The sequence below is a fragment of the Cryptomeria japonica genome, chromosome 11, assembly GCF_030272615.1.
Source record: "Cryptomeria japonica chromosome 11, Sugi_1.0, whole genome shotgun sequence".
NCBI lineage: Eukaryota > Viridiplantae > Streptophyta > Pinopsida > Cupressales > Cupressaceae > Cryptomeria > Cryptomeria japonica.
Genome location: NC_081415.1, coordinates 388,896,139 through 388,968,227, shown reverse-complemented (window position 1 = coordinate 388,968,227; position 72,089 = coordinate 388,896,139). Strand labels below are relative to the sequence as shown.

At 37.6% G+C, this 72,089-nt stretch overlaps 1 protein-coding gene across 1 annotated transcript; it reads left to right on the top strand.

Moving 5' to 3' along the window:
* Positions 1-12,571: 12,571 nt before the first annotated feature.
* LOC131071614 (chromatin assembly factor 1 subunit FAS2) lies at positions 12,572-70,110 on the top strand. Its single transcript, XM_058007528.2, has 12 exons — positions 12,572-12,868; positions 16,260-16,371; positions 32,298-32,324; positions 32,592-32,664; positions 32,750-32,853; positions 32,956-33,161; positions 33,289-33,388; positions 62,885-62,957; positions 68,526-68,614; positions 68,703-68,841; positions 68,932-69,032; positions 69,244-70,110. Exons 1-12 carry the CDS (start codon positions 12,755-12,757, stop codon positions 69,900-69,902), a joined length of 1,797 nt encoding a protein of 598 aa, XP_057863511.1. The 5' UTR covers positions 12,572-12,754; the 3' UTR covers positions 69,903-70,110.
* Positions 70,111-72,089: the final 1,979 nt, after the last annotated feature.

The following is a 72,089-nucleotide window of genomic DNA, read 5'->3' as shown; positions in this document are numbered from 1 at the left end:
TCGCTTTCACTGATGGCATGTTATCGATGAAATTCTCCTATGTTTCATCAACCTTTCATCTTTTGATGAAACTGTGACTGTCGACCAATAACTTTTGCACCTCTTCGACACCTTCCTTTTCTCGAAAAGTCTTATCGATGAAAACTTCTAGTGGTTTCCTCGACATACCACCTATCGATGAAAATAATGTTTTCGATGAGTCCCTTTTGGAATTCATTGAGGTCCAAGTCTGTTCGATAAATCATCTTGTTGATGAAACACCAATAGGTTTCTTCGACACGACAGGTGTACCCTTTTGGTCAAACTAGACATTTCGGTGAGGGATTAGTATGTATATCCGATGGCCTTGGTTTGAGCTATAATTTTTTGGATTCTGATGTCGATGGAAATGTCAAAGGTTCTATCAAAATTCTTAAGGGCATGCTTGATTTCATATTTTTTTAAGAAAACTTTTGTAGCTTCAATTGAAACCACGAAATTCCATTGATTTAAATTCAATGCTCAACATATTGATTAACCAATTAATTAAGCAATTTGATTAATGAATTTGAGAGATAAATGCATCTAAAGCATAGTATAACATTCATAAAAATTGGATCTGAGAATTGAATTGAAAATTTATGCAACCCTCGTGGTAAATTTTAGAATTATGAATTAGGGTTTTTGTATCAACCACTAAATTTATGTAATTCAATTTGAAAATGAGATCTATGAGTGAAAATTTGAATGTTGAAATAAATGTATAATCGGATTTGAAATGATAAATCCAAATTAGACAACCCACAAGCTCAATTTTAGAATTAAAAATTAGGGTTTTGTAAATTTAACCTCTAAATTTTTAAAGTTCCATGAAAAATTTAAACTTGCAAATGTAAATTTGAATTTGAAATTGCATAAACACTTAGATCTAACAACATAACTTAGAATTGCAAGTATAAGATGTCGGGCTCACCAAAATTTAATGGTGAAAAATTAGGGTTTCTTCCATACAAGGAAGAAACCATTAATTTGACATAGAGACCATTACATTCAAAAGAGGGTTCCAATCCAATCAAAATTCTCAATCCCAATCCTTGCTAATTTGTGACTAGATCTATTGGTTTGGAACCCTCTTTTGAATGTAATGGTCTCTAAGTCATAAATTAGTGGTTTCTTCCTTCTATGGTGGAAACCCTTATTTTTCACCATTACAGTAACATTTGAGTCCCAATTTGTTCACCCTATGAATCACCCCCCTTTTAGCAATGTTTCAATGTAGTGAATAAGCCCTAAATATTCATGTTTCCTTTCTTATTTTCCAAACCATATTTCAATCACATTGGGATTACTCTTAGAATTCATGCGATAATCTACCCATAAGTTATAATGCTCAACATTCACACAACATTGACTATAAATCTCATACTTTACTTCCTACTATTGTCCACAACCAAAACTTAAGCCAAGGTATAAGCATTGGAAATGATTATTCTCTTTGCCTAATAACAACCTCTTTCTTATTTGGAGTCGACTCAATACAAGTTCACACGATTCACAAATGGTACCCACTAATCGCCTATCAAACTCATTTAATATCCAATAAACCCAAATCCCCCACCTTTCAAAAGAGCTAGATGATTTTGTTCTTGAACAACTCCAAACAAATCTCTAAATTTCCACCCAGAACGTCTGAGACTAAAGCCAAAATATTGCCCCCAAAAGATATAATCAACCCACCATCCTGGGGTGACCTTCCACACTCAAAGACATTGTCTTCTAAAAACCAAAGCTCTCCTAGAGCTTTGCAACTTGGAACCCTGCTCAAAAAAACCTCTCTTCTCATGCACGTGAATAATCCTTTGTCCATCACCAAACTCCTTATTTCTTTCCCCCCTTTTTCACCAAAATCAATAAACTCATTAAATACCGCAAGGTCTCCCACTACCCACACCACACATAAGTATAGTTTGTGGTTTTTTTTAAGTCCATTTTAACTCCAAGTGGGGGAAGAAATTAATCATCGAAAACTCCTTATGACTCCCTTTAAACATATGCCCCATTCAAAAAGTGATATAAATAAATATTGAAATATTTCATTTCTTTCAAATTTGTGTGCCAAAATAAATTTAATATTATTATTTAGATGCATTTAAGTATGACTTGAGAGTTTTTTGCATTTAATTAATTAATTACTCCAAAGTCCCCCAATCTGTTTGCATTAGCCTATGAGGAACAATAATAGGCTAACACCATTCAACAACTAAGGCCTAAAGAGGGGATATTATAGTCCTCCCTTCCCAAGACTGCTTGTCCTCATGCAATTTTAGTTCTAGATGTTGCAAAACCTACTCATTCTCCCACGTAGCATCCTCTATCGACAAGTTCTTCCACTTTACCAAGTATTCTCTAATAACCCTCCTTCTAAGAGTATGTTCTCTAGTATCAATGATAGCCTTTGGAATGAGAATTACTTTCCCTTCTTCATCCAATGGTGGCAACTCGAAAGAAGGAATTACATTGTGCCCCAATGCCTTCTTGAGACAAGACACATAAAAAACATCGTGTGCCTTATTGTTTGTCAGTAACTCCAACTCATAAGCCACTTCTCCAATCCTCTTGGAAATTCTGAATGGGTCGTAAAACCGTGGCTTCAACTTCTTTGATCCACTCTTTTTGAGTGTGGACTACCTACGAGGCTTCAACCTCAAATAGACCATGTCACTGACCTTAAAAGTCCTCTCAATGTGATCCTGATCTACATATTGCTTATGCTAATTTTGGGCCTATTTTAATTTTTCCTTTAAGAATCTCATAATGTCTTTGATTTTGTTGTAGTAAATCCTTAGCATTTAGTACTCTGTTGTCCCTAAATAATAAATCCATGAATCTAGGAGGCTCGTAACCATACAAGGCCATAAAGGGTGACATATTAATTAACATATGGTATGTGGAGTTGTAACAATACTCACCAAAGTGAAGCCATCTTACCCATGCATTTTTCTGCCCTAAAACATAATTGTGAAGATAAATTTCCACCCATTTGTTAACAACTTCAATTTGTCCATTAGTATACAAGTGATAACTACTTATGGGAGTGAGCTCAGTCCCACTCAATCTAAAGAGTTTTTGCCAAAACAAGTTTAAGAACTTGTTGTCCGTATCACTTACTATGTTCTTGGGTAGCCCTTGTAGTTTGAAAATCTCTTTAAAGAATAAATCTACCACCTAAGTTACTATATACATTGTTGAAATAGAAAAAAAAAAAGGCAAATTTGGTTAACTTATCCACTACAACATAGATGAAATCCCTCCCTTGCACCTTGGGGAACCCTGTGATAAAGTTCATAGAAATACTTTCCCATCTTTGATTGGGAATGGGCGGGGGCTGCAACAACCACTAGGATATGTATGCTCAAATTTATTTTGTTGACATGTAGGACACTCCTGAACATACTGAAGGACTCATTCTTAAGTCCATTCCATGTAAACATTTCCCATATTTGCTTATATGTCTTGAAAAAACCTGGGTGACCAGCCAAGGGAGCATCATGAAAAGACCTTATGACTGTTAACTTAAACTAGGAAGTGGGTACTATAAATATTCTGCCTTTATAAATGATGAGCTCATTAAGAACTATATACCTATCATCTTGTGTAGTACCCTCCAAAATTCTAGAAGCCCAAGTGTCCTTAGTATATTCAGTTATAATTTGGTCTCTCCAATCTGTTGTTATTTTTGTTGCCTATCATTCAAGTCTTGTTGATTTAGAAAATACTTGAGGTTATTGTTGTCAGTTTTGACAGTGAACTTGCCTCCTGCAAGATAAGGTCTAAACTTGGCCAATGCATGCATGATGGCCAACATCTCCTTGTCATAAATTGAGTAAATCTTCTATGCACCTCGCAATTTTCTACTATTAAAAGCTATAGTATGCTTATCTTGCATTAAAATAACACCTATCCCTTCACCTAAAGCATCACACTCAAGCTCAAAAGGCTTGGGAAAATCAGGTTTGGCCAATACAGGGCATGAACTCGTGATTTGTTTCAACTGACCAAAACATTGTTGCATTGTAGTAGACCATACAAAAGCCCCCGTTTTGGTTGAATTAGTAAATGGGGCAACCTTCTGTGAGAATCCCTTCACAAACCTTTTGTAGAACCCACACAAACCAAAAAAAAACCTTAAGTTGTGAAAGGTTTGTAGGAGGAGGCCAATCAACTATTTCTTTGATTTTTTCTAGATCCATATGTGCACCTTTAGAGCTGATAACATGACCAAGGTAGAGTAGCTCAGTCATCCCAAACTCATACTTTGTCTCCTTGGCAAATAGGGACTCTCTCTCAAGAATGCTTAGCACTTCTTCCAAGTGCTCCATATGTTCTTCCCATGTCTTGCTAAATGTCAATATATTATAAAAAATATGAGAATGAACTTATGGAGCTATTTGTTGAACACCTTGTTCATGCAAGATTGGAAAGTAGTAAGTGCATTGGTTAAGCAAAAAGGCATAACCAAGAACTCATAATGCCCAAAGTGGCATTGAAAGGTTGTCTTCTCCACATCCTCTTCTCTAATTCTAATTTGATGATAACCCAATTTCAAATCAATTTTGGAGGAGTAGCATGCATTATGCAACTTATTTATCAACTCATTAATACGTTGGATTGGATACCTGTTCTTGATGGTTTTCTTATTGAGAGCCCGACAATCAACACACATCCTTATTGTACTATCCTTCTTTTTTATCAACACCACTAAGGATGCAAAAGGACTTTTACTAGGCCTAATGTGTCCCAACTCAATCTTCTCTTTGATGGCCTTCTCTATCTCATCCTTGTGTCTTTTTTGAGACCTATATGGTGTAGTAATAAGTGGTTTGATACCATCCTCTAGCTCTATGTTGTGCTTGATCCCACGATCAAGAGGTCTCTTAGGAGGTATATTACTGAACACTTTGTTGTGCTTAGACAACAAAGCCTTAACATCATGATGGTAACTGCTTTTCTGTTGTTCCATATCTGAAGGCAAAATAATGCACTCTATTGCCCATTCCCCTTGCTCATGCTGGAGTAGTCTCTCCATCCTCTTAAAGGTCATGGTTCAAAGCCCACCATTTGCCATGTCTCTTAGTACAAATTTATTACCTTCTGATTCAAATTCCATTTCCATTTTAAGAAAATCCACATAGAACCTCCCAATAGACCGAAGCCACTCCATACCAAGGACATCTGTATCTCCTATACCTACCACAAAGGACTCATTTTTGAACTCATACTCACCCAACTTAATGAATAAGTTTGAGATCTTTTTGCTACAATTGAGCGCGAATCCATCAGCAACCATCACTTCAAATCCCTCGCAATCCATTGTTTTGATTCCCCTCCTTGCAACTAATCCCTCATCAATAAAATCGTGTGTAGCACCTGTATCAATGAGTGGGAGTATTCATTATCCACATAAAACTCCTCTAATTCTAAAATTTTCACTTTTCTTGAGGCTAGATACTTGGGCAAGTATACCCCCTTATTCTTGCTCCCTTTTAGACTCATTTGAAGAGTTATCCTCTTCACTTCTCTTTAAATCAACTTGTTGGTATGATCTTTCAGAGGTTATTTCATCTGCAGTAAAGTACTCAATCTATTTTACGTTGGCCTTAATTGTACATTTATGGGATGGGTCCCAAGGCTCTCTACATTGGAAACATAATTTCTTCTTTTTAAGCTAATTGAGCTCTTCTTCTTCTATCCTTGTAGCCACTCTCTTATTTTTATTTGGGTCCTTATGAAAGTTTTTTTTATCCGTCTTTCTTGCTCAAGAACCCCTTTGACTGAAATCTATTTTTTGAGGTAAATGATTTCATGTCCCTTGCCCTTTTGATGGCAACCGACAGTGTGGGTGGGTTAAGGGTCTTAATCCAACCTCTCAAAGGTTTGAACAACCCATCAATAAAAATAACCACCAACCTTCTTTTAGATATCAATTACCATCACTGACAACCTTTGAAAATCTACTATGTATGTGTCCACAAAACTCCATTGTTTTAATTGAGCCAACTCTTTCAAGTGTAATTCATGGTCCTTGTCAAACCTCTCAACTGGCCTCTCTGTAAAATCTGAATAGGAGACAATCTGATCATGGCCCAAAGTAATGAGCCCATGGGCCACCATTCATGATCAATTCCCTCTAAATGCAGGGTTGCATATTTAATGGTTTCATCTTCAACCATTATATTGAGTTGAAAGCATGTGTCCAGCTTTTGTACCCAAGCTCTTGCGGTTGTTTTTCTAGAACAATCAAAGTAAGAATGGTCAATTTACCCACTTTCTTGTGTAACTCCTAATTGGGAGGTCTACCACCTCCACCTCACTTGGTCTAGTTCTCTCCCTAAAGGATAAATACTCAAGAAATGACATTGCAGCCTTGAATTCATCATTCATTCCATTCTAATCTCTCCAAACTTGTGCATGATACTTTGGTTCTAACGGTTCATTGTTTGTTGGAACGTTATTTCTAGGGTTAAATTAGGCATAAGAGGCCTAAAATTGGTTGTTCCATTGAAAGTACACAATTGATCAGTCTCATTGTTTGTTGAGTTATATCTATTAGCACCATTGCTTCCATTGTTCCCTTTGTTATTATTGACATGGTTGTTTTTATTATAGTTATTGTTATGGTTATTTTCAATAAACTGCTATGTTAATAAATATGCTAACTACGCTATACTTTGTTGTGTATCACATTATCCTCTAGCGAGATTGTTAAGAACATCCCTCGAGTTGGAATCAATATTGTCTCAGTGTTCCCTATCACCCATAGTGTCCTCACCAAACTCCCCAATCAGGTTATTCTGTAGTTGATTTTCAAGGTTTGGATTCAACTTGGGCCTTTTGAGATAGTAGTTATGCGTGCTTGGACGCATTACTCGTCCCAACAGGCTAGAAGAAATTAGACTGAGCTCCAAGACCACTGTTATGGTCAACCCCTGATTTGCACTATTAAAAAAAAAAAAAAAAAGCCCACAAGTTCTTTAGTCCTTTACATGTCATCATTTTGTCAAACAACAGGTATTCCTTCATTGATTAAGAATATTAATATCATGGATTAAAGTTTCAATTTGTTGGTTGGTTTGTTTTGATTGAGGTGTGATTTAGCTTACAACAAAATATTGTGCTTGTGGAATTAAAGAACATAACAATTCATAGAAACTACCAACAATATGAAAGCACCATAATTCTCAAAAGAATAGATTACGAGTGGATTAATTTCCTGAACTTAAATGCTAGCTCCAAACTTGAAAATATATATATGTAGTGCTCAATATTAAACAACCAGTTTACAATTGGTAAGTGCAACATTCAACTTTGTAACTCGAGTTTCTTCATTCCACGTTAACCCCAAATCTCTGTCACTGAGCTTCTAATGCAAGTTCAAGTTTGTAACCTAATTTGCAGCCAAATGGAGTAAGTAACAACAAATTACAATAGATTACCAACAACAACAAGTAATTTGAAGTATTCCCACACCCTGTGAAGGTACTTGGAATTTAAATGGCAAGCAAGCAAGAATGTATATGTCTCACGTATGGGATTGACTGAAGCAAGAACAACAAGGACTACGATAGTTCATACGTCCAGTACAATGGATATCAACAATCCCTCAATAAGAAATGATGTGATTACATTTGAGTTCCAATTTGTTCACCCTATGAATCACCCCCTTTTTAGCAATGTTTCAATGTAGTGAATAACCCCATGTGGCTGCTTAAGTGCAATTTTTGTTTAAAATTAAGCAACTAAAGTGTTCCCATGCAAATTTTTAATTAAGAGGAAAGGATAAATTGGAATCTTTTCCTATTTAAGTGGAGCAGCAACTACTTAAAACTTAAAAATAAGCTTTGAAAAAAAGGGGGGTTGGAAATAAGCAGCAACTGCTTATTGGGAAGATTGACACGTGGCTCTCCAATTTTTTCCCCCTTTTTTATTTGTTTCTATTTTTTTTTTCAGAATTTATGTGACTAATTAGCATTAAAGATTTTTTTTTTAATAATGTAACTTAAGATGACTTCTTATTTTATAAGCAACAAAATTTGACATTCATGGAGTCACCGGCTCCACAAATTGATGCAAAAAAATGGAGCAGCGACTGTTAGCCAAACAAAGCTAAGCAGCCGCATGGGGACCTGCCCTAAGCCCTGAATATTCATGTTTCCTTTCTCATTTGACAAACCATATTGAAATCACATTGGGATTACTCTGAGAATACATGCAACAATCTGCCCACAAGTCATAAAGCCCAACATTCACACAACAACTACTATAAATCTCAAATATTCCTTCCTACCACTGTCCACAACCAAAACTTAATGTATAAGCGTTGTAAATGATTATTCTCTTTGCAATACAACGACCTCTTCCTTATTTGGAGGTGACTTAATATGGTTTCACATGATTCACACGTGGTGCTGATGAATTGCCCGTCAAACTCATTCAATAGCCAATGAACCCAATCCCCCCACCTTTCAAATAACTGGAGGATTTCGTTCTTGAACAACTCCAAACAAATATCTGAATTTCCACCCAAAATGTCTAAGACTAAAGCCAAAATATTTTCCCCAAATGAGACAATTAACCCACAATCCCAGGGCGATCTTCCACACCCGAAGACAATGTCCTCTGAAAACCAAAGCTCTCCTAGAGCTCCGCAACTCGAAAGCTTGCTAAAAAAAACCTCTATTCTCATGCACGCGAATAATCCTTCGTCCATTGCCAAACTCCCTATTTCTTTCCCCCCCTTTTCATCAAACTCATTAAATATATAAGGTCTCCCACTACCTATGCCACACATAAGTATTTTTTTTTAAGCCCACTTTAATGCCAAGTGGGGAAAGAAATTAAGCATAAAAAACTCCTCATGTCTCCCTTTAACATATGCCCCATTCAAAAATTGATATAAATAAATATTGCAATATTTCATTTATTTCAAATTTGGGTGCCCAAATAAATTAAAACAATTAATTAAATGCATTTAAGTGTGACTTAAGAGTTTTTTGTATTTAATTAATTAATTGCTCCAAATTTCTCCAATCCGTTTGCATTAGCCCACGAGGATGTTCAACAATAGGCTAACGTCATTTGACAACTGAGGCCTATAGAGGGGACATTACAAGTTGTGTTGAACACCCTCTTTTGGCTCATTGTGCCACCTCCCATAACCACTTTTCTATCCTTACTTGAGTAGGTTATGGGGTAGTTGGGTTTCTCATCCTCTTTTGGGTTTACGTCCCACCTCTCTTAACTTATTTTTTGTCTTCACCTAAGGAGGTTATGCTGCATGTTTTGGCATTTACCAAGTAGGTAAAACCCCCCACCTTTTATGGGTAGTAGGAGTTAATGCATCTCTTGGATGGATATTCCCTTATTTTGCGACATATATACAACATTCCTCTCACCTTTACTAGTATTGTCTCCATTTTTCTCTCATTTCAGATTTTCCCTTCATACTGCTAATTTGATCTTTGATCATCTATCGATTGAAGTTGCATGTGATCTATGAACAACATTTGATCCTAGCTCAGTTCTTGCTTCTCACTGATTCTAACATATAACGTGAAGAGAATTTGAATGAATTCTTAAGTACTTTGATTCCCATAGTAGATAATGTGAGGAATATACATGCAAGTCATATCCCTAGTGCCCATGTAAAATTGGTAAGTACTAATGAAATGATGAGATTGCTAAGTGATATTTAAACTTACTATACCAAGTTGAATATAGACCTCAAGGGCAAGTTAAATTCATTTGAAACACTAGAAGATGTATTGATACTAAATATCTTGGATAATAATGGCGACATCAAAATGTTTGGTTAGTGGAAACATGAATTCAATAGTATTCTCCCTTGTTTATGTTCTTCTACTTGTGCAAGTTATGAACTTGATTTAGCTTTGCTAAACAATAGCATGGATTAGTTGGTAAAGTTGGAGTCAAGTTTGAATGGTTTTAACAAAGAAGCCAAGGTAGATTTAGATGCAAAATACAATGCTCATATTAGTAATGTTGCAAAGGTGCTTGAATTTCAATGGACTTTGAAAGAAATATATTCTTCTCAGGTGATGAAATACAATGAATGAGTCATCTTGCCATGTCAAAAACAATGTTCAATTCACCAACATTATGAGGTCACTTGTATTTGACAATAGTTTTCAAATTTTGTCTTATTAGTAATTCATGTTCCTCCAATGACCTCAACAATGTTCTTTGGTTTTCGGTTGTAAAAATGGAAATTGTTTTGTTAATGGGTTGTCGTACCATTCAGTTTCAACAACGTTTTGGTTGTCACACGTGAAATATGATGAGCATCATTTTTCTCCTCGAGTCCTTATGCTTGTTCTTTTTTTTAAAAGGAGGATATAATTCCCTAAAAAAGGGTCATGAGAAGTGTAATATTGGGTAGGATGCACGGTCAATAACATGTTTTAGGATACACTATCAAAGAGTTTGTAATTTTTTTTTAATGTAAAATATGTACATTTTGATTGAATCCAATATGAATACATGCCTCAATGTGTCATCATAGCCAAATTGTAATGTAACATTGTTTTGATTAATATAATTAAAGACTATTGAGTTCTTCATTGGAATTTTTTATAGTGCGTTCTCTTTGATAGCTTTTGGTTTAGTGATTAGAATAAATGTCCTCACAAAGATGACAAGAATAATTTCACTACAATTGTATTGTTGAGCAGGATCATATTACAAGCCATAATTAAGTTTCATTGTTACAAGTTAATGATGTTTAATAAACCATCATAACGTGTTTAGGTTGTTGTTCAAAGATAATTATAGGATTTGATGACACTTTAGCCCTAGTTTGACACCAATCTAATTGAAGTGTTCCTCCAAGTCTTAGAATTGTTTCATAATGATAAATCAATATCCAATTAGAAATTTCTTTTGACCATATTAGCTTCTGATACATTGTTTTGAAAATTTACAAGGATAATGGACGTTTTCATGTTATATGCTATGAATACTTGTTATAATGCATGGGATGTTGTTTTCTAGGTATTAGTTTCTCATTATAATGCATATATTTTACTGATAGTATAGAGGAACCCACCTAGGTTATGTAGAGCTTAAAGTGAACTGATTTTTTTTTAAAGTAAATTTCCCATTCATGTTAAGGCAATCTCCTGGTGCCCTTGAGTTTAAGATCTAGATAATTTTTAGAGGATATGAAGGAATCAATTGTAAGAACTAGGAGCTTTAATCTTTAAGCTTTAATTTAAAAGGCCTCATGGAGATGCATATGTATCATAATGTTTATTCATGAGATAATACATTGAGTATGAATGCTTTTGAAGATCGATTTTTGCCCTCTCGAGGGTTTTCGTAGGGTATATCTTGTGTCATCTTGATGGTATGCTTGTTTATTATTTTGCATATGGATTCTAAATACTTGATTTTTGTTGTCAGGGTTGTGTGAGAATAGTCCAACATGTTTGCAAGTTTCCTTTTCAAAAAGTTTTTGCGACTTAAATTATTAACTTTGCCTTTTCAAATTAAAAAACATTTTGACTCAACCAAATCAATGTATGGATGCTATCAATCTTGCCCTTTCAAAATAACTTACAATCTTGGTCAACTTACTATGTCAAAACTATTGACCTTACCTTTTCATACCAACTAATTAATTGATTAAACTAAGTTAATGAGTTAGTGTTGCCAACCCTGCCTTTCAAACCAAACAACTTATAGACTTGCTCAATGTGTCAGTGCTATTGTCCTTGACTTTGAAAATACCTCTCAATCCAAACAACTTGCAATCTCCTTCTACTTAATGTGCAATATATTGAGCTTTGTCTTTTTAAACCAAGCAACTCATTGACTCGCCTATCTTAATGCATTTGTATTGTCGACCTTTCTTTTTCAAACTAAATAACTTGCCAACTCACCCTACTTAATGTGTTATTATTATTGACCTTGCGTTTTTAGATCACGCAACTTATTAACTCACTTATTTAACATAATAGTTCTACTTAACTATTCAAAATAAACAACTTATCAATTAACCCAATTCAACATCCTAGTACTCTCCCAAACAACTTATTAACTAGCTTAACTAACATAAACGTCGTGTTTGCCTTTTCAAACCAAATAATTTACCAACTCACACAATTCAACATGCTAATTATGTTGAACTTCCATTTTAATACTGAACAACTTATAAACTTATGAACTCAACATATCATTATTGTTGACTTTCTACTTTCAAACCTAACAATATCTCACTCTTACTAAATAAATAATTTATTGACTAACCCAAATCAAATAAATTATCGACTCAACAAATTAACATACAATTTTTGTTGCATCTTGAATTACTAACCCCTTACCTTCCAAACTCAACAATTATTAACTTTTCTAATTACATGCAAATAAATAATTTTAACCAGATTTTTAATCTACCACCCAAATGAAATGACTCACAAAGAATGCCCTAAAAGACCTAGTGCTCTTAAAAAGATGGTATCGGGATCAGACTCAGTCCTTTATAGCTATTAACTATTTTAAATTCCTGCCATTACACCAAATAAACATATATTGCCACCCTTGTGTTCCTTTCCGGGTCGTCGCCGTAAAATGGCTGCCTGTTAAATTTCACGACATCGAATCGAATATCAATAAAGATAATTTCCCGCCAAAACGCTGGACAATAGATCCTCAAGTGAAGTAAAAGTCGTTCATTCATCCGTTTGGTGCAGTTGCAAAAATGAAGGGCGGCACAGTCCAGATAACATGGCACGATTCAAAGCCTGTTCTCACTCTCGACTTTCATCGTCTTACGGGATTTCTCGCCACAGGAGGCGCCGATCACGACATCAAGGTACAGTCCTTTTGTTTTTCGAAAACTAGGTTTTTCTCTTTGTTTTCTGCAGCAGTTGAGCGATCGATTCCCATTATTTCTCGGATAAAATCAATCCACATGCAAATGAGCATAGATTGTAAAACATTGTTCTTTGTATATTGCCAGGTGGAGTGTGTCTACTTTGTTTTAGTGTGAAGGGTCCTTCCCTTTATCCATAGTTCAGGTAATTGGGTTGGGCTTACATCACCAGGGTTTCTCTGCAATTAAATGTTCATTGGTTGTGAATCCTAGGAGTGGTTCTAGGGGGTTTACCCAACTTTGCCTTAGGATTGTATAGCTCGGTTCTCTCATCCTAGAGATTCTCTTATGAGCATTAGAGGCTCCCGTATTTGCCCTTTGTAAGAAAAAAATGATGATGCTGTTGGTTCCTATGTTCCAGAATCCAAACCTTGGCCACAGATTTGTGATTTTGTTAGTTTCACTATTCTCCTATCTTTTTTAAACATAATTTAGACATGGGTTCTGTAAAGGTCTACTCCCAAGAGAACACTATTACATATAGCTCAGCGCCAAAAATGATAAAACTATTGAGCATTACAAACAAAAATCAGCCGAAGCATAAAGGCTGAAAAGATTCAAAATAGAGCAGGGGACCACAGTAGCCCTATTATTTTTATCTGTTATCTTGACAGTGGCTTTATATACTCTTTTTGCTCTGCCCGAACATCCTCAACTCTAGAAAGAGCAGGGACTCTGAAAAGACTACAGATTTCTAAATTGCTGCTGTGTAGTACAGCCGCTAGCGTTTAAGTTATTTATTGCAAGAGCCAAGTCGATGCAAAAGACCTCAAGAATAGCCACTCTGTTTGCAGTAGATACCATCTCATCCTCTAAACTGACTACCCACTGCTCAATACCATCCGTTCTATTATAGAGACCAAACTTGTCTCCTTCTGAGCTCTTTGTAACGTCAACAGTATGCACAGAAGGCGATAGAGAATGTAAAATCCAGCTGACGGGGATGGAATCCCTCACCCTGACCTTAAGTTTCAAGGCAAAGAAAGCAAAGAGAGAATATCATGACCAACAGGATCCCTCTGCAGACAGACCAAGACCTTCAAACACATCCTTCATAAACAGCAACATCACCTCATCTGTTGTGTGAAAAACACAACGCGATTTTAAAACAGACACCTCACCCTTTGCCTCTGCAGTCTGACAGCAATGTCTCTTCAACCTCATGCTTTCAACTGCAGCCACTTAAGCAACAAGCTGCAGGCCTAATAGCAAAAAGGCACAACAACAACAAACAGGATGAAACTAGATGCAGAGCACAAATGATAAATAGACAAACCCAGAGCACACAGATATAATTACTTTGCATGAGGCTGCATACTTCAAATGCTGCCACCGACTTTTAGTAGCTGCATATAAATCTACAAAGAAACAATGTTTTGAACTACATGTTACTATTGTCTGTGTGTAGCTCAGTGCTGACACGCTAGTGCATGCCTTGCGTTAGGCACAACTCTTGTAAGTTTTATTATTAGTTGATGCGAATGGCCTGATTTTTGTAGATTGTACAACTAATTGATGTAAATGTTTTTACAATTTAAAAGTACTTGTTGAGACTGATTAAGTTCATATCTTGTTATCTTTGTTTGTGCATACAAGCTATTGATTTCAGATTTGTGTGCATTGACTCATATTAGTTTGTAACATGAATATGAAATTTGAAGGGCACATTTGCATCTCTTATTGTCTTTGTAAAGTATTTTAAATTTTTATTTCATTAGAGTCATTGTGGGTTTGTGTCTAGGTGCATTGGTGCTGATTGTTGAAGGCATTATTTGTCTTCCTGTTTTGTTGCCACCTCTAATGTTTGATAATAGCGTTTTTTGGTGGCTACCTTTTATTTGTCTGCAAGTTCAATAACTGCAGGCCTATCCATCTACAAGGGTTAACAACAACGGGTTAGAGAATAGGTTACCTTTTGTTTGTCTGCAAGGTCTATAACTGCAGGCCTATCCATCTACAAGGGTTACCAAACAATGGGTTACATAATAGTCCCTCTATTCTGTCTATTGGAAGGTTTTTGGTTTACGTAGTTGACAGCTGTTAAGACCATTTACAAGTGCAGGCCTATCCATCTGCAAGGGTTAGCAAGCAATGGGTTACAGAATAATCCCTCTATTCTGTTTATTGGAAGATTTTAGGTGTACATATCTGACGGTTGTTAAGCCCTTTTCATGACACCTTCAATGCATAGTCCTTGGTACTAGTATTTCAGTGATTTTGTAGTGCATACATGTGATCCTTTCTCTTCCACTGATAAATGATTCGGGCTGGTAGTTACAATGGGTTTTCTAAATTCTTTTTATAAATGCATTGCACAAGATAAGAAAAGCATAAATCTGCAAAAGGCACAAAAGAATTTAGGTGGATGCTGCCATAAGCACACACATATATCAATAAGCTCGGTAGATGCTTTTTGCTAAGGTAAAATCACATATTTATAGTTTCCACAAAGGGTAATTAGATAATTACCGTATCAGATGGACTATTTCAAACTTCTGGTAAAATAAATGAAGTGTGCAAAGTTGCAAACCATGTGTGGTGCATGTTGGCCACACACAATCTTTAGATATCTTAAAGATATCCCATCTCTTTATTATTTAGTTTGGGATAAACATAATCATGGTAGTTAAATAACTACCATGATTGTTTGGGAAAGAGATGGTTCTATAAACAATTGCACAACCTATGTTTTCTCAATTAACAATAACATGACCTTTTATTTTTTCTTTTGCATGGCAATGTTGGTAATGTCAAGAACAATTTGCTTAAACTGATCTAGTTCTAGAAGTTTTAAAATTATTCTCAATTGTATCACAGAAGTATTCAAACACAGACATGAGAGGTCCACAGAGGAATTTAGGCAGATGACATAAGCACTCAATATTTCACCGAGTCCAATGGTGTCTTATGCCACGGTAGCAACTGTCTAATGACTACCAAGGAGTAATCAATTGAGCATCTTGTTGGACCAACTAATAAAAGTTCAAAGACCACCAGTAAATATAACTGTGTTTTGTAAATCATATACAATATGTCTGTATAAACAAACAGATTACTGGGAGATTTCAGTCACTTTATAAGCTTCCAAAAATATAATTTCTGGTGTGCTCTTGGTCCTTGAGAAGTTTAACAAGATTCTGTAACACTAGTGCTTAATGATGCTTTCACTTAGGTAAGGCAAATAAACAATGTGTTAGTTGGGTGTAAGGAGAAAAGTACGTTTTAAAATTTAAAATGATATAATTAAATGCTTTTTCAGGAGTTTTGAATGATGAAAGTTTGATATGCGTTAACTAAGTGGTCTGTGATGATTTGTTCTGTTGGATGACAGTTTTGGTCATTGCATCAAACTGAAAGCAAGAAAGAAGTTCCAAAAGCATCTTATGAAAGCAGTCTTGCTTATCATAGTTCTGCTGTCAACATTTTGCGTTTCTCTCCATCAGGTAAGACATTTCTCCCATGTAAATGCTTTAGCAGTTGTAAATGAGAATTGTGGATGTTTCATTTCATAGATTCATAAAGTCATCAGCTACTAAATTATTTCCATTTGCTTTTGAGGAAATGCAAGTGCTTTAATTATGTTCAAACTTTAAAGGGTAATTATTCTGACATGAGAAGCAAAAGTATGTCCATTATGGACATATATTTTAGGATGTCAAAAGCTGAAGTCTAGATCAGTTTTCACAATGCTTTCCTGTATGACAACTGCCTTGAGTTCGGTCATTCATGAGACAATGCTTTGTGCACTTCAATATTGAATTATAATTATTGCCCCTTGAAGTTGATTTCTATAATCTTTGTTCTGTCAAAATCTTAAAAAGAATTGTTTATTTTTTCTAAAGCATGTTGAACTTTGCATGCATAGATAGAATTATTTCCATTTCTCAAAGGGATGATTCTAGTCAGTTTGCAATCTTTTGCAATTTTGTCGAAACTCTATTTTTCACTTAACAATTCCTTAGTGAGCAGAACATTTTGTTATCTAGAAATGTCATGTTTAATCACTGTGCTATTTGGTAGGATGATACAATTTTTTAATATATGTTATACTGGAAGCATTTGTTTGATAGGCATTACTGGCTTTGGAACTCATTAATCCTTTCAAGACTGCAACTTCAGAAGATTAACATTGCACATTTTCTCTAAATAATGTTATTTTTTTTTTCATTATATTTGAGTTTTATTTACTAGTTACTTGGGGTTTAGAAAAATATATGGCTAAAAGCTTTAGTTACTAGGAGGCATAGGGTATGGGCACCGGTAATGGGACAGGGATGCCAATCAAATGAGGTTATGTGCGTAAATGAATAAGGAGACCGCAATATAACATATAAATGTAGTCAGTAGAAGTTGTAGTATGGTGATGTATATGTGGTCCACGTTACCATAATGGAGTTTCCTGACAACTATGCTAAAAACATTACTAGTAGGTTATATCTATGTTTTAAAGTTGCAACATGCAAGAATCAGTCACCATGAGCCAAGGTGTAAGGGGCTGCTGTCTAGGGGAGATCAATAGGCTTCTGGGGTTGTAAGTCCCTTCCGATTCTCAGCAGGTGGAAGTTGTGGTGATTGACAAACGGTTAATGCCAAGCTACAGTTGTGTGAGAGCTGGACGAAAAACTTATATAGGGGGAAGCAAAGTACCCCGCCATTCACGAGAGAACGTTTCTACAATGTGCTTTACTTTCCTAGGCGAAGGTTCATGGTGGAGAAATCCAAGGAGGACTAAAACAGCATTCCAGTGAGCAAAGGTGTTCAGAGCGATTGCAGAGCAGAGGTGTGAAGTAGAAACAACAACAGAGAAGTAGTGAGACTTGGAGTCCTTGTTCAGGGAGGGGGCTTGGGTCGTGTACTGGGTAAGTCGTTGCAAGCTCACGAGAGAGTCAGTGGTGCGCCAGGTTGAGTTCCGAAGGAGATAGGGTCTTTGTGGATTGGGAGTCTACGTGAGAAGCTACAGCCAGGGGCGAGGTGCAATGGTGTTTGTACCGGTGTTTCAAGAGTGGACGCAGATCCAGGGGTGGGAACTTGTAATCGGGTGCTTGGGAAGTACTCGGAGTAGTGACCAATGACATAGTTGGAATTGTTTGTAGACCGGGCCAGGGGCCATTTCTTTAGATCAATAAAGCTATCTTATTGCCCCAACATTGTGTTCGTTGTGTAAGGATTCCGCTGTGCAAGTTTGTACGTGTTGTGCAAGTGTGTGTGTGTGTGCAGGTTCTGGAGCTTGGGAGTGCTTACAGGCGTAGTCCGAGTTCTTGGAAGTGCTTGGATCTCACAGACAAGTACCTAAAAGATCGTCGGTGCCGCACGGGTAAATCTAGCCCTATGACACAATGTATTAAGTCTAGTATTATGAACTCAGGACATTTTGTAGCTTGTACAATGTTTGGTGGTCCTTTTAAGGAAATAATTTTGGGTAGGTGGGACAAAGGGTTCCGTAAAAGCCCCACTCAGATTCGTTCACAAATTCTGTAATGCTTTATTTGCTCTCATTAACAAATTTTTAAGAAAGATAAAAAGGAAGAAAGAAAGACTCAAAGAAAAGAGTTTAATTATTGTTCATAAATGACAAAAATAAGTAAATGGTATTCAAGAAATCAACTAATATTAATAATGATAGCAAAAAAGGAAGTACCTAGAGCATCGTCCATTACATAAAGCACTATTGACATAAAATTATTTGATTAGGCAAAAGGCTGAGGAAATTACAAAAGTACGTAACAATAGCGGCAGGAGTACAATCCTTGTGGGATATGAGAATGATTTACTCACCTAGAGAGGGATAAGTGCTTTCAGTTCTTATCAATGGAACATATAGAATCTGCTTTACTAACAAACAATGTTTGGTTGCTAATAAGGAGTATGAAGATGTATTCTCTAGTGGAAGGACCCAATTTAACTTTACTTGAGAAGTTAATTTTGTACCTTTTGCTTTACTATTCCCAAGGTCAAATGCTTCCTCGAGGACATCTTTGGTTTTTAATTAAGTTTTACAATCCTCAAACTAAGTTTTTGGTTTTGTTTGTTATCACAATGCCTTATCATCCATGCTTATCCCTAGCTGTTGAATTTCTTGAAGTAACTTTATCGATAATTTTCTGCTATTAAGTTTCTTGGGGCAAACACTTACTATGGTTGAGTGAACCTTAAGTTTGTCACCCCCATATTTGCTACCATAATGGAAGAAAATAATTTTGGTTGCATGTAGCTTGAGTATACTATGGGGAAAACTATAAGCTTCCTCTAATATAGATTTTGTTTACTTACCTAACTAGTATATTGTTTAATTAACATGGTTCGTTTGCCCTTTTTAAGCATAGAGATAAAAGAAGTAAGCAATGAGCTATGTTTAATTAACACGGTTCATATACTTCATTTAAGCATAAAGATAAAAGAAGTAAGCAATGAACTATGTTATGCTAACTAAGCAAATAATAGAGTTGGGTTTTATATAAAAGAAACTAGTTAAATTACTGAAATGAGAAGATAGAAGGGCATCCCTGATTTCATGGTGGAAGTTGATAGAAAGTTGGTACATGTAGTTGTAGATTAGACAAAAGTGTGCAAGTGTCCTGGGATAGGATCAAATTGCACAATAGATAGAGATTGACGCAGTCTAGTGAAGACCTGATACAAATAGAAGTGCATAGGAACAAAAAAAATCAGCCAATGAACAAAAGTAAAAAATTACAGTCCTTCCATGGTAGAGATTGACCTTTTGTGATTACGACTTGCATGGTGCAGTAGTGACCTTGAGCTTAGGGGCCCCATACTCAGTCTTTTTGCTTTCTTTTGTTGATTGTCATGGTGCTTGCACACTTCAGATCTGATGTACTTGCAGAAAGATAGGAGGTTGACTGCTATAGGGAGGTGTTGACGTGTATTTTATACACAATCATACACAGAATAAAATACCCAAAGGCATCTTATCCTCTCTTGAATAAAGTCGCTAACTGCTGAAGATTCGCAAAAAGGATCAGTTAGGATGACTCCAATGTTCTTTTTGGTAGGGTCTCTACGTGTGGATAAGCACCAGTGGTCGTTGTGATTTGCTGTGTCCTCAAGGGGCCTTACGTTGCCGAAGTTTTTGCTAAACTAAAGAAGCTTTTAAAAAATAACAAAAGGATAGGGTTTTGCGAGAGGTCTAATCTAGTCTAACCCTAAGAATGACTTCATGTGGACAAGATTTGGCAAGATTCAACCAACTTCAATATTGCCATAAAGTAACAACTCAATTGAAATTGATGCGATCTTCTACGGTAACAAATGGTTCTTCAACACATCAAAGATCAAAGACACTACCACGAAGGTACATATCCAAGATACGATAACGATTGAAGGTTAAGTGATTCGAGTATTCTCCAGTCGACCACGCAAGGCGTTCCTACAATCAGCAAGAAGCTAGTGGTTTGGAAAGCGAATCCTACCAAAGATCAAGTCCAATACTTCGTCCTTCGAATTAACACACTACTTTGATTGAGAAATGATTCAAGAAAATTGAACAACCATGAAGATAACCAAGAGAATTGCAACAAAACACCATAACTTCAATATTTCATTGATCTCAAAGCCATCATATACAACAATTGTTTGAATTCTTTCTTCAAAGCTCAATCTTGCTACAAAAAGTAAAATGCTTCTAAACTCTAATCTCTCTCTAATACTGATTTTCTAGCTATCTCTCTAATACTGATTTTCTAGCTATCTCTCTCTAATTTATTTTCTAGCTATCTCTCTCTAATTTATTTTCTAGCTATCTCTCTCTAATTGACAAAATGAAATGAAATGAGGGTATAAATAGCATCCTCAATTACAATGAATGGTCCAGATCAAAAGCAGATCAATGGTCAAGATTATGACACCTAAACCCTAATTAGGGTTTATTACAAATAGCCCCCTTTTTACTGAACAATATTAAATGCATAGCCAAATATTAAATTTGGCACAAAAATCTAGGAGACATAGACCAATGACAATTAAGGTGCCATGTCATCTATAACAACCTCTCATCTAGAATCTTATTCTCTTTCCAATGCTCCTTTTTAGCATATGCAATGAATCTTGACACGATTCCTTCGATTTCCGCAATTGGAATCTCGAGAAGATTCTTCATTCTTTCTTCCAAGTGGATGACCTGATCAAATGCATCTAGAAGAGCTGCGTCCCATGTAAGTTCAAGTTCCTTAGTCTTTTCGATCAGGAGCATGGTAGCAAACATCTGGTCCTGTTGCTCATCTGTGATATTGACGTCCTTGCAAAAGATGACCTTGATTCTATCTTCCAATTCTTGCAAATCCACATCTGTCTCAACTTCGATCCTCCTGCCAAGAATGGTACGTAGTACCTCAAATACTCTGTCCTGGATCGGGTTGATCACCTCCTCAACATGACTGCATCTAGTACTGATGTCCTCGAAGAGAACTTCCTTCATCTGGAGTAAGGTTGACCACTGAAGTAAACTGTGAGGTCCTCCATCCATAATCTTTTCCTGTGCTAAGACCTTCCTCGATGTTTGTCTAATTACTTTCAAGACAGGAATAATAACATCTTTGGTATGAGCAAAAGCGGCTACCGTTATCATCAAATTGTGGATGATCTCAAGAACCTGAATAGCCCTATGAATAGTCTTCATCATCCTTGTTGCAAATTCTACGGCAACTGTATGAGATTTATCCATCCAAGTACTCATACGCTGGACCATACTCTTGAATCTCTCTGCCTCACCAATTGATTGAAGGGGAAGTGCCTGTATGGGTGATCTTGCTGGATCCTGACGTCCTAAAGGCTGATTGAGATGGCTGAAATATGTTCTCCATGCACCGACCTCTCTTTCAAGCTTCCTATTCTTCTCCATTTCTTCCCTAAGCTTATCTTTCAATGCCTCAAAGGAATCTGTGGCATCATCTAGTGTCTGCTCGGCTGTGGATGGACCTAGCTCAAATGTCTCTACATCATATTCCTCTGCTAGGATCTCCCCTTCATATTTGTCCACCGCCGGCGTAGCTATCTGTAATTTTCTGGATCCAGTCTCATCTCTAATCATCTTGGACATCTTGGTAGCCTTCCTTTTCTCTGTCACTTCCTGGGAATGTCCAACAAGGCTCTCTAAATCAATCACATTGTCCTCGTCCTCGATCACAATTACCTTTGTTAATCTTTCCTTCAACCAATCTGGAATGGCTGATCTTGTCTCTCTAACCTGAATCTCCTTATGCAATGCTTCTTCTTCTCTGGGAGGAGATGTTACTTCTTCATTGTTCTTGTCATCATGTAGCTCATAATCTTGGAGAGATCCATCTGGTGACCCCTGCGGTGCCTGTCCCTCTTCCTGCCTATCATTCTGTACCATCGACTCCATAGACTCTTCCACTTCAAGTGTCCTTTTCTCTTGTCGGGAAGATGTACCGGATGAACGATCTCGGCTGGCCTCTTGTTTCTTCTTGGAAGATTCTCTCTTTCCAGGTCTCTCTTTCCTCTTCGAGCCTCTTGGATGGAGATCGCCTTCACTTGCACTTCGAAGGTTGCCTTCATTTGCATTTCTGGGATTAGGATTACCTTCACTTACACTAGCTCCACCCTCGGCTGGTTTCTCTTCCAAAGTGAAAGTCATAGCTATGCCTTGCTCTCTCAACTTCTGATGCTGCACATCAACCCATCTGCGAGTACAAGACAAGACTGGAGCCATCAAAGCATCTAGATCCACAACCTCGGGCTCATTCCAATCTAACCTTATTGATTTGCTTTCTCGATCATAGGATGACTGGAGATGTCTGCCACTGTCCTGAGCTTGGTCGGCCACTCTGTAAATCCTGCATTTCTTGATGAAATCTAAAGGCAATCTAGAATGTATCTTCCTTTTTACTTCAAGATCATCCAAGAGATTCATCATAAAATCTTCTATCTGGAACTCATGCTTAAACTTCCTACCGACTGTCTCCTCTATATATCCATGTGGATCAAAGCTTTCTCTCAAAGCAAAGGATGAAAAAGAATACAAAGCTAACTCCTTCTCTGCGTCATCCATGGCTAAAGCATTAGGACATACCTCAACTGAATTGCCCAATATGATAGGTACGGGAACTCCATTTCCATGTCTGTGTCTGAATGCCTTCGCATAAGCTGCCAACTGTCTTGTTACCTCAAGTAATACTATTCTGTCTGTCGGATATCTCGGCAACATGTATGGAGGTGAAGGACATCCATGAACTCTGATATAAGTGAACTTCGGAAATTGGATAAACCAAGCACCGTACCTCTTTACTAGTTCCTGTGCATCCTGAGATAATCTGTTGTGAATCCCGCCTTGCAACGTCCTTGTGATGTTCATAGTGAAGCTATCATTAACTAACTTGTAGTTGCTTCCTGGCGGATGATGCAAGTGAACATAGGAATCACAAACTCTGACCTCGCCGGGTCCTCTTCCAATCACTCCTCTGTGAGGTAGTCCTGCGTACTCGAAACTCCTGATCAAGGCATATATAACATATGAACTCATGTGGAAGGACTTGGTAGCCTTGAGTCTCCTCAACTGTACGTCCAAGCAATGGCTAATCATTCTAGCCCAATGAATTGTTCCTTTACCCTGAACTATCAGCTGGATGAAGTAGAACATCCACTTCTCAAAGTAAAAAGCTTGAGGTGCACCTGTGACTCGGTTGAGCATTGTAATCAAATCTCTGTACTCCTCCTGGAAATCAATCCTGTGTGGTGTGTTTGGTACCTTGCTCAGGCGAGGACGACTCTTGAGTAACCAGTTCTTGTTAATGATGCTTAGGCAAGCATCTGGATCATCTTCGTACATGGACCTGGCTCCTTATATGCTCTTGTAAATCATATCTCTGTGCTCTGGAAGATGGAAAGCCTCACTTATAGCTTCCTCTGAAAGATAAGCTAAAGTGTTTCCTTCCTTGGACACGATCGTTCTGGATTGAGGATCATAATGCCGAGCACACTCGATCATCAACTCATGGCACTGTACTGCTGGAGGGAAGTCGGCCGCCTTAATGATGCCACTTTCAATTATCCTCCGGGCGACAGGTGATGGCTTGCCAATGTAAGGGACCTCTCGAAATTTCTTTGTACTGAAGTTGCCCAAGTTGGTATCTCCAATGTTGCTCCATTTAGACACGATCTTGGTCTCCACTTCTTCGGTCTTTTGATCTTCCTTCATGAGAGCTGGACGACTGGTGGATGCTCCCGCCTTCGGGGTCGCCATACCTACACAACATTTCACAATAAGTAACTAGATATTGCAATGCATAACATAGATTAGATTAATTTTAGGAAACTTCATGATAAGTCTTTGAGTTATCATTTCCTAAAAACGATTGAGCTACTGGAATAAAATTCAAAATTCAAAATTTGAAGCTATGACGATCAAAATTCAAAATTTAAAACAAGGGACCACATCGCCATACCTTGCTTGAGAGTTAACTCTAAAATGCAAAAAAAAAGAAAATTCGCCTAGGCAACAATCGAAATTTGGTGACTTCAACGTGATCTCCCTCAAGCTATCAATTTTGCCACCTTTGGGGTCTTTGATATGATCTTTAATGTCTTTGGCGAGTTCGCTTCACTTTAAACTTCAAGTTCGCACTCCCTTGATGATGTTTGCGCCTTCCTTGGAATGGAAATTCGCTCCACTTGAATACCAATCGCACTTCTCCAAAATCGCATATGGAAAATGATAAAATGATAATGTGAAAATGAAAATTTTCACCCTCCTTTTATAAGCGCTCACCTCTCATTTACCTCTAGGCAGACTTTTGTAAAATAAACCCAAGCGCTCCATTTTTTATTAAAAATAATAATTAATTAATTAATTGCCATCGTTTTTTAATTAATAAACTCGATTTTTTAAAAGGCAAAAATCAATTAATTAATGTCCAAGCGCAATTTTTAAATGCTATTTAATTGAATTTTTAATTTTGTCGATTTTTAGCATTTAATGAAAATTCAAAAAATGTTTGTTAGCGCCAAAATTTGAAGGTGGAAAAGTACAAACCTCATCGCCCTGGTCCCTGACTGAGGGACAGGAGCGATCTACCATTTTAGCCTGGAATCTCGTGTTTTTGACGTTCAAAATCTCCATCCTTACGTTGAAATTGGCATTTTTGCTAGGAATTTCAAACTTGGTTAACTTGACCTTGTAAATGAATGCCTCCTGAGGTGATATCGCCCTGGTCCCTTGGAGAGGGACAGGAGCGATCTAGGTGTTTTCTCCTTGATCTTGCTTGTTCGATCACCAATCTTTATCATAAGGCAAACAAGAACGTTGTTTCTTCATTCTACCTTTACTTCACTTGGTCTTTACAAGGCACTTTGATGCTTAAATAGATTATCGCCCTGGTCCCTTGGTGAGGGACAGGAGCGAACCTTGTATCTTAGCCTAAACTGGTAATATTTTGACGTTCATTTCTCTTGTGTCGCCTTCCAAATGATATCCTTGATCTTATGTACCTTGGCTTTGATGTGACCTTGAAGGAAAAGAGTGATTAATGAAAAATCGCCCTGGTCCCTGACTGAGGGACAGGAGCGATATAGCTTCCTTGTTCAAATTGATCACCTTTTGACGCTTAATTTCTTTGCATATCACCTTCTTAAGATACCTTTGATATTTTGTGACCTCGCATAACCTTGTCTTGGCATGATTTTTGAATGAATTGGCAAATATAGTAAATATCGCCCTGGTCCCTGACTAAGGGACAGGAGCGAACTTCAATGTCCTGGGCTCATGCTTGCTTTCATCAACTTGCCATTGCTTTCATCGTGTAAAATGAAGTCCTTTGATCCCTCTTGGCCACTTGATACTTGATAAACCTTTGAAAATCTAAGCCTTTGTGAAGATTTCGCTCTGGTCCCTGGGAGAGGGACGGGAGCTATACTGAATTTCGCCCTGGTCCTTGACTGAAGGACAGGAGCGAACTTGGGTTTTTATTGCAAAAATCTTCATCATATTAACTTGCAATTGTCTTCAAAGTGCAAAACGATGTTCCTTACTCCCCTTCAAATATTCAAAATGTGGATAGCAATCCAAACTTGGCCTCATTTGAACACTTTCGCTCTGGTCCCTACCTGAGGGACAGGAGCGAACTAGGATATTTGGTGCAATTCTTTCAATATTGGCGACCTTTGATACTTCGTTCTTCATTGAGACGCTTCAAAATGTCCTTGCCACCCTTCACCTTGACTTGGAGTGGTTTGAACTTGGAGGAAAGGCATCATAACTAACATATCGCCCTGGTCCCTGGCTGAGGGACAGGAGCGAATTTAGACTTGTAGGCTCCATCACACTTTGCCAACTTCCAATTTTATCTTCAACGGTCTTGTAATGCATCCTTTCATTCATTCATGGCTTGGAATTCATTCAAACTTGGCAGGAAATTGACCTAAGGCAAAAATCACTCTGGTCCCTGACTGAGGGACAGGAGCGCCTAGGCCAATTTGAGTCTCCTATTGATGTCTTGTAATCTTCAATTTGTCTTCAATGGGTTCATTTCATCCTCCTTTCTTGCCTCAAACTCAAAACTTGCTCAATCTTCACCCAAATTTTGCCTTATGAGGAATTTCGCTCTGGTCCCTGGGAGAGGGACGAGAGCTACACTGAATTTCGCCCTGGTCCCTGACTGAGGGACAGGAGCGATTTTACATTTTGGTTCATTTTTCCTCTTGTTCGCGTTTCCAAATTATATTCAATTGATGAAATGTATCTCCTTTGACCTCTTCAAATCGTCAAGTTGTTCAAATCCTGCAAGGACAAGGTGATGTTTGATTTTAAGCTTCGGTCCTTCACTGAGGGACAGGAGCGATTTTTACTCCTGGGACATTTCCGTGCTCATGAAATTCTTCGAATTATATTCAACGGAAAGATCACGCCTCCCTTTACTACTTCCAACTGAAAAATCATCTTGATCCTGCAGAGACAGTAAGATTTTTGAAAACGAGCTCCGGTCCTTCACTGAGGGACAGGAGCGATTTTGCTCCTACAGGCCAAAATATCATGATTTCCGGATTTTAATCACTTCACAAGGCAAAAACAAGTCATTTCCAATGCCCAGGATCAAATATCAAAAAACTCAAAATTTGGTCAAAATTACTCATTTGGACAAAATTCACAATTTCATCATCAACACTTAGGCAAATTTGTTCAAAATTCCAATTAAAAATAGACCAACTCACTTAGCCTTTGGCGAATTCACTTTATTCAAAATTGCATCCTGTGAGAGGAAGCTCAAAAAAGCTCTCAAGACTGACTGGGCTCTGGCCTGAAAACGTCAAAACGGGAACCCTAAGGCTTGACCCTAAATCCAGACAACTGACAAACTACCAAAACCCTAAAAAGCAGAGCGAAAGGCGAGCAAAAACGAGCAAAAAGAGGGGGTCCCCATTTAAATGGGGCGATGTGTGAAATGGTCACAACAGGAGGATAGCACTAGCAATGAAAGGATAGTTGGAAGTTACAGGAACTTACAGGAATGGAAGAAACAACCAAAAGATATTCATGGTAAGAAGAAAGGCAAATGCTATAATTTCAAGTGATAAGAAGAATTTCAAATGTTAGAATTTCAAGTGATAAGAAGGATTTCAAATCAACCTAAGAATATTGAATGATTGCATGAACTGTTGCAAATGAAATTTAGAATTGAGTTTTTTATAAAGTTTGCATGTCTATAGCTGTTCAAATATGCAAAGAAGCCACCAGAGGCAGGTTTTAACCAAGGAAGTTTAGTGCTCACATATGCTACTACAATTGTGTTATTGTTTTTAGTGCTTGCATATGCTTCTACAATTGTGTTATTGTCTAAGTGGGCATAAGTTTTTAGAAGGATGGGAACAATTAGAAACAATTATTGGGCTGGATTGGGTCCAAATTTTTTAACAAAGGGCTTGAAGGCTTGAGAATTGGCTAAGAATACGAAAGCAACTAAAAGGATGGTCACCAACTAAAAGGATGGTCACCAAAATGAGCGTGCAAAATATTGATAGAGTAAAAATTGCAAAGCATGCAATTTCCCACTCTACATATATAGAACTCATCTATTGGTGGTATGAGGAAAGACATACGAACGGACAACTTTATGCATTGAAAACTTGTTGTGTTATGGGTACTAAAACGAGTGTGTGATATAGATATAGTAGAAATTAGTTGGCAATTTCTAACTTTAGATAAATAGAACCATAGAAGCAGAAATTGCGATTAAAATTGAGAAAACTTTGAGGATAAATTTGCTTGCTTTACCCATGTGATTTACTTGCAGAATTTTTACGCTCAAATCTTCTCAATATGAATACTGTTCAAATCATGAAAGAAAATCCTCAGTAAAGATTGAGTTTGACTATGCCAAAGAAATACGAGGGAATGTAGTGCATATTGTTTGGGTATTCTCACAACTGACAATTGAAGGAAAAGGTCAAAATGGTGGATTAGCATTGTCGGGTTCAAATTGTGATCACAAATTCATTTTTTTCTACAGTAATTAGATACTGGTTTTAGACATAGAATAGAGTAATATTGGAATTTTCATTCTTCTTAATTTGTATATCAATCAAGGATTTGGATGAGCATTTTTTTAGTGGCTAATCTTAACAAGTTGTAGAAACTTATTCCAATATTTTTCCTCGCTTTCTTTTGCCATTGATGGGTATTTTTGGCTTTATTTCATTATTATTTTAGATAGTGGGACATGTTCCAAGAATAATTGTACTTTGTTTTAATGAATTTTGTTTTGTTTTAAATTAAATATTAAATTGTTGGAATCATTTTTAATGATGTTATCATTCTAAATAAAAAAATTGATATATTAAAAATAATTTAAATATTAACAAATAATTTACAATATCTTAGAATCACCAAGTTATTGCATGATCTTTTCTTTGTGTGTGAGATAAAGCTCAAAAGTTTACTGTTGTTCTAAGTTATCAATGAGGAGATTTTTTCAAGGATTTTCTATTTATTCTTCTTTCCTTCTTGCTTGTTTTAATTTCTTTGTACACTAAATTGACCTAAGTTAGTGAGTACACCCCTCTAGGGTCTCAATTGCATATCGAACAAGTGTGGGTATGCATCTTGGGTTTGCTTGGGGTCCTAACAAGGTACCTTGGGCAAACTTGGGCCTTTCTTGGGTGAACCCAAGGGCTGCCCAAACAATTTTTTTTTTTTTTTTTTAACATTTTTATAAACAAGAATGTGCCAAATACTTAATTTATAAAATTGTGAAAATGGTGTGTGCTATGAAGGTTTGTATGGTTTCAAAGGCATTAATTTGGGCTTGGTGGTAGGGGCTTTGCCTCTCAACCCCCTAGATCCCATGAGGGGTGCTGCCTCTTGACCATGCTAGGGGTGTCTCCCCTGGACTCCCATGAGGGGTGGTGCTGCTCAATCCCATTGCGGTCTCCATTGCTTGCCCCCAAGAGGGGTGCTGCCTTTTTGTGGTTGCAAGAGTCATTGGCTAAGTCTAGTTTTTTGGAACTTTGTACTTAGTTTGTAGGTTGACTTTGTACAAACTAGATTGTAATTGAAAATTTGTAAATTGTCAGCATCTAGTTATTACTTATGCACTATGAATTATGTTTTGTGCAATGCAATGCAATGCAATCGGCGATATAAATATAAACAACAAAAATCTATATTCCACAATTCATGGGTTGAATATTTTTTGCTCTCTATGTCTCTATGCTATGGAAATGCCTTTCAATTTTAAAAGCAACAAGTTTTTGTCCCTTTTTCTACATGTAATTATGTTTTTTTAAAATCTAATCTTTTCCTTTTAAATCCCTGGTTTTTTTTTTAAATCTTATAATTTTGGTTTGCTGATTTTTTCCCTAGAAGATTTTTGTTGCTATGTATAATAGAACACATTTGCTGGTGGTATGGGCAAAGTTATACCAATAGACAACTTTATGCATTGGAAACTTGTTTGAACTTTAAGGGATCCCTTTGATAGTGTTAGATTTTTAATTGCATGACACTTGAGGGGTTTGTAAAGGTTCACGAGCATGTAGCGCAAAACCCCCCTCTTACTTCAGTGTGGATGATTCCTAAGTATATATATATATATATTTTGATCGGTAAAATATATATTTTATTTATTTGAAATATAAGCATTACAACTTCAGAAAGATAATGAACTATCAAAAAGCTCCCAAAACAAAACATCCATAACATTGCCACCACCACCCTCCCAAAAAGCTGGATTTCAAAACTAGTAACCAACACCCACACAACCACCCCCCATACTTAAAAGTATGAAAAACCTTATTACATCTTGCCTGTCAAAAAATAGGCATTTCAACTTGAAGTTTAAAGTTCAATTGTAAAATTAACTGAAAAAGAGAGCAAAGAAAAATGGCACCTATGGGTACCATGCCTGTGATACCCTATTCATGATTCCTCCTTCACGCCTCTTGCAGCTGAGGCACTCGATTCACCAGCCACCCAATTACGGCGAGAGCCTCCTCTTCTGGCATGTTGTCGCCCCCTTCTTCCATCTGCATCCTTACTCGCTGCACCTCGTAGGCTTGGAGAAGCCACCTCGCCACCCCGTCCACCTTTTGCATCATCCCTCGCTTGTTTATCTAATTCTGCAGATAGTCTCCTCGTAATCCGCCTCCTTGGGCTCACGTTCTCCACCGCTCTCCCGCCACCCTCCTGCCTGATCACATCTTCAATGTCCATGATTTGGACGAAGATTAATAGCCCTTCCTAGCCTCTCTTCGCGTCATCCTTGAAGCACATTTAACTTCCTCATGGCGTCGAAGAAACTGAATGTGCGATTGGCGCGCCCTCATCTCCTCATTTTCCTCCGGGATACCTTCTGCAAGATTAAATCCCCATCCCGACACCACCCACTCCAGTAGGGATTCCAAATTTAAAAGATATTCCCCTGGAATTTGTCTCTGCAACACTTTTCGCACCTCTTCAACCGTGTGTCCCAGCTCTAGACCCCAAGCCATGAGAAGCAAGTAGATGTCTGCTCTGCACCTATAACAATGACTGATGGCAGCCACCTCTTCTCCTAAAACCAGCTGAACTGCTTTCAAAAGCAGAGGGTCTTTAACAAGAAACATTTTCTCGAGTTTCTTTGGCGGAACAGGACCATGAAATGCTGACATCAATTTGGAAGATTTCAAAGTGAAATTAGCTTCCATTTCTGAGCTTTTTGAAAAATTGCAGAGATTTCTGATAAAACCAGATTTGAAACTGGTTTCACCAACTTGCCAGGTCTATTCATTAGTAGTGCGGGCATTACGAAATTGGCATTTAATGCATGGCTCTCCACCATCGCCACCAATTTAGAGCATCTTGCAATAACTGCTCATTAACTCACACTTGCGTAGGAAAAAAGCCAGCTTCTGACAAGGAATTTGAAATTAATGTCGTACCAACTTGGCAATGCGTCTTAGTTCCTTTTAACGGTTTCATTTCTGTCATTCCACCACCTCACCTCCCTTGGCTCGAGGCCTCATGCTTCATTTGACAGCTCATTTGCAAGAGTGTTTCCCTCTTTTTTCACGTGTGAGATGCAATAATTATTGAACATTTTCAGTTTTTCACTTATAATATTTACATATTTGTTTAATTTCCAACACGGAGTATGTCCTTTAATGGAAGCCTAGACAACAATTTGGGAATCACCCTCCAAATGTAATTTCGACACCTTTAGATTGGATGCTAAATCAACTGCAAGTAAAGCTGCCTGAACTTCCGCCTCATTATTAGTGCTGTCTTGAAGCCTTCTAGCCCCCTTGCAGAAGACCTTTTCTTCATCATCACAAGCCACACATCCCGCTCTTGAGATCCTTGGATTGCCTTTTGAAGCTCCATCAAAATTTATTTTCACCCACCCCTTCTCTGGTTTTGACCATTTAACTGTCTCTCTATCTAAATGGTCACTAGCAGGATTAACCTTGGGGAACCCATGAACGAATAATTCCTAAGTATATATTAGTATGGACTTGGTTTAAAGTTTTTAATGTCATAGTTCGATGATAAATATTGAAATTGTAATACTGGATATCTATGCATTACTAGATTCATTACATTTATTTTCTGCTCCAGGAATAATTCTGAACTTCCACATATGGCCATGATTCTTCTTGTGAATCTTGGTATTTGACTTATTTTCCCTTCAACACTTAGTAGTTGCCAATTAATATGCTGAATATTTGAGAGTTAATCTTGGTATTTGACTTATTTTCCCTTCAACACTTTGCAGTTGCCAATTGATATGCTGAATATTTGAGAGTTAGTATAGCACACGAGTACTTAAAAGCAATCTAATATGCAAAACCTATCAATATCTCTAGGAAATGGTCCTTTGTTGCTTTTTAATTAAAAATTTCCCATGGTTTTTCTTTGTTTATGCAGGAGAACAACTTGCTTCAGGTGCTGATGGTACGCACTTATTCACTGCTAAAACTATATCATATTGTTCTTTGTAATACCTTCTTTTGGTGGTTGACTTTACTTTTGCCAGACACTATAAGTTATACCTGTGAACTTTTGTTTATCTTGGTTACAGCAGAGCTTGCATATAGAACACAGGGGAAACGCTAGCAGGATACAGTAGAACAATTTTTTTATATGGATATCTACTTTCAATTGCTTTCTTAAGTTAGAAGATGCAACTATAAGAATTCTGTACTCCAATTGATTTTGCAGGTGGGGAGCTAGTTATATGGAAACTGCATAATGCAGAGAATGGGAATGGTTGGAAAGTACTGAAGACACTCTCGTAAGTTGCTTTTATGATATTCTCCTTGAAACTAATTATAGCTTAATTTCTCTATTTCTTATTACATATGGTTCTACTGATGCAGATTCCATCGCAAGGATGTTCTTGACCTACAGTGGTCACCAGACGGCAATTTCTTGATTTCTGGTTCAGTTGATAATTCTTGTATCATATGGGATGCTACTAAAGGTAATATTAATGTTTTTCTGGATTTATATGTCAAGATGGTTCAGTATTTTGTTTACTTAACTCTATTTTTTAATCTAATAACATAGTTCCTTATTTTTCTAGGTGGTGTACAACAGATTTTGGATGCTCATTTGCATTATGTTCAAGGCGTTGCTTGGGATCCAGCCGGTGTGTATGTGGCATCAACAAGCTCTGACAGGACATGCAGAATCTATATTAATAAGCCTCAGAATGGTAGAGCCAGGGGTCAGGAGAAGATGAATTATGTATGTCAACATGTGATTGCAAAGGCTGAATCAGAAAAGCAGGTAACAGCAAGATTCTGGAAAATCTTCTTATAAGTTTAATACAAAGACCCTATTAACAGGGTAACAGAAGACTTTTTTAAGTTTTAGTAACTTTTCTTTTTCTAATGAGTTATTATTTTTTACACAGGGCACAACAAAGTTACATCTTTTCCATGATGAGACATTGCCATCATTTTTCAGAAGATTGCAGTGGTCGCCTGATGGCTCATTTCTAGTTGTTCCAGCAGGTGCAGCAGAAAACTTCAAAACAATTTGGAAAGAGAAATTCTAGCTATTATGTTTGTTAATTTTATTCATCAACTGTTTCCAATAAAAATAGTATGGCTGGCTCAAATCTTATGATTAATCACAGCCTGCTCCTTTTTTCTGTTCTGTTTCTTGAGATTTTCAAACTGCTTGTGAAATTGTTCACATATATCTATCTTTTTTTTCTCTTTTACACTGAGGCAGAAAGAAACAGAAGAGATAGACAGCAGAAGATTTTTTGTGTAGAGTTGGGCATTTTAATTTTTTAAAGAGGCTTTACTTTTGAATAGGCTCATTTTCAAATTAAAATTTGAAACTCTAGTGAAGTTTTAGCAATGTTCCACTGAGTTTCTTGACATGGAGACAGGGGGATGTGTCTCTGGGACGGGGTTACTGGGGGCCTAGGTTTGGGAACAGGGGGGGAGGCGGGGGAGTGGTGCTGAAATACATAATACATATAGTACTTGAAAAAATGGTTTTAAAAAGATAACGATGTATAACTGTATGAGCCTAAGGAATAGGTAAAGTTTAAAGTTTAAACACATTGCAATGCTTGCAATGAACTAGTAGTAGTTTTTAAATATTAATAGTGAGAATCAAAATAATAAAATATAGACATTGGAATGAGATTCTTCAAAATTTCTGATTTCATAATCATGATTCATATCACAATCAAGTTACCAACAATGTTCAAACTTCAAAAACAAAATAGTAAATACTAGAATTTAGATAGTAATCTGTAATACTAATGAGTAATGATTCATGATTCATGAGTCAATGACTAATAAATCTAGACTCTAGAGTCAAATCATCCCCAAGCTCCTCCCGAATCTCTTTATCACTCGAACTGTTGGATCCCACATGCTCAAGCTCATCTATACCAATATCAACTAGCCTTGTTTGTGTAGCATCATCATCAATTTGTGTTGGCTTGAGTCAGGGTTAGGGTTAGGTCTTTGAAGTGACCTTTTTTCTTTAAAAAAATATAAGTAACAAATATTACTTTTCGTTGTTGGAGTCTTAATCGTGTCCCCTGCGGTGTCAAGGGACATCTAGGAGTCTCGAGGACATCCTAAGTCCCCTTTGGTGTTTTTGATGCAAGAAACTTTTGAGAAATGTCTCACAGGTGAGGAAACGTCTTGGAGATGGGGAAGGAAACGTGGTGGCGGTGGAGGGACATTCCCCAGACATCCCCACATCTCTGGGACATCCTCATCTCAGAAACTCCTGCTTTTTCAAGGGGGATGCGTCCTTGTAGAACAAGGAGTTTTAGGTTTAAAAACATAGGGTTTCCTTTAAAATAGCAGGCCATGGTTCACAACAACAAAACCTACTATGTTAAGCTCTATCTTCTGTTTTTAACATAAGCTCTTATATGTAAAGTAAAATATGTTTGTCAAAAGCCCACACTTTTTTCTTAAAATGACATTTTTTTCAATTTGTTAGTACTTATATGTGTTTTTTTGTCTATGCACAATATTTTTATGAATAGCAAAATCTGTTTTTTTTTTTCTTCATCAATTTTATTACTATTGCATTGTCATTTAGTTTTCTTAGTTTTGTAGAGCTTTTCTGTTTTATAACCAGTATTACCTGCAGATGTGTCCTCACAATTTTTTAGGCCAAAACTGGAACAGGGATCCTGGGGCAATGGGATGGGAAAAGCCTGGGATGAAACATCCCTTTGCTGTCCCTTTGGGTGCCACCTGCAGGAGTGGGTATCCCTGGGACGGTCTTGCAACTGCCCATTTCAGTGCTCAATACAAGGGTGCACCACCTTTCTTGCCAACCCTGGTCACTTACTGGTCAAAATTGTTATTATTGGAGTTTGGGTAGAGCTTAAAACCATCCAGGTTCTGATGGTGGGACCTAACTTGAATGGCTTCTGCAGCTGCCAGCACATGAAACCCCTTCTCCATGCCTTCCTTGGTCCTCATTTTTTGGCTCAGATTGAAATCTTGGAGCAAATGATGAATCTATTGTTTGGCTTGGCTGCAAATGTTCTGCTGTACATGTCAAGATGTAGAACAACGAAATTACATGTTTGGGAGAATTTGGGCATGGTTTGCTTGAGATTGGAGCTGGACCTTGAGGACATAATGTTGGCTAAGGTGTCAAGGTGCAGGATCAGGGTCCTTGAGCTCCCTAATGGTCATGTGAGGCGGCAGTATTACCATCTCAATGGAAGGTAGAGGACGGATTGTCCTTTATCGTCAGGCTTGTAATTCTTCAGGATGTGCATATTTAGAGAAATGATGTTTCTCTTAACTTCTTACCTCCACACCTGTTAGACATGATACACTACGCCACACCTGGGATTAACTTGCCTTGCTAGCATATTGTGAAATTATTTGCATTAATGACAAATGGTAATTTCTTTTAGTATTTTAGTTACACTGAGAGGCATAACTTACAATGGCAGCAAAAGGTGGAGTGTAATGGTGCGCCTCTGTTCACAAAAACTTAGATACTCCACCCTGCTTTTAAAATACAAATTTAATAAAACAAATATTACAAAAAAAATGGTTGTAGTGAATAAAATACTTTTAATAAGATAACTATTTACTTCAGTAAATAACATAGTTAATTGCCTTTAACAAATAAAATAGTAAATAATATTTTGGAGAAATAACTATGTACTTAAGTAAATAACATAATAAATAGTTTGCCTCCTGCTGCTGGTGTGGCCTCCTCAGGCCCCGTGGATCTTCCTCCACCTCTTGCTACTGGTGTGGCCCCCTCTGGACCTGTGGAACCTTCTCTGTCTATTGCTCCTGTTCTATTCCAGTCTTCAATGGAGGTTTTGTTGCCTGGTCAACTTTCAGCTCCTAGTGCTGATAGTCTCACTTTGGGGTTCCCCTCTCTTGGTCCCCTGTGTGATGGTGTTCCAAATGATAGTATTGCTTGGACTGTTGTTCATTGACAGAGGAAAGATCATTCTTCCCCCTCTCCCCAAACTCTTCCTCGGGTTGTGGGTGTTTTTTCTACCCACCTTTGATGTAGGCTACTAGCTGTTATGCTAGTGTGCTATTAGTGGTCTGTTTCAGGCTTCAGCCTTTGCTGTCAAAGGTTTGTTCTTCATCAGTTGTGGCCTGTCTTTGTATAGGGTCAGCACCCTTGTTTTGCTGCTTTTAATATAAAAAATATAATAAATAGTTGTGTACTTTAACAAATAAAATAGTAAATAATACTTATACATAATTGATAACTACTATAGATATCTTAATTACATTTATCTAAAGAATGCAGCTATTTTTTTAACTTTTTCATTACTGGAGAGTTTTTATATAGTTATTTTGTAACAAAAGAATTATTTTATAGTTTTAGGTTTTTCAATATATGTTTTTGGTTTGTATGTACATGTTTTATTTACATTTTTTACTTAATTTTTATTTGAAGAGCTATTTTAATTTATTTTAGAGTTATTTTCTTTTATTCACTTTAAGAGTTATTCCAAAGGTTTTTTTACTTTAAGAGATGTTTCACAGCTTTTTTAATTGAGAAGTTATTTTTTTGTTTTTTTAAATATGTCTAATTTGCTTTGGTTTAAATAACTATATAGTAAATTAATATTATGCATTAAACTAGTTGTTTTAAAACCAAAAATTATTACATCTCCAGTTCCCAAATGAGATCTCGTGTCTACCAAATATACCAGTATAGATCATGCGTACATACCCCTTCATTCTATAAGATCCCTATTGATAGTCACTACACTTTTAGATCTTTTGTAATTATCATTAATCTACATACATAGCATGATATCATGATATATCAAAAGGTGAAGTAACTCAATCAGAAGGTTATCCCTGCTTCGGTGTCCCTCCACAACACTAGCTTCACCAGTGTATGCTTCCTTGTCCCTAGCATCATCAACTAGTGCAAATGGTCACTTCGTGTCGCCAACAATGACCCCCTCCATGCAACCCTTCAGAAAGTTGATACCAATGCGCGCCATGCCTCTTCACTCAACGATGTTCATTTCAGCCCTCCAAACAATGAATGACTCAAGTGGGTTGTCACCTCTGCCACCCCAAACAACCCTCATGGTGTCCAACATAATCATGCTGCACCCAGGAATGGCCCTTTAGCCAAGACACTTTTAAGATCACCACACTAGTGTTTCCAAACTAGCTTCGCCATGATTGCCTCCACCATGCTTTCAACCTCCTTGACATCCAGCAACATTGCACAAAACATCGATATGATGGCAGAATTCACCTGGTACCTTTCATTGCCACATAGATAGCAGCCACCCAACATTCTTAGAGTGTGGAGAAGGATGCCAACACGAGTCTTAAAAACTTTCATCAGTTTGCGCTTCAAAATATCACCATTGAAGGCCATGTGCCTTTTTCTTGATAAAACACAATGATGAGTCCATTTTTGTGACCACTTCTTGTTACATGTTTGTGGTGGCCACCTGCATCCCTAAGTACTATTGTATTGATGTCTTCTTGCAATGACTGTAGCACACCATCAATGAACGAACTCTGTTGTGAATGCATTCGTCCTTTCAGCACTTTGGAGGTAGATCATGATCTTGGGTCTCGATGTTGACATTGCAAAAAGCATGCCAATCTGACAGCAAAAAGTCTTCCACATCCTCAAGCTTCATATCACCTGCCACCTTAGCCACATCATTAGCCAGGTGATTTCCTTCGCAAAGGTGTGGGACACCATGAAATTACTTAGCCTATCAATCTCCCTTTTCACCATGTGTAGCCAGTTTGCTAGTTTCCAATTGGGAATTTGCCTTCTTCTAATATCATTGACTGCAATTTGAGAGTCTCCTTCAAGGTGCATATTATCACAACTAAAATTTCTTCTTGCCATTAGACCAATCAAGCTAGCTTGAAACTTTGGTTTGTTGTTCGTTGCTTGTCCAAGTTTTCTCTTGGCAATCAATAGCACTTCACCTCTAGAATTTTTGATTACATTCGGGCCCAGCCAATCTAGGGTTTTATTCATGCTGCGCTATCAAAACTGATCTTAATCCACCCTTCTTTTGGTAGGTTCCATTTTACTAACCCCATAAACGGGGGAAAAATAAAATGGATATTATTTATTGAAGTACGTAGATATTAAATATAGTAAGATGTATAAATTAACAACTTAGTAAATAAATAATATGTAAAACTTAAGATATATTAAGATATATTTTAATACAAGTAGATTTTATATATTTTTCTTATACATCCTCTTTTGTTCTAGAGGGTTAGCATAGATACATGTGTCTATGTAATTAAATGGTTAAGTATAATTATTAGTAGCTATGTAATTTATCAAATAAATAGAATTAAAATAGTAAGTAAAATACTAAATAGTTATGTACTCAAGTAAGTTAAAAATTAATGATATATTTTGTAGATAAAATAGTAAGTAATGTTTTTGAAATAGCTTGTGAGCTTTCTCTAAAAACAATGATATGGGAGAAGAATGATACTGTCGTTGCAGTTTCCTTTTGTTGCTAGGGTTTCTGCGGAGGTTCAAAGAAGTGGCTTTATTTCTCAGCATTGGCATAGACCCTTAGGATGGTTGACACCAGTTTGCAAAGATACAGGACGTTTGGTAGACTTCGGGTTTTGTTTTGGCGGCTAGGGCTGGTTCTGCAGGTGGTGGGAATTGGACTCACGGTTGTAATGGTCCATATCTCTTAATCAATGGCGGGTTGCATGCCAAAATAGATTGGGGTTGGAAGGATTGGCATTTTGCGTGGAAGAAGCAAGCAAAAGAGATGCAAAGGTCGGGGCGGTGTGCAAGGGGAGGATGGAATGTGGGCAGCAAAAATGATGGGGCTACTTTGGGCCTAAACCAGGATGTGGCAGCAACTGATAGGCCAATAGTGTGTTTAGGCGAAGAGGTTGTAAATAAAGCGATTGAAAATGAGAAGTATTTTACTGATCTAGGTTTATTTGGGTGATTTAAAGGTTTTTGGCCGAGCCTCGATGAGTTAAACAAGTGGATAATAGAGTTTTGGAGCTCCATTCTAGAGGGGGATGTTTAGATTTACCTTGGAGCTTGAGGGGTTTTTGTGGTGGTTTTTGATAATGAATAGGATGGGAATAAAATCTTATGTGATTATCAATGGAGCTAGGAGGAGAAGCACTTGATATTGTTGAAACCATGGTACTCGACTTTTGATCTTGCCACAAAATCCTTTGACAAGATTCCAATTTGGGTAAGACTTCCAAATTTTCCATTGCACTATTGGTTTGAATCTTGCTTTGAGGTTGTAGGAAATTCTTTGGGTAGATTTTTGGGGGTGGATGCAGGTTCTTTAGGTTTTCTTCATACTACCTATGATCGGATATTGGTCGAGATGGATATGATGAAAGCTCTTCCTGCAGGTTTATCTTTGAAATCAGCAAATGGAAGTTGGCTGCAACTTGTGGATTATGAAGGAATCCCTTTTAGATGTTTTCAAATGAGGCATATGGCTTCTAATTGTGCTAAGTGAAAACTGAACAAACATGCAACTTAGTGGAGGGAGGTCTCCCCCATCACTAGTTGGTGCAAAAAGGAGTTGAGTGCCATGGTGATACCCCAGAGGATGGATTGGGTGTTGTAAAGGAAAAGCAGAGTAAGGACCTTATAGGGGTTCTCAGGTTTGCTTAGATGGGTCTGATTTGATTAAGGTGGCCGAGGTGCCTTTGTCTAGGCCTTCTATTACTAGGATTGATGTCCTTAAGGAATGGGACCTTGCTATTACGTAGAGGGTTATAGTTTAGGTCTTTGAAGATGATTTATTCCCTCAAGGCCCCCCCACTCCCCCCTCCCTTTGTTGTGTTGAAGGTGGGGAGTGATGGGGATGTTATTGTTCTTATCATTCTTGATGTGTGGGCGGAAAGAGCTTCATGAAAGCTTTCGTACACTCATCAAGAGGTTCTGTTGGGACCTATAAAATTTTGAGTCAATTCTTGAGCTCCATTTCAAAAAAAGAAGGGTAAAATGAAGCCAGTACCCTTCCCTCGTGTGCCTGTCATGTGGGCCATGAAACTCTCAGCAAATCCGATCAATGAAAGAAAATCCAAGCAAAGGACAAATGGCTAGTGTAGAACCAAAATCTTCCCTGCCGTGAGTTAGATGGGGTCGCGTGGTTGTAGACCGAGTAAGGGTTTTGAAACTTCCAAGCAGTTTCAGTCGCTAGGCATGAAGAACCATTTATCCCACATTGGTGGTGGGGAGGAGAGTTTTAATATTTAAATACAAAGCCCCATACATATTAAGTGTCAAAGCTTAAGGGCTTTTGGCAAGTGGAAGCTCAACGTTGGTGGGCCCCCCGCGTGCGCGCGCATCTCAAGGCGTCCAAATTTTGCGGCAGGTTGGCGAGAAGAAGCTAAAGGTCGAGCAAGTCGAGCAGATCGGACGGTGATCGTAGATGATCTGATGGTGGTTGCTATACCGCGATAGAAAGATGCCCATCGAATACTCACCGCGACTTGGCAACAAAGCATGTGCAGAAAAGGGGCGAGTTAAAGATCAAGCAGATCACTGAGATACAATGGCAGATCCGAGGAAGATCAATTGTGGAGTGAAATTCCGGGGCTATCCATGACTGTCGCTGTACCACGGTTGTGAGGTGCCCAGAATGAATACCCTTGCCACAGGTGGCGCCCAGATGATCCCAGCTGGATGCGCAAACAAACCAAAGAGTGATTTATCGAACAGACCTTGGCCGCAATGGATCTCTAAAAGGATTCACCGAAAGCGTCAGTTCCATTGGTATAAGGTACATCGAAGAAATCAGAACTGGTCTCGTCGATAAAATAAAAAGTATCGATGAAACTACTGTATTGATCAGATACGTGAACAACTCGCCAAGGGAGGAAGTTTGGCCGAAAGAATAATATCGAACAAACCAATAGAACCAAGGACACGTGGTGGGTCCGGTGGCAGGTGATGTGGCAGGTCAGGGGGCGTCCAGGTGTACTCATGAGCGAACCAGAGGCTGACACGTGGTGACATGCAGCGGAAGCGGGCAGATTAGCCAAGGTAAAGGTCGGGCAGATCAGGGAAGATCGAATGGTGATGCGAAAGATCCAATGGTGGTTGCTATACCACGATGGAGATAAGCTTGCCAGTTATCCCCCACGACTTAGTGATTGGCGAGGTGGCAGTTGAGGTGGCGGTCAACGTGGGCTCAGTGCAAATTAGGAAGTGACACGTGGCGAGCTCGCTAGAAGAGAGAGTAGCCCAGGTGAATTAACGGGTGGGCAAGTCAAGGAAGATCTGACGGTGGTTGCTATGTCGCAATGGAAAGTAGCTTGATGGCTAATCGGCGCGACTTGGCAACCAAGTGGTGGGTCCGATCGTGCTCAGGTGGAGCCCAGAGGGACTTGTTGACGTGTATTTTGTACACCATCATACACAGAATAAAATACCAATAGGCATCTTATCCTCTCTTGAGAAAATAGTCTCTAACTGCTGAAGATCTGCAAAAAGGATCAGTTAGATGGACTCCAAGGTTCTTTTAGTGGGGTCTCCACGTGTGGACAAGCTCCAGTGGTATGATGTGATTTGCTGGAATCACAAGGGGACTTACATTGAACTTCCGATCTGCTTTGCTGGACACAGGCTCTTACTAACCTAGATTAAAAAAAAAGGAAAAAAGGATAAGAGCGAAAAGAGGATCTAATCCTAATACTAAGAATGTAGGAGCAATGACTTGATTTTTGATGAAACTCTAACTAGATCTTGTTTTGACATCAATGGAACATCTACACAAGGCTAGTGTGATCTTCTAGGGAAGCTTTATGATGTTCAAATCATCACCGCAGGCATAGATACCATCCAAGTTGATGCATATCAATGAAGAAGCGACAAATTGAAATTGAGCTTAGGCTGAATGATTCCAGTTGACTACACAAGGCAAGTCTGCAATCAACAAACTGCTAGTAGTATGGATATACGAATTCCATCATCAATCAATCACATTTCCTCCATTCATTTAATCATCTACCATCTAAGATTGAAGACTCAACAAGAAACCATGCAAATTGCAAGAAACGACACACTTCACCATTACTTCAATGAAAATGGAGTTTGTTTACAATCAATGGCAACAATTTCTTGCCTTGTCCTCCTATTCTACTCTAATTGCTATTCTATTTCTATCTTCTAACTATTCCAACTATTTACATACTATCTCCAACAATTGCTAATTAGCCTTGACAAATGAAATGCCTGGGCTTATATAGTGCCCACAATACAATTTGATGGCTTAGATCAATTCAAGATCAATGGCCAAGATTTTACAATGAAAACCCTAATTAGGGTTTGTTACAACCATTACATAACATTTAATGCTCGACCAATGAAATAATTGTATTGCTTGGACACATGTCCTCTCTAGAAAAATCGACCAATGGATAGCCGGGGTAGGTACATCAGAGTTTGTGCCACCTTCCATGAATTAAGTACATTGAATCTGGACATGCTGAGGTGGACCACACTGACTGGAGGAGTGATGACTGGGATGCCACCTCATCTGACACTTGTAGCTTGCTAGATATTCAATTTGATGTCGTTGAGAGGCTTGCTTTAATTAATTCCTCTGGATCTATTTTGCTTCTTCAACGAGCCCTTGTTCTAACTCCTTGCGTTCTTGATGTGCAAGAAGATGATGTACCTCGCCTTGGAACGCTGGATTGAAAAAGGTCGCCCTTGTCCTGGCTTGATCGTCCTGGCGAAGACCGTCCTGGCGAAGACCGTCCTTGATCCGGCTTGATTTTCCTTGAAGAGACCTCCATTTGATGCCTACACAACATTTCAAAATTAGTACCATGATTTTGCAATACATAACATAAATTAGAGAGCAATTTTTTAGGAAACTTAATGATAAGTCCTTTATTAATCATTTCCTAAAAACGATTGAGCTAAGGCAAAACAAAATTTCAAAATTCAAAATTAAGGCAATGACGATCAAAATTCGAAATTAAAACAAGAGATCTTGCCATACCTTACTTAAGAGCTAACTCTAGAATGCAAAATGAATAAAATTGCCTAGGCAAAATTGAAATTCGATAGTCTTGATGTGATCTTCAAAAGAACGTTCCTCTTATCACCTTCGCCACCCCTCAAGTCTTGGACGTGATCTCTAATGCCTTGGACAAATTCGCCCAATATAGATTCGCACCACCTTGGAAGTTACTAGCGCCTTCCCTTTGAAATTCGCTCCTCCTCTTGAATGATACTTTCGCACTTCCTTTGTATACTCCAAATCGCATTTCTCCTTTGTCTTCCTCAAATCGCATGTAAGAGATGAAAATGATGATGTGAAAATGAAGGTTTTCACCCTCCCTTTATAGCGCTCATACCTCTTACCACCATATAGGCCGACTTGGAGATAAAACCACTTTTTAAAATGATTTTTAAATTAAAATGACAAGGCCGACCTCCCTTTGTAGCGCTTCAAATTCGATTTTTATTAATTAATTAATTAATTATTAATGCCTTACGTTTTTTAATTTGCAAATTTCGATTTTAATAAAGGCAAAAATAATTAATAAAAGATCAACGCCATATTAAATGCTAATTAAATTAGATTTTCAATTTTATCGAACTTAGCATTTAAGGAAATTTGAATTGTTTATTTGGCGCCAAAACTATGAAAACAAAGGGGACGTACCTCATCGCTCTGGTCCCTTGGAGAGGGACAGGAGCGATCCATCAATTTGGTCATGATTCTTGCAATTTTTACGTCCAAGGTCTTCATCCTTACGTCCAAATCGCCATTTTAGCTGGGTCCTTTGAGTTAGATTGACTTGCATGTGTGAATGAGTGCCTTTGGATGCAATATCGCCTTGGTCCCTTCCTGAGGGACAGGAGCGATCCTAGTGTCCTGGCTCAAATTTGCAAACTTTTGATTTTTGTTCTTCATTCATTGTCTTCCAAAGGACGTCCTTGACCATGCCTATCTTTGCCTTGTCTTGGTTTTGACGGAACATGAGTGTTTTAGTAAAAATCGCTTTGGTCCTTGTCCAAAGGACAGGAGCGATGTGAGCTTTTTACCTTGATTAGCAATGTTTGGACGTTCAAAACTCTTGTATGTTATCTTCAAACGATGCCTTAGACCTTGCATTACCTTATGAAATCTTGTTCTTACGTAAATCTTGCACAAAATGACCAATGCATCTAACATCGCCCTGGTCCCTTGGAGAGGGACAGGAGCGATCTATGTCCTAGGATGCGAATTTCATCATTGTGACGACCTTTTAATGTTTGTGCTTGCTAAAGACGCCTTGAAATGTCCCTCGCCACCTTGTCTTGACTTGGATCGACCTTGAACTTGCATAGGAAGTAACATCACCATTGTATCGCCCTGGTCCCTTGGAGAGGGACAGGAGCGATCCTCCTTTTGTAGCCTTTATCTCACTTTGTCAGGTTCCAAGTCTATATTCAACGGATTCGTCTTTCTTCACTCCATTCGTTCATGCCTTGACATTGTTTGTAACTTTGCAAGAAAATCAATTATATCAAAAATCGCTCTGGTCCCTTCCTGAGGGACAGGAGCGAACTAGACATTTAGGACCTTTGTGGACGTCCAAAAAATCTTCATTTTGTATTCAATGCGTCCATCTCATGTTCTTCCTTGCTTTTGAACGTACACTTGTCTTGACATTTGCCTGGATTCTGTCTAATGAAGGAAATCGCTCTGGTCCCTGGGAGAGGGACGAGAGCTACAAGGTACCTCGCCCTGGTCCCTTGGAGAGGGACAGGAGCGATTTTGCTCTTGTGGGCCTCATTTCACTTCATCACCTTCGAAAATTATATTCAACGGATTCGCAATGCCCCTTTCATTCGTCCATGCCTTGGAATTCATTGTAACTTGGCAAGAAATTCATCTTAGACAAAAATCGCTCTGGTCCCTCCCTGAGGGACAGGAGCGAACTTAAGCATTTTGGTCCTTTGTTGACGTTTGATAATCTTCAATTTGTCTTCAACGGGTTCGATTGACCTCCTTTCTTGCCTTCGAACATAAAATTTGCTTGATCTTTGCCCAGATCGTACCTTATGAAGAATTTGGCTCTGGTCCTTCAGTGAGGGACAGGAGCGAATTTGACCCTCTAGGCAAAAACTTCATCATTTCATCGTTTTTGATCAAGTCTGGATGCTCTATCATGCTCATTTCGTCCTTCACCATGCCTTTGATGTCTCGATTCGTCCAAACAAGGTCAGGAATGGCTCAACTAAGCATTTTCGCTCTGGACCCTTGGAGAAGGACACGAGCGAAATTTGACTTTTCGCACTCTTTACCAGGATAATTTTTATGGAATATAACATTTAAGTATAAGTGACATTTCCTTCTATGTTTCTTCTTTCTTATACTTTAAGTTATATTCCATATATACTTTCAGGATGTTTGAGAGTGGTTTCAGACCTCTAGGAGTTATATTGCAAAATCTAGTTTTTGGAGGTTTTTTCAGTTTCCAGACTTAGTCAAATTTCAGGGTCAGGACATTCCAGACTTAGCCAAATTTTAGGATCAGGACCTCACTCAAGCTGGACTTGCCACCCTGTTGATCTCCCCGACAGCGCTTCAAATTATATTCATTTGATAAAATGCACCTCTTTGGACCTTCTCACATCGTCAAGACGTTAAAATCTTGCAAGGACAAAGCAAAATTGGATTTGTAGCTCCGGTCCTTCACTGAGGGACAGGAGCGATTTTTCCCCTGGAGGCATTTCTGTGTTCATGAAAATCTTCAATTTATATTCAATGGAAAGATCTCGCCTTTCTCCATCACTTCCAATTCGTAATTCATCTTGACCCTGCAGGAATAGTAAAATATTTGAAAACGAGCTCCCGTCCTTCACTGAGGGACAGGAGCGATTTAGCTCCTACAGACCAAAATAACATGATTTTTCACATTTTATCACTTCACGAGGCAAAAACAAATCTTTTGAAATGCCTAGGATCAAAAATCAAAAATGTCAAAATTTGGTCAAAAAAATATTCAATTGGACAAAAATTCACATTTCATTTTCAACACTTAGACAAATTAAAGCTCTGCATTCAAAATTCCAATTGAAAATAGACCATTCTGGCGAATTCATTGCATTCAAAATTTGCATTCTAGAAAAGGAACTCAAAAACTCTCAAAACTGACTGGATTCTGGCCTGAAAAGACGGTAATTAAAACCCTAAGGCTTGACCCTAAATCCAGACAACTAACAAACTAACAAAACCCTAAAAAAGCAAAGCGGAAACGAACAAAACGAGCAAAAAAACATGGGTCCCCATTTGCAATGGGGCGATGTGTGAAAACGTCACAACAGGACTCATGAGCCAATTTAGGGGGTGCCACATGGCGGATCGCAGAAGGAGGAAAGAGGCAAAAATCAAAGTTAAATGTATAGTCCCAACTATAGTGCATAAAATTCAAGATTTAAATGACTATTGTGCTTGACTGATCTGCAAGAGAAATTAATGACTAACCTGTAGAGAGATTGATGGTTGAGGGGTTATTTTTGGCCTGAATATACAAGTGTTATATATCGTTGGAAAGCTCTTGATCCGAGGAGTTTGTTTCTGTAGTCAGTTGTTGCACACGTCAAGTATCTCAAGGGCAGTTGCCTCGAGATTTCAAAAGGATTTTTTAGTTTGTCAGAGAGGATTTTCTGCAGGCCAAGTGTGTGAACAGTTAATGTTGAAAGATAGGGCAGTTGCCATTGACAGAGATGAAATCTCGTTTTCTTCTCTCTTCCTTCTTATATTGATTATCTTCTCATTGTAAGGGTTCTAGAATTTTTGTGAGCAGAGCCCCATATTCTGTGTTTCGAGCTCTGAGTTTTTCTTCTAGAGTTTGTAAAATAATGTCTTCTTTCAAGTAATGGGGTATATCTTCTTGCTGTAAGTGTTTTTGTTGCAGGTTCTTATGTATGTAAGGCATGCATAAATTCACACAGAATTGTCTCTAGATATATATTTCTTTGTTACAAATTAAATCCTCAAGGAGGCTGGAATTTGTCATCTCAAGGAGATTGTTGTGATTGTTTGTGGGTATTCTTCAAGGAAGAATTTAAATTCCGTAATTAACAGTGTTCCACGAGGACGTGTCCCCCCCCTTTTTGGGCGCGTCCCCTCGTCAGAAACGTCTCGGGGACGGGGGGATGGACGCGACGTCTCTCGCCGTCCCGCCACCGCCACCCAAGCGTCGTCGGGACGCAGAGACGTCTGGGCGTCTCCTCGTCTCTTGAGAGACGCCTAGATGTCTCTCGAGGGACGGGGAGATGCCCAGGCATCTCCCGCGTTCCCATGTCAAAGCAAACCAAAAAAAGCAATTTTTAAAAAACATGTGACTTTTGGGGGGGGTTAAGGGGTAACCCTAATTGGATGTGGGCCCCACCCTACCCCCCAAAACAACACAAAAGCATGTTTCTTGTAGATTTCACTCTCATTTTGGAAAACTGATTTTTTTTCCAGCAAGCTGAAGAGGAGGAAAAACTTGAAGAAGACTGATTGAAGGGGTGAGAAAAGTGATTGCAAGCGTGATAGGAGCTAGAAGAAGCAAGAAGAAGAGGAAGAAGAAGATTCTTCTACATTTTGGAGAGATTTTTCAATCACAAGGTAGGTTTTTTCAACTTTTTCTTGTTTTTTTTATGTTTTATTTTCTGATTTTCATTGTTCTATGTCATTTTTGGATTTTTTTTCCCTATTCATCTCAAGACTCAAAATGAGATTTGATGTTGAATCTTGAGGGCAAAATGATGAATCATTCATCATTTTGCCCTCAAGATTCAACATCAAATCTCATTTTGAGATGAATAGGAAAAAAATTTAAAAATATATTGTTAAACTAGGCTGATTTTATTTTTTATTTTTATTTTGTGGAATGCAGTGTCAATTTCACAATGAGCTCCCAAGGCATGAGTGAAGATGACATGGAAATCCATTCTCATAGTGAGAATGATTCAGAATATGAACCTGAAAATGAGGGGGGTGACCATGGGGCTGATCCTGGAGCCCAATCTAGTTCTATGGCGAGTGCACCAGCTAGTACAGGTTGCCCTTCAGAGTTGTTGGCACCATATGCTAGGGGTCATTTTGATCCTAAGTCTCCTCTAAAACAGTTTGCTTCACGAATATCAGTACATGGCACATAACATTCAAGTGGGGGAACAAGGAAGTGGAAGTGCAATATTTGTGACACAAAATGGTTCGGTAGCATTAGTAGGGTGAATGCACACTATCTGTTTTGGAGAGGAAAAGGCGTGAAACATTGTAAGTTTTTGGAGGAAGCCAAAAATATACAGTACAAAATTGAGTTTAACAGGCTTTGGGGGGTTCTAGATGACACAAATATTTCAATGCCTACTACTTTGTCTGCTAGGGCAGCACTTCAGGGCAATCAAAATGTGCCACATACTTCTCATGTTTCGCAGACGGGAGGAATGATGTTTGGATCTCCATCCACTTCCACTTCTACTGCTGCCAGGGTTGGGAAACGTAGGTTGCAGACACCACAGAGCAGCCCCATTGCTGATATGTTTAATGTGCAGCTGAGAGATGAGATAGATGAATCCATTGGCAAGTTCTTCTTTGCCAATGGCATTCCATTTCATGTTACACGGTCTCCTTATTATAGGGAGATGATGGCTATGGTGGCCAAGGGAGGACCATCTTATGTGCCACCAGGGGAGACGGAAATGAGGACCTCGATCTTGGATAAATGCTATTCCAAGATCAATATTTTGATGGAGAAGATGAAGGCATGTTGGGTGGCATCGAGGTGCAACATAGTTATGGATGGGTGGACGGACATTAGCCATCGTCCACTCATCAATGTCATGGTCACATGTGTAGAGGGCCCATACTTCCTTAGAGCAATTGATTGTACAGGGCATCGTAAAGATGCTGATTTCCAGTTTCAGGTCCTCAGGGAGGCTATTGAGGAGGTTGGGCCACAAAAGGTGGTCCAAGTAGTGACAAATGCAGCCCATGTGTGTAGAGCAGCAGGGAGACTCATTGAGGCAGCCTATAGACACATTTGGTGGACCCCATGTTGTGTGCATGCCATGAACAATGCACTCAAGGACATGGGGAAGATAGACTGGATTAGAGGAGTGGTCATCGATGTGAGAGATGTGCAGATGTTTATCTGCAACCACCACACTTCACATGCACTCTTTACGACCTTCGCGAAGGAGTTCTTGAAACCAGTTGAGACTAGATATGCATCCTATTTCATTCTCTTGGAGAGAATGATTGAGTTGCAAGAGGCATTGCAACTCATGGTTATGACTAATGAGTGGAATAGGTGGGCTGAGGCCAAGACAGAGCAGGGGAGAAGGGTGAAGGAGATAGTGAAGAGTGATGTGTTTTGGACTGATGCGAAATACATTGTCTCCATCATTTCTCCACTATCCTAGGTGATCAGATATGGGGATGGGGATGCACCTAACCTTGGAGAGGTGTATGAGTGCATTGACCCTATGCTTGACCAGATGAGGGCTACTGTGCGAGTGAAGGACCCCTCTTTAGCATTCTACAATGAGCAAATCCGGCCTATCATTCAGCGTAGATGGGACAAGTTGAACACTCCTTTGCATATGGCTGCCTTTGCCTTGAATCCTAAGTGGTACAAGGCTAGACCGGGTAGACTGACACCGATTCAGGATGATGAGGTGAAGGCGGGTTTCTTTAGGTGCATAGAGAAGATGTTTGATTCCAGAGATGCCGAAACAATGCGCATTGAGTGGGGAAGATTTGCCACTCTTAGAGGTTATTTAGATGCGGCAAAGATGGATATAGACACTATGGCACAGGAGAACCCACTTTTGTGGTGGAATTGTCATGGCTTGAAATCTTTGACCACCACTCTAGCCATCCGTCTGCTTTCCAAGGTTTCTAGTTTTTCAGCTGTTGAGAGGAATTGATCTACATATAGCTTCATCCACTCTCTCAAGAGGAACAAACTTACCTCTAAGAGAGCAGAGAAGCTTGTGGCTGTACACAGTGCTTTGCGTCTCATGGACCGCAAGACACTTGTGTACAAGGAGAGTCCAACGACACGATGGGATGTAGAGCCAGAGGAGCCTTCACAGATTGATGAGGATGATCCTACCACTTCAGATGCAGGGCTAGTTGGTGTGAGCTTGAGGGACCTTGATCTTCAGGAGTCCAACAATTCCAGTGAGGAGGAGTTCGTAGATGATTAGAGGCCTCCATTAGCTACATTTTGAGTTTTGTCATTTTGTCTTTGACTCTAGTCTCTTTTGTAATGCTATTGCTACACGTATTTGTATTTGGCTACTCATTGTAATGATGAATCATGTAATCATCTTTATTATTATAGACTTTGCAATGGCATCAGATATTCGTATTTTCATTTTCCTTTTTTGATATTCATATGATAGAAATGAGAAATCTCCAATTTGACAATTTCATTTTTCAAATTTTATTTAGCATTTAGCAATTAGTATTACTAATCTAAGTAATCTTGGTATTGTTGATTTTCCCAGGTTTTATTGGATGTATTTTAATGTATATATTTGATTCAATCTGATACTTGCATTCTTGGAATTCTATGTGTTCTCAAATTGAATAACATTATACTGTATATATTCCTTTGGAGAGGCATGTCCTTGAACAAACATGTCTCTCCTTTAACTATAATAATTTAATCAATATTATAATGTTTCATCAATCAATTATTAATTTAGAATAATATAATAGATTAATATTGAATATTAAATTTTATATGATTAATAATAATATAATAATATAACATAATAATATATTATTATTAATCAACATATATTATATGTATTCTAAATGATCATTCGACTGAAGCTACAAACATTAACACTCCCTCTTAGCTAGGGAGGATGATCAGATAGAATGTGTAGTGATCTCCCATGTCAACACTTATGGACCTCACCATAGCTACACAAAACATAATTAACACTCCCTCTTAGCTAGGGAAGATAAAATCAATGCAAATGCATTAAGTCTAGATTAATTATGGAATAGAGAAAATATTATCTCACTATGATATCAAGAAGTATGGTATAAACAAGAATATCAAGGCACATGATATTCACCATAACTCAAAAATATCATCTCATGATATTGGGAGTATTTTCATCAACCATATGATGCTCATCATAGGGGAGTATTAGCATCAACCATAGTCTCAAGGTGTGAATTTGCCTCCGTCGACAATTCTATTCACAAACTCTTGCGTGGATTGCCTCTATCGGCGATTCTATCCATAAGCTCTTGTGTGGATTGCCTCAGTCGGCGATTCTATCCATGAGCTCTTACGTGGATTGCCTCAGTCGGCGATTCTATCCATGAGCTCTCACGTGGATTGCCTCAGTCGGCGATTCTATCCACAAGCTCTTAAGTGGATTGCCTCAGTCGACGATTCTATCCATGAGCTCTCACGTGGATTGCCTTAGTCGGCGATTCTATCCACAATCTCTTAGGTGGATTGCCTCAATCGGCGATTCTATCCATGAGCTCTCACGTGGATTGCCTCAGTCGACAATTCTATCCACAAGCTCTTACATGGATTGCCTCAGTCGGCGATTCTATCCATGAGTTCTCACGTGGATTGCCTCAGTCGGTGATTCTATCCACAAGCTCTTAAGTGGATTGCCTCAGTCGGCGATTCTATCCACAAGCTCTTACGTGGATTGCCTCAGTCGGTGATTCTATCCACGAGCTCTCATGTGGATTGCCTCTGTCGGCGATTCTATCCACAAGCTCAAGTTATTGTAAGATCGTCACCTTCCAATAACCTCAAAAATACAAGTGGAAATCATTTGGAAGTCGTCACTTCCTTATGATTTACACAGGGCCCATAAGGCATTAAATGATTTCATTAGTATAATAATCAATTGAATCAAGTTTTACCTCATAAATGTTTCACCTTCAATAGTGAAAATCCCTCTCAATCACTATGATCGAAATTGTCACAAGTTGACTGAACCATGCGCTCCCTCTGAAGCTCAAGTTCTCGTATAAACCTCTTGTCCTCTTTTGAAATGTCAAACTCCCTCTGCATCTGGTCTCAATCATCAATTCGTTTATAAGCATCAATTTATTTCTCCCTTTAATTCAATTTTATTGTGCTTTCGTCTTGAAGGTATGCCAGAGAGAGATTACAAATAGCTCATAAACTAAATTATCTCGAACAGAAATACCAATGATAGAAGCATACAAGATTTTACTAGCCAATATTATAGCATAAATTACAAACTCAATAATTCATGTGCCTTAATAAAACATGGAATACTTATCTTAAGTTTAAAACATTTCCTTTCATAAGGTGAGCCCAAATAAGAAATATCACGCATGAATCATCTCTCATCATAATTCCCTTTGAATGATGTAGAACATTTTCATAATTTTGATCAACACTTTCATTATGATCTGCCACACATAGTTGTTAATAACTTTTGCAATTTACCAAATTTATCCAATCTCTTCGGTGAGATGTTATAAAATCTAATTACAAACATTTCCTCCAAGTTATAGGCAGATCCAACGGTTAAAACAAAAGTTATGACATTTTCCCCAAAACTGCTAACCCTAGGTAGGGTTTCAAGTGACCTGCACCAAAGTCGTCATATCTTGCACAAAACTGAATCAAATTTGATGAGATAAACATATTTGAAAACTAAAAACACAGATCTTTCCATCCATATATTGTAGTCCTCATTTTGAGGCCAACCAAGGGCCGTACAATGGCATATTTCAGATTGAAAATTCTAAAAAAAAATTGAATTCTCCAACCCTCTCCAACCTCCAAATTAAACTTCACAGCCTTGAGCTCTGATACCATGTTGATTTTCTCAGGTTTTATTGGATGTATTTTAATCTATATATCTGATTCAATCTGATACTTGCATTCTTGGAATTCTATGTTTTCTCAAATTGAATAACATTATACTATATATATTCCTTTGGAGAGGCATGTCCTTGAACGAACATGTCTCTCCTTTAACTATAATAATTTAATCAATATTATAATTTTTCATCAATCAATTATTAATTTAGAATAATATAATAGATTAATATTGAATATTAAATTTGATATGATTAATAATAATATAATAATATAATAATATAACATAATAATATATTATTATTAATCAACATATATTATATGTATTCTAAATGATCATTCGACTGAAGCTACAAACATTAACAGGTATTTCCTATAGTTTCATTTGAAATCTAATTCTTATATTGTTATACTGTTAGACATATTTTCAAAACTTGTTTTTCAAGTACTATATGTATATGTATAAGTATATGAGCACCACCACCCTGCCACCCCCCCCGCTGCCATCCCCCCACCGTCCCCAAATTTAGGCCCTTGGTCCCCCCGTCCCGAAAACGCGTCCCCGCGTCCCCAACGCCCGTGGAACACTGGTAATCAATCATAAATGTAGAGGGCATTTATGCAAGGCTCAACCATATTACTTTGATGATTTTGTGAATGAGTTGAGTAATGCATTTATGCAGGAATATTTAATGATGAAGATGGATTTGCAGTAGAGGTTTTTCGTTTGCAGTTTGATGTATGACTCTATGCCCTTGGATAAGGCATTGGTCTTGCAGATTCTGGGGATTCTCAGAGATTTTCAAAATCAAATATCCATTTACTTTTATGTTTGTAGTTTTAGTTTGTTCCACCTATCTCATGCTTCAACTTAGTTGAGATGTCAATGTAGATTTAGCCCATTTGCAGTAACCTCTTAGCTGTTTAAGCCTTATGAGATCTATTTGCATTTATTGATGCTATCATATGTGTGTAATGGGTCTGAGTCAATGCATCAAAGGTACACCCACCTAGGTTTTGCAGAGCCTGAAGAGTAGAAGTATTCAAATCCTTGTTATGTTGTCCAAGTCTTGAAGTTCTTCTTTGTATGAAGTTGGCTATTACATAGATAGATTGCAGGTGAACTTGGTTTGCTCATTTTTGAGAACAACAGGTTCTTTGGCCATAACCCAACATTCAGTTTATGTGTAGATGGGCTTTTGAATGCTTACTTTCTCTTGGTCTTGTTTGTGTGATTGCCCTGATGAATGGTTTCCTTTTATTCTCCTAGTCTTTTGAGGACACCACACATGTTCTTTAGGAGGGCCCCTGCTTTCTTGGTAAGGTTTTTCTCTATATAACAAATGGTCTCTTGGTTTATATGTTACCAAAATCAACTCGGTTCCAATTTGGGTTTCTCTCTTAGAGCTTATGTTAGAGTTTTGGGATAAAGGTATTATTCGTGGCATCGCTAATGCTTTTGTCAATTTATTTCTATTGATGCTGTCACAAAAGCTAGATCAAATTTCCTTAATGCTAGATGTTGCGTTTGTATTGAAGTTGGTTTGGAGTTGCCCAATTCATTTCGTCAGCTAGGTTGAAGAGGAGCTGTAAGTGCAAGAGAGGTGAGGAATATGATTGAGGTGCTGCAAGTGCAAGAGGGGTGAGAAGGAGCAAGAAGGAGAGGAAGAAGAGGGATTCTACACCAAGTTGGAAGGTTTCTTCAAATACAAGCTAGGATTTTATGACTTTTTTGAATTTTTTTTGTTTGTTTGTAAGTTTTATTAAAAAATCAAAACTTTAACCAAAAATTCATAGACATGGCTGCAAATGCATATTCATAGATTCATGAAGTATACACATAAAAACATGAAGTATACACATGAATATATGCAAACATGGAGTATACACATAAAAACACAAAGTATACACATGCATATATGCAGACATGGAGTATACACATGAATATATGCAGACATGGAGTATACACATGAATATATGCAAACACAGAGTATACACGCAAATACACGTGTTGTTAGATTCCTTCTCTCTCTCTCTCTCTCTCTCTCTCTCTCTCTCTCTCTCTCTCTCTTTTCAATCCAGAAAGTGGGCCTAAGCCCAATCTTGCTGCTCATAATCAATTTTGAGCTAGAAAATGGGCCTAACAGCTAGAAAGTGGGCCTAACCCCATCCTTCTACCTAGAATCTATTTTGAGCCAAAACGTGGGCTTAACCCCATCCTTCTACCCATAGCCCATTTGAGCCAGGAAGTGGGCCTAACCCCATCCTTTTGCCCATAATCCATTTTGAGCCAGAAAGGGGGCCTAACCTCATCTTGCTGCTCATAAGCCATTTAGAGCTAGAAAGTGGGCCTAACTCCATCTTGCTGCTCATAAGCCATTGGGAGCCAGAGATTGGGCATAACCCCATCTTTTTGCTCCCATATGCTTCTAAATATGTCATAAATTTGTTCCAATATGCTTTAAACATTTGCTTATGAAGTCGCTTTGGAACATTGTGACTACCCTATGCTTGTTCTTATTATGAGGGAGAGGTCACGCCTCTTCATCATGTTTGCCTTTTGGCAAGAGTCACAACTTTTCACAATTAGCACCCTTTGAAAGAGTAAAAACCGTCTTAATTTCTACCATTTTGAAAGAGTCATCATGTCTGCCTTTTGGCAAGAGTCACAACCTTTCATAATTAGCACCCTTTGAAAGAGTAAAATCCTTCATAATGTCTACCCTTTTGAAAGAGTCACTTCCCTTTTACTTCCCATTCCTTTCTTCTTCCCTTATTTCTTCCTTGATTCACATACTTCATTCTTTCTTCCTTTTTTAATATCTCCCTCTTCAAATGAAGTTCTCTTTTCCCTTTTATATCTTATGTTTGAGTGAGTCACAACTTTTCATTTCATTCCTTTTGACCATTCTTTAAACTTAAGTAAATTTTAATTTTTTAATTTTTATTCTTTTATATGTCAATTTTAATTTTATTATTAGCATTTATTATTAAATCCTACCTTATAGTGGTATGGAGGGCCCATATTTTCTTAAGGCAATTGATTGTTTAGGGCATCACAAAGATGCTGATTTTCAGTTTCAGATCCTCAAGGATGCTATTGAGGAGGTTGGGCCACAAAATGTGGTCCAAGTGGTGACAGATGTAGCCCATGTGTGCAAAGCTGCAGGGAAATTAGTTGAGGCAACTTACAAACATATTTGGTGTGCTCCTTATGTGTATGCCATGAATAATCCTCTCAAGGGCATGGGGAATATTGAGTGGATTAGAGTAGTGGTTAGTGATGCTAGAAATGTGCAGATGTTTATTTGTAACCACCACGCTTCACATGCACTCTTCAGGAGCTTCCCTTAGGAGTTCTTGAAACCTATTGAGACCAGATATGCATCCTATTTCATTCTCTTGGAGAGAATAATTGAGTTGCAAGAGTCATTGCAAGTCATCGTTATGACAACAAAATGGAATCGGTGGGCTAAGTCCAAGACAAAGCAAGGGAGGAGGGTGAAGGTTACGTTTAAGAGTGATGTTTTTAGAAGTGATCCAAATATATGGTCTCCATCATTACTCCAGTTATCTAGGTCATCAGATATGGGGATGCAGATGCACCTAATCTTGGTAAGGTTTATGAGTGCATTGATTTCATGCTTGACCAAATGAGGGCTACCATGTTAGAGGACCACATTAGCATTCTACAATGAGAACATTTAGCCAATCATTCATCAAAGTTGTGAGAAGCTCAACACTTCCTTGTACATGGTTGCCTATGCATTGAATCCTAAGTGGTACAAGCATAGTCTTGGTAGAGTTACACCTATACAGGATGTTGAGGTGAAGGCATGGTTCTTTAGGGCCATTGAGAAGATGTATGATCTTGTATAGGCCAGCATGATTTGCATTGAGTGGACCAAATTTGCCACTATTAGGGGTTATGCTGAGGCGGCCAAGATAGTTATGGCAAACTATGGCAGAAGAGGATTCAATTTTGTGGTGGAATTGCCATGGACTGAATTCTTTGACTACCACTCTAGCCATTCAATTGCTATCATAGGTTTTTAGTTTTTCAACTTGTAAGAGGAATTGGTCTACTTATAGCTTCATCCACTCGCTTAAGAGGAACAAACTTACCTCTAGGAGAGAAGAGAAGCTTGCGGCTATACATAGTGCTTTGCATCTCATTGACCTCAAGGCACTTGTGTACAAAGAGAGTCTAACAACATGATGGGATGTAGAGCTAGAGGAGTCATCATCGATTGATGAGGATGCTATAATTACAAAGGTAGGGCTGGTAGGTGTTGTGACGTTTTCACACATCACCCCATTGCAAACGGGGACCCCCACTTTTCGCTTTTTGGGTAGTCGTTTTGTTAGTTTGCTTAGCTTGGCAGCAATATATTTAGTCGTCAACCCTTGCTTGTGAGAAAAGGTCGGTTTTGTTGGATTGAGATTGAGGGCAGATTGCTAGAGGTTGTAGGAAAAAATTGTCAAATGTTATGTCGCAAGGTTGTCAGGAAGAAGTCATACTGAGCAAAATTTAGAAATTTCCTTCTAGGGTTCAATTTTTTTAACCCTTGGAGAATAATGATAAGTGAGGGACAAATTTGAGATTTCCCTATGGAGATCGATTATGCACTCTTGAGCAAAATTTAAGGGGTCAATTTTGAAGGAAATAAGGGTTTCCCTTGTAATTCGAGGAAATATAGTCTCTCTTGTGCATTTTAATTTTCACCCTTAGTCTCATTTGGAAAATAAAAGATGAAGAAAATTTTTAAGACAATGGAATAGAGCGATCTACCTTGTAAAACAAGGAATTTTTTGCATGCCTTGAATGAATTTGAAAATCTTCCTTATAATTCAAGGAAATTTCGACCTTCCCTATTTTGTGTGCTTGTGGTCTTAGCAATTTGAGGAACGATTTTGAAGGGTTAAGTTTGGGGTGAAAATAAACCTTCCTCCAAAAACAAGGAAATTGGAAAACCTTCCTCCAAAAACAAGGAAACTGGAAAAGCTTCCTCAAAAAACAAGGAAGATTTCAAACCTCAGCGATCAAAAACTTGCTCAAAAAAACATGGAAGGTTATTTACCTTGTGCAGTCTTCCTCAAAACATAAGGAACCTAAATTTGCCTTCCTAAAAAAATAAGGAACCTGAATTTGCCCCCCTCAAAAAATAAGGAACCTAAATTTGCCTTCCTCAAAAAATAAGGAACTTAAATCGACCTTCTGCAAAAAATAAGGAAGTGGAAACAAAGTTAATGCAAGGGCAAATAAATGTGGAAGGCTTGATTGAGTGCACCCTTTGAATGATAAATCAAATGCCAAATTGCATGTAGATGGATGCCAACATCATAAAACAAAAAGAGAATGCAATTATTTTTAGCAAACAATTTTTTTTTTTGAGAAAAGTTGGCTTTCACGAAGATGAAGGAAGACGAACTTTAATTAATTGCAAGCAAAAACAAGAAGGCAAAGTCGGATGGCTAACAAGAAGGGATGCGATTTTAATTGCAAGCAAAAACGTTTTTAAGAGATGCAAAGTCAGCCTTGCTAAGCTTTGAAGGGGTGTGACTCCTAGTTTGAAATGCCTATAAAACAAAGGAAAAGCACTACCCATTCAAATCAAATTCAAATGCTTAAATAAATTCTCATCCAAGAAGGCAGTTCCAGTTTGCAAGGAAGTAAATTAGATCAAAATTGTGGGAAATGAGAGGTATTTTGCAGAAGCTGAAGGTAAAAAATGGATTCCCAGTCAAAGAATTAGCTTCAAATTATGAATTCCAACCAGAATCTAGCAAAATCAGATCTAAAAGAAAGGGAATCAGGTTTGGAGAGGAAATAAGAAATAAGTCATGATGCTGAGAGAGAAAGCATTCTGATTTGAGCGAGTTTAATCTCCAGTTTGATTAGATTTCAAGTCAGAAAATTCATTATTTGAAAAGGTTTTAGGTGTAAACTTTGTGAAGTATAATTATCATTTCTAGTGTTTGATTTATATTATGTTTCCTTTTCATGTTTGATTCTAGGAATCAACCATAGGGGGAAGCTTAAGGTAGGAATTCCAAGTCATACAAGAATGTGGTGAAGGATGAAAGAAAGGATACAACTTGGAAAAGGCTTTACATGGAGAGCTTGCACATTAATATCAGCATTCAACATCAAAGGAGGAAGCATCAAGATCGTTGACATCATAGAGGGAATAAGTCAGCAGCTATCATCAAAATTGATCAACACTAAGGAAGGATAGCATCATGCTCTTCGAGATGATATCATTACATCATGATTCAATACATCACAAAATCTTGAATTTCCTTTGGAAATCAAAGAATCATTGCTAGTACAATAGGGAAATAATTTGGGAAATGGAAATTCAAAATAAAGAATAGTACAACTCCAGGTCAATATTCCCAAGTTAGAAGGTGAAAAGCAAGTATGATCAAGGCAAAAGACAGTTTCAAAAGAGTTAATCAAGCTTAACAACTTGATCACTTTTAGATGATGCAATTTGAGAATATGCTCCATCTTCACCCCATTGAGCAATTGGATAATGTTGAGTGTCAAGAGATATTGCTCAACCACATACTTTGTGATAATCTATGTGAGGAATGTTGAGGTGGCGTCGTAATCATCATCAAACCAATTAGGACATTCCAAGTCAGCATGTCCAGATGCATTGAACTTGACTCATTCAAGGTGGAGCAATTGACACATGGTGCTTCATCAAATATTATTTTACTGTTACATGCCTAGCCTATTTTCTCATTGGTTAGAATTCAAAGGAAGGACATGTGTCCTATGTGATGTAATTTTATGATTGGCTAAAAGAGAGTTTGTTGTAACAAACCCTAATTAGGGTTACATTGTCAAATCATGGCCATCGATTTGAGAGATCAGTCCGAGCCATTGAAATGTAATGAGCTCTCTATAAAAGGCTCAGTCTTCTCATAGTAAAAGGTTAATAGACAATAGATAATAAATAGGAGCCAAGCAGTTAGATAATATTTAGTAGTAGAATAGGAGGAAGCTTGTGATTGTTGCCAAGACTTGTTGAATTTAATGCAATACTTTCATTGAAGTTATGGTGGATGTATGTGTTGAGTTTTTACATTTTTCATGGTTCCTTGTTACTTCTCAAGGTTAATTAAAGTTCATTGATCATGGTGGATGCTTATGAAAATATTGTGATGAATTCCTTGGTTCATATTTTTTGTAGTTTGTTGATAGTAAACTATTAGTTTGTTTATTGTTGCATTGGGTATTTGAGTGATGTATTTGCAATGTGAAAATCTTCCACTTCCGTAGAAGGTTGCATTAGTCTTGTGTAGTTGTCATCATGATAAAGCAAGCCATGATTTGAGGGAATTTGTCTATCTAAGTAACATCTATCGTTGTTGCTGATCTTAGGAGTAGCATAGTCTTTCTAAACCCTTTATCCTTTTTTATCTTTCTTTTCAAATTCAAGTTAGTTTCCACATTCCAATAGAGTTAAAGTAAAAATGCAAGTCCCTTCGTGATTCCAATAAAATCACATCAACACACTGAGTCTATCCACGTATAAAGTCAAGACATGACTATCGGAACCTTGGAGTCGTCTCGTTTGATCACATAGTTTAGCATTTGAGAGGTCTTTGTTCAAGAGTGGATAGAATACTTAGTATTTTATTCTGTGTTGTAAGGTGTCATAAAAAACACCTTAACAGTTGGTATTAGTTTGGTGGAGCTTGACCACGTGGAGTTTAGAAGTTCCATTGATAAGGAGTTTGGGGATGATTAGAGACCTCCCTTCACTACATTCTATTATTTTGATATCATTGTACACATTGTAATCATCTTTTTGATATCTTGGATATAATATAAATCTCCAATTTGACATTTTCATTGTCAAATTTTAGTAGTATTCAAGTATTTTAGTTTTTAGTAATTGCAATTTTACTAATTTGTCGAAGTTTCATTTGAAAATTCAAAATTGTAATTCTTAATCTTTTTATAACTATTTTTTCAAGTACTATATGTATATCAGCACCACCCCTTGTCATTGTCCCCAAACTTAGGCCCTTGGTCCTTGTGTCCCCCCGTCCCCTAGTCAGGAAACTCTGTGGAACGTTGGTCAAAGTTGAAGCCAAATGCATAAAAGCTCTCAGCTTCTTAACAACAATTTAACCATTTTGTTTTCTTAACATACAAGAGGAAGGTTCTGAAACCAAATCCAAAAGGAGACCCCATAAATTAGAACCGATTAAGATCAAAAAAAGGTTGTCAAGGACGTAATATTAAATTATTAATCCATTTCTTCCATTAAATCAGTGTCCATTATTCCATAGAAAAACACAATCTGGAGCTGAAAGAAAATTGACAATGAAGAAACTCTTCGAGTGAAGGGAGATAGGAGACTGTTCTATCTCAGGCTAGATTGATTCCATCCAACTACTATCCTAAATAACTCTTTGAAAGTGAAAATTAAGTTTGAAATGTAGATAAAATTAGCATATATGTCTTAAATACATTATTGAAAAGATGTTGAGGGATATCAGACTTGAGATGCCAATCTGATTAACTTTTAATTATAGATAAAACTAACATAGATGTTTTAAATACATTATCTAAAAGATGTTGGGGGATATCAGTCTCAAGGTGCCTATCTAAATAGCTTTTTGAAAGTAAAAAATTAAGCTAAAAAAGTAGATAAAATTAGTATAGGTATCTTAAATGCACTTATCCAAAAGATGCTAAGACATATTAGTCTTGCGATGCCTATCTAATACATGTCATAAATTCAATATAGATACCTTGAGGCAGAGATTTCTCGGTTTCTATTGGATAGATGTATTTAAGATATTTATGCTAGTAATAAATTTTTCAAATATCATATAATATTTTTGTTACCATCCCAAATATTGAGAAAATAATTTCTGTCCCTGAAACTTGTCCTGTGTCCCTACATCCCCAAGTTATCTTCTTCTAAAATTCGGTGGAACTCTGCTTATTGCTAGAATAATTGAATTCAATTGACGCTTTTTGCTATGTCATGTAATTTATCCATCTGTCTCATTAATAGCGATGCATTGGTTTTTAGCACATGCTCCTTGGCAGCAGTGTCAAAAATTCTTTAATTTTTCATTACTAACCTGGTTTTAAAAAAACAATTTAACTGCTGTTTTTGAAAACATGCTATACCCCTACTTTATTTCTTTTTAAATTTTTTTCTTACATTGTTGGGATCCTTGCTGATTTATCACCATTTGTGTTTTTGGTAACTTTTTGTGGTATTAGTTATTACCAAACTATTCTACCGTCTTCGTGGCTTATTAACTTTTTCTCTTTGTTCTTGCTTCTTGTGGGTCTAGACTTTTTCGAATAGCTTTTTATCCATTTTGTTTATCCCATCTTTATAGTATATTTAGATGGCCTTGTATTTTCTTTTTGTTTCCAAGCAAGTTTTTGTAAATGCAAATTTGCATTTTCGTGTTTATAAGAGGTATTTGTTGTTTTTAAGGGAAAAATAATCTGTCATGTCGAGGAAAACTTGTGCAGAAAGTTCATGTGATATGCTGCCACTTCACATTCTAGTGGCAAAAATAAGTTGTGGTCATATTTATCTTATTGTAGTTTACAATGAGAAAGTGCATCTGCAATATGAGTTTCCACTGTTTAAAATAGCTTCCTCAGCTTAAAGTTGGTTATTGCAGGTATTCATAAATTTTCCGCAGATTCATCATCATCCAATACAGCATATGTTTTTTCTAGAAAGGACTTTTCCAGGTGAAGTAGCCCACTTGTTTCTCTTAAGTTACTATTGGATGATAATTCTTTAGTGAATTTTGTCTTTATGTTTTAGAAGAGTAAATCAAACAAATCCAAAGGGTTTCTTATTTGGCTGCAAACGTTGTTGATAGTTCTTATAAGCATAAATTGAATTATTGACTAATGCCATGGTTTTAAAATCAAGTTACTGGTCCGGCCCTGCAACCCTGCTGGTTCAGGTATGATCAGTTTTGGGTGCAGAACCTGATTTGGTATGGGTGGTGGTGTGGCCAGGGTTCAGAATTTCATAGTTGAACTATTCGGACTTGACAAAAACTTGCCAGACCCAAAAATTTGACTTGGCAAAACTTGGAACCCCTAAATTTCATTATAGACACATTTTTTATTTTGCAAAATTCAATAACAAGATGTATCGAACGAGTCCATAAATGAGTACAAAAGTGTTTTTTATTAAATTTGATTGATTTGAATGCAAATTGACTATAAAATCACATCCCCATGTGAAATCCTGATGATAGTTAGCTGACAACTGTTATGAATTTATGATTATTGCCTTTGAACATCATCACGATCCATTATAATTCATAAATTGCATTTTACAACATTTTACATCTTCCTCTTCCTCCGTCTAGTGAAAACTTTGGGAGAGGTTCTAAATTTCTAATAATCACATTTGAATCTTAGATACTGATAGTACGATATTTCATCATTGATCAATGATATTATGATAGTGATAAAATTAATCGTCTAAGTTCTTATTTCTGGTCTCTACCCTCGGACCCCCTTAGACCTCCTTATTGTAATCAATTTTTTTATATGACAAGAGATCCAAATAACTAGTAGGGGTTCGGGAGTGGAGACCCATTGGGGTTTGAGGGGCAGTGATGGCAAGTTACACAAAGTGTTAGATGTGAGAAAAACCCAACGATTGAGGGGGCGTGGAGGAATTTTTTTTAAAAATAATTTTTGGAAATGTCTGGGACTTTTTTATTGATGCAGCTGAGTGTTTGCCACAGACTAGCCAAATTTTTGCAAAAAACTCGCTACAAATTTGGCAAGTTTTCTGCCAATGCTCAGTGAGTAAAACACGTGAGTTTTTACGGTAAAAACTTCCCAGGCAAAAAACTTGGTGAGTACTTATCGACTCGCTGAGTCTTTCTTCTATGCAGAATTCCACTTGTGGGTTTGTGTTGGATGAACCTGGGAGAACCCGCCATGAACTTTGACTGGTTTTTCTCGTTCCATAATGAAGCTGGCAGTTTTTTATTCATTTTTTGCATTCCGATTCACAAAATCATATCTCTAATCCTAAAGGGAAGGCTGTGGAATGTGATTTAATGCTTTCTGCTATCTAAGCTTACACAATTATGACGTTGTTAATGTCTTTGCCCTATTGATCGCATGGATTTATTTATGAACAAGTTCAGAGTTGACTATAATTAAGCATATGTTATTCAGTATTTCATAGTCAACAACATTCAGGAAACATATCTTATCCCTAATGATTCATAATAAAGTATGCTGGATATGATTTAATGCTTATGTCTTTCCAACCTGACATGATTGTGACATCGATACTGTCTTGCCCTAACAACCACATGAATTTATTCATGATAAAGTTTAGGCTTGAATACAATTAAGCATATGTATTTCAGTATTTCAGAGTCAACAACATTTAATAAATATATCTTTGCCCTTATGGTTCATTGTAAAGCATTTCAGTAAGTATAACAATCATGGGATTTATTTATGATCGACATGTTTTTGTTTGTACCAACCTGAAATGTATCCAACCCCCAATTTTTTTTGGCCAAATCTGCGAAGCAAACCCTCAAATCGGAGCCTAAACCTTTCCAGGATTGGCATCCTAGTTTAAAACCATTCTAAAATGTACAATCATGGCTCCTTAATGGTAAATCTTGTGAGGGATAACTAACTCTGATCCTCTGTTCAACCCAACGCAGCTCTTAAATAGAATCACCTAGTTTGGCATTTGCTGTTGTTTCATTCTCCAGTTTGTGACATTAAAGCACTGGTCTAATTTTTTGTATTTGCACACTACGGGAGTCCAAATCCAAATGGTTAGTGTATGTGAAACAAATTCTTACTAATTATATATTTTCACGGAAAGTAATAAGATGACCCATACCGTGTGTAACCTCCTGTAATAACCCCATCCGATTGCTAAGACAAATCGCAAAAAGTAGATGTCTTCGCCCAAAGGCATTCCATGGATGGGACATACATTAATATGCAAGACTATCGCTGTCAAGGAGAAGAACAAACAGTTCCACCAAAGATTGGATTAGTTAATTAATGGCATTATTAGTAAACAAAGGTTAAAACCGATTAGATATGTGATTTAAGTTGTTTGAAGGGACATGATGGAAGATATACAACTCACATCATGCCCACTTGATGGCTTATAGAGGAGGTTCATGGTTCATCAAAGAGGCATCGAAGATTTGTTTTATATACCTACTTTACATTGAAGCGCTCAAAGAGCCTTAACAGCCGAGTGAAGGTGGTGATCATCGACTGTTGCAAGGCCAAGGGTGCAAGAGTAGAAAGTAAACCAAGCATAGAGGGCGTTACAAGATTGCATGCTTTCAAGGAGATACAACAGGAAGAACGATCAGAGATCAGAATGCTGATTCTTCATATCAGAATCATAGTTATTCAATCACATGGTATGAGGGAATCATTTAGGCATGGATATTCTTGTATCAATTATCATATATATATATATATATATGATTTCAGAACTGATTTCCCTTGAAACAGCATATTGGAATTCACATCAGATAAGGAAGGTTATATGATTATCTATTACCGCAGTTCATGTTCATATAAGAATCATTAATAAAACTCTTTACTTGAAGTTAATTTTGATATAAGTCTTACATAGCAATTTCCAATCAAGACCATAAGAACTATAAGTATAATTGAATCAATAATTTGCAAAGCTAGGCAAGGTTCTACAAGGGCTATTACACCTCCCAGGTTTGCATGACTAAACACTCTTGGTTCTTACCTAAGTCACTAGGTTTGGCTGAATTTCTTCCTTGAAGTTCGAAATTCGCTGAACTTAAAACAGTCTATAAAATTCGCCAAAAATTTGGTCAAATTCGCATCAAATTCGTACGGAAAAATAGGGATGACGTATTTGCAGAAAAGTTTTTTTTTTCCTTGCGTTTTTTAGGGTTTCATCGAGTTTTTTTAATAAAATACGGCGGCAAACATAGAAACACACATCAGTTGCTCGATTTGCAGTCGCAAGTGGCATTGAGGTCACTAGTTGCATTTAGGTTGCGCGGACACATCAATTCCAGTCTGCAGCCCGACCTTCGACCGCCATTGCAGCTTCAACCCAAACTTGGACCGCCATCGAAGCACACGTTGTCTTGCTGGCTGTTGCAGAAGCTCCGGAAGCTTCCATCGAAGCTCAAGCTGTTGCAAAAGCCCAAGCTCTATTATCAATGTTAAACTATTTAGGCAATTTAAAAAGATATATTACATATATTTATTAAAATTTTTAAAAAATTACATAAAGCGAATTTAATTCGAATTTTATACATTCCGAATTTTTTCCTTGTCGAACTTCATTCGAATTTCAAAGCTGTCAAACTTTGAATTCGAATTCGAACCTGGTGACTTAGGTTCTTACCCCTTTATTAGAAGTCTTTGAATAACAAATAACTCTCTCGCTAAATTCAGTCTAATTCTTCACCTAAATCTAGCTCCAATTCCCAATAGAAAATTAGTCATCCTGCTTGCCGCTTGGTTCTAATCAAATAAATCCACTTGAGGTAGTGTGGTGGACTCCCCGGTGTGTTAGTTTTAATAGGACTTGAATTTTGTACTGGTTAAGGTGTTGTGGGCTGAAGCACCATATCCTGCAAATTAGGTATTGGCGAAATGACATACAACTTAGAAAAGGTATCTTTAGGCTGCCATTTTTCTGCGTCAGGTACATTCAACATGTGTGGTATTCTGGTTTTTTAATAACCAGCTTCTCAGTTCAAAATTGTTAGTTTGGTCCTTGTAACCTACAAGTTTCCATCATTTACATTATTAGTATTACCTTTGCGTGGCCTTTCCATTCATGGCTTTCTAAATATGGCTTCTTCTGAAGTACATTGATTGTTCATTTCTGCAAATGCTGCATGTCTATCATTTCTCTTTCTAAAAGCACAAAATTACAGAGAATTCATTTAGATTAGTGCAAAGTTTGTGTCAACAGAGATATGATTTTATATGTGATTCTGTCTGATGAACATCATCACTTATTTCCTCAATTCTTTCTATTTGAATTAGTTCTTGCGTTACAAATTTAAAGTTGCAGGGTTCACCCCCCTAGATCCCTGGTACTGGTCCGGTCCGGTCTTGGTCTGGTCCGCCTGTGGTCCGGACAGGGTCCGTGATTCACAGGCCTGCTTTGGACCAGGTCAAACCCAAGAGGACCCAGGTCGAACCTGGGGGTCTGACGGCCCAAAAATGGTGTTTTTTTTGCAATATTTAATTTTTTTTGAAATCCACCACAAAAAATTAAAATATAACCCTAAAAGTGAGTTTTAAAACATTAACTTGGCTCATTTCACACAAGCAAGATGACTACAAGCAAGGGGAAACGGAGATGTGGGATATAGAGCCAGAGCATACTGATTTGGATGCTTTCACTTCTCAGCTTGTTGCATTTGATGACTCAGATAGCGAGCAAACTTATAGTGCAAGTGCAAGTGTAAGTGGCATTGGCATTGGTTCATCTAATGTCATTGTCAATGATGAGGAGGAGAATGAGGATGATGAATTAGAGAATCCATTTGATGATCATACTTTAAATTGTTGAAAGTTGAAACAGTGATACTTGAATATTTTGTCATTTTCATATTAAACTTGATGTATATGATGCTGTTATGGTATGATCATGATGCTATGATTACAAGTTTATGTTGGTTTTGTTGTTTATGATGATGCTATGTGACATGCTAATCTTAATTCATGCTTTTATATATATATATAATTTTATAATTTACATGTTTTTCTACTAACAAACCCAAACCCATTTTCAAATTTTTGCCGTACCGGCGTACCGGTTCTTCGAACCCGAACCGGCAACTTAGGAATTAGTCCTTGCATTACAAATAATTTTTTTTTGAATTTTCAATTTATTCAAAGTGAACAAATGCTACTTCTTTGATCAAAATGTATCCATCATATTCTTCTTCCCCTCTGCAGGCTGCCATGTAGCCTTCAACAGTATGCTGTCAGCCTCTCCCTGGGTTATTATTTGCCTCCAGCATGCTCTATGCTAGTGTAATAATTATTAAGAATGTCATGTTTATGGAGTACACATGGTTGTATAGGATGCTGAATTAATTTGGTTCTCCTTGTTACCAGCTTCATCATTCAATGGTGGGACCCTGGGGTTTTACTTTGATTTGTCTCAAATATGGATTCTTTTTCATCAAGCATGCATTTGTCTATATGGTACTGAATGAGGGAAGGGTCTATCTGTATTTAGCTATTATGCCATGCAAATTTCTGATTCAGTGTAGCTTGCAGGCCTGCTTTACAACTTCCTGGTGCTAGCAAACCTATTGTGGCAATCCGCTTTTGTCCTTTAGTTTTCACCCTTTGTGAAGAAAATTCAGGTGAAGTGTCATGTTTAGAGTGAGTTCTATATTTTGTTGGCTTTAAGAATTTGGCATGAAGACCTGTTAGCTTGTTGGATGAGTGCAGATGCTCTATTCAAACTTCCATATCGTGTTGTATTTGCCATTGCAACATTGAATTCATTGTATATTTATGATACTGAAAGCAGCACTCCCATTGCAATCTTTGCGGGGCTTCATTATGCAGCCATAACGGACATTGCATGGTATCTCTTTTTTCTAACTTGCACCACATACCTTATGCTTCTTTATTGTCAGCCTTTTTTGAATGGCATATTCTCTCTCCTCTGTGCCAGGTCATCTGATGCAAAGTTTCTTGCGGTATCATCCCAAGATGGCTACTGTACGCTGGTAGAATTTGAGAATGGGGAACTCGGTTCGCCTGCAACCTTGTCTGGTAACAAGTCCACTTTGCTCCTTATTTAGCAATATTGATTACTTTCTCAAAATTCTGAGGCACATGCCAAAATACTAAGTTGTGTTTTGCATTTGCAGTTGCTGTTTTCATTAGGATCTCAGCTTTCTACTGAGTATAGAAGTTTATTTTTCACTTTCTTTCATTCGTTGTTAATTTTTGGTCAATGAGTAATAGTGGTTTCTTTGATTAGAAATACCTTCGCATGTTGCAAGTTATTTGCCTCAAGCTACAGCAGCAATGGCCAACATTGTGGCAGAGAAAATAGATGTGGACATGTCTGTGGGAGATGAAAAAGCTATGAGAAGGGACTCAGAGATTGAAACAGAGAAAGGTGTCAAAACTGTCAGGCCAAGAAGACTAGAGAAGTGTGAAGCAATGATAGAGAAAGAAGACAAATTAGTCTCGGTGACTTCTGGCAATGGTTCTCCAATCAATGGGAAAGAATCTACGTATCAAAAGAAACAGGAAGATATGACTCCAGTAGCCAATCATCCCAAGATTTCCAAAAGGCGCATTACTCCAATAGCTGTAGAAGTAGAAAATTCTGTGACAGAAAATCAAAAGATTGATGTGGACTTGTCTTTGGCAGATAAAACTGTTACGTGCAAGGATCTAAAGATGGAAATGAAGGAAGTTGTTGAAACTGTACAGTCTACAGGACCACGGAAGTGTGATGTAATAACTGAGAATGTAGAGAATTCTATTTTGATGGTTTCTAGTAACAGTTCTTTAAGCACTGAGAAAGAATCTAGTTGTGATCAAAAGAAACAGGAAGATATGCAGCCGGTAGACAATCTACCCAAGCCTCCTAGAAGGCGCATTATTCCAATAGCTGTTGAGAAGTCATAAGCTAATATCAAGTACCGAGAGAAAAGATTTCCCTGATGGTGGTTTTGTAATTTAACTATGTAGAGGCAGAGATGCTGCAGTTCATATCCATTCTTAACAGCATCTGTAATTGTGGCTTGTTTTATCTTGGTGAAATACAGAGTTACATGTTCTTTTGTTACCAGCGGAAACTTCTAATTTTGCTCAGTATATTTCATTTTTGTTTTTATTAACATTATTGATGAGTTCTTATGTAGCAGTTAAGCTGCTTCTCCCTTCCAGTCTAGCTTAATGGGCAGATGTAGTCTGTGAAACAATTCAAGGCTTCTTAAATTCCTTGCTTTTCTATGCCTTGCTATCTGTGCAGGCTTTAATATTTGTAAGGCAGTCCAGCTTTTTTCTTTATAGTACACCATTGCGGTACATAAAATTATCAACATTCACCCAGCGGATGCAAATAAAAGAGGGCAGTCATTTCTCTAACTGTACAAAGAAATAGATACCAATGAACAAATAACAATTGACTAAAAAATTCGAGGACAGATGAAGTCGTTTCTGAGTAGCAGGGGGATCATATTGCAAGTTGCAGAAACTCATCACTTAGAGGCTTAGAGCAAGTAACCGTTGTTAAGTCTTCTAAAACTTTGAAGTTAAGTTTTTCTAATGATCTACTTCTATGCTGGTCCCATGGATGGAAAGTTAAAGGGTGAAGGGAGATTTCCTGTATTCTACTATTTGTCTTTACATTTAAGAGCCTTATATAAATGGATGAGTAGAATGGCATTAAATAATCATGTTATCGATTTTTTAATTGGCTATTTGGGGAAACGCCAATGAAAAGAAAGATCTGACCTTATGCCCATAGTTGTTTCTCAGATTAAGGAAACAAAGATACAAGCTCTATAATGGTAGTAAAGGAGGGTAAAATCAAGATGGTTTCATTATTTCCGTTGGATCTACATGTTATAAGTTTTTACTGTTGGTAAAACGAAGATGGTTTCTATGCAATAATTTAGTTAATTTGAATATTTAAGTTTCAATGCTTTTTCATGTTACCTGCAACATTCAATCTCTGCGTTCGCTTTATTTTCTTTACTTTTTTTGTATATTATATCTTTATAAGGTTGTTTAAAATGTAGAAAAAATATCTGACCCGGTCACCTATAACCAATGCTTTCTTCTATTTAAGTACATGGAAATTTCTGTTATGCAGCAAATTGTAGATAATCAAGACGAATTTCAAGGTTATTTTCTCACTTTCCTTATCTGAGTTTTTGGCGGGGTCCTTCTCCTTCCAAAAGGAATCAGATAAATGAGACAGATGCTACTTAATCATTCTCTAAACAACACGGGGGTTTTTTACTAACTTTGGCAGATTTTTAGCTTGTCTGCCAATCAAATCAGTTAGGGTGCATTTAATAACAAGGCTCCGGTCGATGCAAACCTGAGGTCAAGATTTAGGAGACCCAGGATTATATTTCTTCGAATCCGAACACATCAACGACTCCTAAAATCAAGGCTTTTTCATACCCCACTTGCCGTGGTTGGTGAATTAAGTGGGAAAGTGAGTTAATGCTTTCCTTGATCCGGACGGGAAAGTCACATCAAGAGAATGTTTTCTACCAAGTTGGCATTTTCAAGCTTCGGGTGGCAGACGCATGCATTAACGAAGGCTTCACATTAAATTCGTTATGTTTTATGTCCGCCTTTCTTTTTCTCTGCATTTTCATTTTTTCATTCTTGCTAAGCTGTTCTCTCTTGGCTTTCTCTCTTAGCTTAAGGCAGGTCTTTGCACCAGATTGGCAATGGCGGGCTCATCCAAGTTATTATTAGACTATTTCCGGACCCGGTCGCTTGTTTTGGAGTGGACACTCCGATTTCCCTATCTAGCCCTGTGACTAAAATCGAGGCAACACTATTATTAGGGACATCAAAAGAAGGATCAAACTAGGAGATCTTGTTAACATATTTGTCTGCAGCAAGAGGTTGCTATATCAAAGGTAAGCTTGAATTGAGTAATTTTTACAAGGTGAAAGATTGTTATATCAAAAGGTAAGCATTTTTGTCTTAACTAGAGCATGAACGTATATTGTTACATCTTCCACAATATTGTGAATAATTTAATTTGTAAAAGGAGAATGAAAGTGGTTCTAATATGAAGGATTTAGTACAAGTAAATATCATATTCTCAAATCTTGTCTTTTAAAA

Coding starts and splice junctions, on each gene's coding strand:
- LOC131071614 (XM_058007528.2), top strand. CDS start 12,755: ATGAAGGGCGGCACAGTCCAGATAACATGGCACGATTCAAAGCCTGTT. Junction 12,869..16,259: donor GCGCCGATCACGACATCAAG/GTACAGTCCTTT, acceptor GTTGGATGACAG/TTTTGGTCATTGCATCAAAC. Junction 33,162..33,288: donor AGGCTGAATCAGAAAAGCAG/GTAACAGCAAGA, acceptor TTTTTTACACAG/GGCACAACAAAGTTACATCT.